Below are 65,631 nucleotides of genomic sequence, written 5' to 3'. Positions count from 1 at the left end.
CTTTCCTTGCCCCCTCCTTCATTCGGAGCCCAACTGTCGTGTTTCTCCAGCCCTTGGCTGGGCCTTCGTTTTATGCGTCCTTGGTTTGTTAATATTGATGATTGTGTTTCTTTTGAACTTTGTCTCGAAGCTTGAAAATTAATCAGGTCGTCTTCTGGGAACGTCACACCTCCTAATTCAGGGTTGTCAAACTCAAGGCCTGCATGCCGGATCTGGTGTGTGGGGCCACCCTGGAAACAGCCAAGGACCGTTCCACCTGAGCTCTGTTTCCCCCGGCAGAGGGTTGCAGGAGGCCGTTGCAGCTGAACATGGAGCTCTGGAGCCCCTTTTCACTGGCAGCACTTGGGTTGCCACCACAGGCGCCCCTGGCACGAGTGAGGTCGGGCTGCCCAAGCCCACCCTGGGCCCTGGAGGTCAAAGGCCACCCTGATGCGGCCCTCAGTGAAATGGAGTTTGACACCCTTGGTGGAGTCTCTTCCCTTTGGAACCGTTGTCTGCCCGGAGGGCCGGTTCTCCTGCGGGGAAGGTGGGGTGTCAGTCTGCCCTGCAGGCATCCCAGGAGGGAGGCTGTGATGAGGATGGACGAGGGTGCAGCCTCCTCTTCCCTCTGGCTTGGAAAGAAAACACTCTGGAGGGAAGTCTCTTCTCCTGAGCACCCTCTGATACTCCACACATTTGCACCAGGTTCAAGACATGAACATTACGAGAACAATTTGACCTGGAAAAGCCCAAGCAAACTTTCCCCCTTCGGCATTTCACCCCCATGGGTCACAGCTTCTCTTTTAACAACCATTTCAGAATATTCGGAAGTTTTCCTTCGTTTACAAATAGCCTTGTTTTTTTGTTTCCAAGTTTTTATTTTTTACTAGCTGATAACCTGGCGTTGCCCAGGTATTTATTTATAGGGGGGAAATGTCCGGACCAAATGTAATTTCTAATGTTGGATTTTCCCCCTTACCAGAAGGAGCCCCCTCCCTGTACAGTAGAATCCAGTACGGCACAACAGGCTATATCTTAACAGAACACACACCCCAAGGGGCGTTAGGTGTGTCTTACCCCCACAGTATTTTTCTCCAGAGAGTAAGCCATCTGTGTACCAAGTTTGGTTGAAATTGCTCAAGGCGTTCCAGAGTTATGCTGGGACACACACACACACACGCACACACAGCCATTTTTATATAATTTTTTCAAACATCAATGTGTGAACAGTATGGCACCTGAGTCTCTTACATTATAGTACAAATAATATATTTACTACACTTGACAAGCAAGCTTACATAGTTCTTGTAATATTACACATTTTTGTGTAATTTTTGTACACATTCTGAGTGTCATTCCTTTTACTACAAATACGATATTATTAATCATATTTGTTACATTTAGCAGCTTATATGGTTCTAATAATAATACACAAATTTATGTTAAGTTATAAAATTCCATTATTTAATTATTCAATATTTCAATGTTATTTTTATGCCAGTCACCAAATTCAAACATGCTTAATACTACCATCGTTAAAGTTCTGATTTCCCCTCTTATTATTTCACATTATATAAAAATGTGTACTCCATTAATCTCCCCCTTTCTAGTTTCCCTATTCTAACCTTCCGTTATGCCACTATTACATTTAAAAATACTCCCTTTCTATCCATCGTCCCTTGCCCGCTTTAAAGCTTTGTCGTTTCTTAGCTTGCGTCCCATATTCCTCTCTTGGATCTTTATCTGCTTCCACATCTTGACCAATCATTTTAAACATTTCTCCCTTCTCTGCCCTTCTCCGTTGTCTAATTTTCAAAATATCTTTTTTTTAATCTACTCATGCCCCTATTTCTCTTCTAAAAAAGTCTTCCTGCATCTCCCGTTCCTTTTTAATGTAGCCTTAATACTCCGAGTTATCGACAACGTTTCTTCCCAAATTCCACTCATTTCCTGCTGGTGGAGCATCTCGTTTAGTTTTATTTCCTTCCTCTTTTGTCCAATAATCCAAAAACCAAACTATATTCAAATCTAAAGTCGTTCCTCAAAAAGTTCAATATTCATGAATCTTTATATCCCAAAGCTAATCGACCTGGATAGTCCCAAAAGGTTTTCCAGAACCTTAATAAATCCCTCTGCAAGTTCCGTCTTGTGTTGAAGCCTTCAATAAACGTCACATTCTTTCAAAAGGCTGTCCAAGGTGGCTCTTTAGGCACAGAACAACTGCAAGCCACCTGGCAGGTGTAATGTCAAAAGGGGGGGACGACGACCAGGAAGAGTGAAAGGGGGGGGTGCCAGCTACTCCCTTTGGCCTCAGCTGGGCCAAGGGCGCCTTCAGGGCAGGAGCGCCCACGGGTGAGGGGCACAGGGGCCTCTGCCACGCACAGGCTGGCCCCCTGGGTCACAACCAGACTAGGTTTAGCCCGCAAGTCCTCATTGAGGCTCACATTCCCCATGTGCACGGATGCGCCCCAGAGTTCCCATTGCTCTCTGCTTCCCCGTACAGGGCAGCTTTCCCATCATCTGAAATTGTGGGGCCAGCAGGGCGGGGGGGGGGCAGAGCAGTCCTGTGGGGCTTCCTCTCCACCAGGCATCCACCAGAGACCACAAGCATCCGGCCAGCGGTGGTGGCCTTCCGGGAGCCCTGCTTTCCGGGGAGGCCCTGGAAGCCGTGGTGCCCAGGAGGGTCCCTGCCCACAGCGGCTGAAGCACCGCGGAGGCGAAGGGAAGGGGTGTCCGCTCTCCATGGGAGGTTGGGAGCTGTGGCAGAGCGGACCCGCAGCGCCATCTGGTGGAGGCCGCCTGGAAGAGGAGAGCTCCAGGCCCCCAACTCCCCTCAGCTGCCCAGGGGCGACTCAGCCCTCGTCAAAGCCCACCGAACAGCCCAAGCAAGGGAATGAAGAGAGAATGCAGAAGAGGAGAGCTGGGAGGGACCTTGGGAGTCTTCACCCGCCTGCTCGAGCAGGAGACCCTTCCGGAATCATGGAAGGGACCTTGCAGGCCTTATAGTCCAACCAGCTGCTTCTGCCATCTACGCTCTTCTGGAAAACCTCCCATGGGAGAGGCCCCCACGACGTCTGGAGGGAAGCTGTTCCACTGGCTAATTGCTGCCCGTTATCAGAGAAGTTCTCCCCAGTTCTAGGTTGCTTCCCTCCTTGATGAGTTTCCACCCATTGCTGCTGCTTCTCCTGTCTTCAGGGGCTTTGGGGAATAGGCAGGACCCCCCCCCTTCTTTGGGGCAGCCACTCAGATATGGGAAGACTGGAATATTGTAGAAGGGAATTGGAAAAGGTCCTGAAAACAGGGATCTCCGCCTGGTTAGAGAATGTTTCCTGCTCTCAGTGCCTGAGCAGAAGATGGAGGCCTTTGGGAGCCTCTGCCTGGGTGGGGGTTGCAAGCAAGGGACACGGACCCCCCCCCCTCTCCCCGAGCCTGGAGGCGACCACTCTCTGAACCCAATAAAGGAGAAAGCTCGTAGGTGGATCTATCCAGGCCCCTTGGAAGCCATTGGGGAGCAACCATCCCTCAGCCTTGTCACAAGGAATTCCGCCCCCAGTTGAGGATGTCGGGAGGGGGGGAACCCACCCACTTGCCCTGCTTCTGCAGTAATGTATGTCCCTGACTCCCATCCCACCTGCCAGTCGCCTCTTCTCCAAGGCCAGGTGTTCTCGCCCGGCCCCTTCGGCCCTTGGGGGGACATATTGCTGGCAGATTCAGGCCACCCCCTTTTTGGCACAGAATCCGCCTTTGCCCTGCTGTGCCCTCGTCCGGTCCAAGGCCCCACAGGGCAACCTCTTCATTGAGTTCCCCGTTGCTTGTTCTTTCTCCACTTGGGCTGGTCCTTTCCCAGCTGTTCTGCAAATGGGGCCCCCTGCCCGCTTCCCCCAGGAGGAGAAGACAGACCTTTAGGGGGACAGGACCCCACCCCTGTTGCCAGGCTGCTCCAGACCCCAACCCTTGGCAGACGGACCCCTTTTGCACTCCGTAGGACTTCCCGGGCTACCCCAGGGATGGTCCAATGCTGCACGAGAGGCTGGCTCCTCGCTGGTCCTGCAGAATTTGCACCCCGTTCCCCTTGCACCCCGAGGAGGGTGGCCCCCTGAGCAGCAGCCCCTTAGGAGCCTCTTCCAGAGGGTCTCAGCCCTGATCCTGACTCTGCAAGGGAGATGTTGCTTCTGAACACGAGACCCCTGCGGGCAGCCAGGGAGGCCCAGGGACACAGAGGACCCACAAGAACCCACGGGGCAACCGGGCACAGCCCATTCGGAGTCACTTCTGTCAGGGCAAAGCGTCTTCGTAGGGGCCAGTCTGGTTCTGGGGCCCTGAGAAGACACGTGACGCCAGAGGTGGCTGGGGTGGGGATGGGCCTGTTGGGGCAGCCCAGAGGGCAACAGTGGCCATGACCAGCAAGTGAAGGGTGTAATAAAATCCTTTTATTGCATTTTGTGCAGACAGAAGTCTAGAAAACAAAGTATACGGTATAAGCCTCAACACAAGCGGAGAGGGCCGTGGCCCCTTGGATACCTAAAGCACCGGCCACACAAAACACTCGCGGAAAGGAAACGCAAGCCCATTTTGCCTTCCTTGGGGAGGACAGCCGAGGTTATGTACAAAGAGGAGAGGGGGCCGGGGGCGTTGCGCTGCACAAGCGTTCCCTAGAACACAAGGCCTATGAAGAAGCTCACAACAGCTACTGCAAGAACATCGCACTGGAATCAAAGTCACTCGGGTGGACAGAAAACGGAGGAGCTACAGTGACCGATTATAAAGGTACTTCATGAGCCGACTGGTATCACATTCATAACGAAGATATTGCACGTGAGCACGGAAAGAAGAGTTGTCACTGACCCAGCCGTGGGCCCGCCTTGCTCGCCCCTCGCCTCGTGACCCCGCCAGCCCTCCGGAGACGGCCTCCGCGCAGCGAGGGAGGGGGGCAGCTGAGAAGCCCAGCGATGCAGCAACAGTACAGTGGGCTGCGGTCTGGATCCGTCCGGGGGAGGAAGCGTCCGAGGCCGAGAGGCTGCCCCTCCTTGCTTTCCCAAAGCACCGAGGAGGCCGCGGCGTCTTCCGTGCACCTCTGCCGTCCCTCCTCCGGCTTTGGCCAGGGGGCCAGAGGGCAGCAGGACGTGGCACCAAACATGCAGGGTCGGGAGTGGGTGGGGAGTGTAAACTGGCATGCAACGCTCCTGCTAGCCTGCTGTGGGCCCCTCTGGAACGGGGGACGCTTGGGGGGACGGAGGGGCAGCAACAGCCAGGAGTCGGGCCTGGGCCCTTCCACGGCTCTGCCACTGCCAGAGGTAGGCTGGGCATCTGCCAGCAAGCGAGAGAGAAGCCTGCTTGCCTTCGGGGGGGGGAGGGGGCTGGGGGGGGGTGCGTCCCTTGGAAAGTGCTGACCAGAGGTGTGAATTGGAGGACCCTGCTCTTGGGGGGGGGTGCCTGCGTGTGTGTGTGTGTGTGTGTGAGTGAGAAAGAGCATCTCTCCCTGCAGGAAGCCCCCTCCAAACTCCCCCCATTCGCCCTCAGCTGTGAGGTGGGCAGGCGCTGGGGAGGAGGGAAGGCCCAGCTGCTTAGAGGGCGGCCAGAGGAGGCCTGAAGCCAGCAGGCTGGACAGGGGTGGAAGGTCAGCTCTGCAAGACGGGGAGGGGGCCCCTTTTGCCCTGAGAGGAAGCCTCGCCTTGCACTACACAGAGGACGGCTCTGGAGCCCCCACACACACCCCCCATGGCGGGGCAGGGACTTTGTTCTGGGCCTGGACCCACCCAGGGGGACGTCCAGAGACCCCTGGAGCCACCCCAGCTCCTCCCCCCACAGCTTCCTCTCCTCCTTCTCCCCTAAATAGGACAACTTTAAAAATACAGGTCCTGTGTTATGTACAGAATGTATATATATATATATCTATATATTTACAGCCTCCCCAGAGGAGGGGGGGGGACGGCGTTCTGCTCTTGGAGAACTATTCACATTGGTTAAAAGCTCCACAGTTTTCCTCTTCTGGGGGAGGGGGCTGCCCCCAGGGCTCCAATGCATGTGTTTTGGTATAAGGTGAGGCACCAGAAATTGGGGGGGGGGACACAGAAGCAGAGCACACCCCTTCTTTCCTACGGGGAGGGGAGGAGGACTCTGCAACCAGGGGGCAGCCGTGCTCCCCTTCATTATCCCGGGGAGGGGGAGTTCTGGGGTAGTGCAAGGCTTTGTGGGGGTCTCTCCAAACGGCCCCCGGCCCTGCAGCTGTCCAGGGTTCACTTTGATCCTGGCTTGAGGGGGCCCCTGGCTGGAAGACCCTAAAGTGCAACGGGGTTGAGGAGCGGCAGAGGTCCCCTTGCACGCACACACCCCTTCGCACGCGCGCGTGTGAGCTGGGAGCCTTGGCCGAAAGACAAACCGCTGCTGCGTGGAGCCCTTTTTCCCTCCCCAGCCTCTGCGGGAGGGTCTGGTGTTGGGGGTCAGGTCGGGGGAGGGGCTGGCCAGCTAAGCAATGGGTCAGCTGGCCCAGTGGGTGCCAAGAGCCCCCTGGCCCCAATGGGGAAAACACCCACGATTGCATGGGGGGAGTGAATCTCAGCTCCTCCCCCAGGATACCCTTGCCCCAAAGAGCCCCCACCCCACAGGGAGTCAAGGAGCGGGGGAGGGCCCTGAGTGAGGCCTGGCACAGAAGGTGGGGGTGGGGGCGGAGGGGCCAGCTGTGGCAAGGGAAGCATGCTGGTGGCCTTGGCTGGCACCCTCTCCCCACCTGGGAGCCGGGCAGAGGGGCAGCAGTGGAAAGCAGGCTGGTGGGCATCAACCTCCACCCACCCACCAACCCACCCACGGCCCCTTCGGCAGATCTGGGGCTCCATCCTCCCATCCCGAGACACAGGCCGGGTCGGGCTGGTTGCAGCGGGGGCGATGGGCGCAAAGTGGGGGTGAGGCTCTCGGGGCACAAGCCTTCGGGCAAGGAAGGGCCCAGGACTCAGGAATAGATGGTGATCACCTCCTGGCCTCCCCCACGCACCAGCAGCACCCGGTCCAGATGCTCCGTCAGCACCTCCAGGAACTCCATATCTGGTGGGGGGGGGGGGGGTGTCAAGGCTTGTCTCTGCAGGATCTGCTGTGCACAGAACCCCTCCCCCTCCTCCCCCTGCTTCCCTTCGGCCAACTCCCCTCCCAGGGCTCCCCGCAGGGCAGCCTGGAGCAACAGAGCCGAAGACGCGGGAGGGGGACCCTCCAAAGGGCCCAAGGACGCCCACCCCACAAGAAAGAGGTCTGAGGTCCCGGGAGGGTCAGGGAGGGACTGCAGAAGAGCCCGAGGCAGGGGGCGGAGCTGTGTGGCCCCAGGGCAGGCCTGCAGGAAAGCCAGCGGAACACGCTGCCACATGAAGTGCAGCTCTCCTGCCTTCCAATCCCTCTGGGGGCTCCTTCCCTGAGCAGAGGGGAGGGGTGGGCTAGAGGACTGCTTAGGTGGCTTGCAGCTCTGTGGTTCTGATTTTCAAAGGGGCTGCCCTGGAGCCCCCGCAGCCCACAGGGCCCCCTCCTCCGGGGCAGGCGGTGCTGCCGTCTCTGAAGAAGACCCCCCTCCTTCCTATATAGGGCAGAAGCCCAGCCCAGCGGTTCTCCAAGAAACCTAGCAGACCCCCGGCCCCTGCCCGCCTGCCCCCCCACCAGCCCAGCCCTGCAAGGATACAGTTCTCGTCCCCCTTGCGGTTCCGGGGGGGACCCGGCATGTTGAGCAGCACCAGCTTCGCATCCTGCGACTTCCGCACGATGGCCTCGTTCAGCCGGACCGCCGTGTGCATCCGCCGGACGTTGGACTGGTTCCTGGGGGAGAAGACGGGCCAGTGGGGGGGCTGGCCAGGTGGCCCCTGCCCCTCGCGGGCACAGTCTGCCAGGAGGGGCCGGCAGCAGGAGGGTGATGCCCTCCCTCCCCCCCCCCGAGCATTGCAGAGCAGCCAAGGGGGCACTTACAGGTTTTCCCACTCCCTGGCAGCGACCACGGCGGGCAGGAGCGGCGTCGGAGGCAGAGAAAGGGAGGGAGGGAGAGCGTTTCATTGCCTGGGGGGGTTCCACCTAACCTTCCCCCCAGCCCCCTCCCCCCCGAGCCTCTCCCCGCTCACGGCTTCATGTTGAAGAAGTCCTTGATGCTCTCGGAGCTGACGGGGCTCTTGGCTTTGCTCTTCCCGGCCTCCTTCTCCTTCGTCCAGGTGAGGTGCACCTTCTCGGGCGCGGCCTCCGCCTCCGCCTCGGTCTCCGCCTCCTCCCCCGGCGACTGCGACTCAGCCGAGAAGCTGGTGGCGTTCTTGTCGTGGATCAGCTGCACCTGGTGGGCGGCCCAGCACTGCCTCAGCCCTCCCGCCTACGCATCCTCTGCAGGGCCAGCCGCCCCCAGGCGGGAGCCCTTCTGGGCAAGGAGGGAGCCGGGCGGCCCCGGGAGGGAAAAGCGCGGAGCAACCGGGGCGCGGCAGCTGTGGGGAGGCGGCTCTTCTGCCCAGCCCAGAAGGTGGCATCCGGGCTCCAGGGCCCCATTTGAGGAAGGGCAGGGAGATCTCGGAGCCCCTCCCGAGGGGAGCTGGGAGGGAAACGGCTGAACTGCTTTGGGGGCCTTTCAGGTGGCGAAGAAGCCTCTGGAGGGCTGCCCCACGGAAGAGGCTTTGGGTCCCTCGGCAGACAGGACGACTAACAAGGGGTCCCTTCACAAGAGAAGACGCCGCCACTGACAGCCGTCCATTCCCCCCACTCCTGGGGTGACCCTGCCCCTGGCCCGGACAGCCCCCCTACCCCCCCGTGCCCGTCCGCCTTACCTCTTCTTCGGGCTTCTCCTCGCTGTCGCCCACCTGCTCATCTGGGACACTGAGGCACAGGTGGGTGTTGGGGGGGTTCTTGCGCCGGATGGAGCCCCGGGATTCGTCCGTGATGCTCTGGATCTGGGGCAGAAGGCAAGGGGGCTCTGGACTCGCTCCCCAGACCCCAGCTAGGCTCAAGCAGAGCGGCTGAAATGCTGGGCACCACAGCTCACGCAGTTCCTTTCCGACACACAAGTCGTTTGTGTGTCCCCCTCTCCCCCCCCCCCCGGTAAAAATACACAATCTAGTATCTGTTTCTCTTCCCTTTGGAGGAGTTTTGGCCCCATCCAGAGATGGGCTCCGGAGGGCTTGGCAAACAGCTATGCCCTTCCCAGCCAGGAAAAGCCAGGATTTCCCAGCTGGCATCCTGTGCCAGGTGACCCCCTTTCTTGGCATGCCAGGATGGGAGGGCTGGGGGCCAGGCTACCTCCCGCTCCCGCTCCGTCTTGGTCAGGTGCATCTGCTTCAGGATGAGGGACCGCTGCTCCATCATCAGGGTCTTCTCGTAGGTGTAGGCCGAGATGTCGCTCTCGTGCTGTGGAACAAGAGCAAGCAGCGTTCGCCGTCAGTGGGGCTGCGTTCGGTGGGTCCCGGCAGGAGGTTCCCCTGGGCAGAGGACCCACCAGGAGCCCAGAGGTGGGAAAGCCGGAACTCGTGACCGGAAGAGCAAATGGCCTGGCCAAGAGACGACGGGGGTCTCCCCCAGGGGCTGAGAAGGGGGGGGGGGCAACTCTGGGCCACCCAGAGACAGGGGCGTGTCGTGGAGGGGATAGTGGGCGGGGGCAGAGCAGTGGCGGGACAAGAGGAGCCCAAAGAGCAGGGCTGGGCTGCTGCCCCCGTCCCCCCTCACCATCTCCACCACCTCCACCTCGGCCGTGATGCGCAGGTGGTAGAGGAAGGTGGTCAAGTCCTTCTTCATCTGGATGCTGTTGTCGTCCATCTGGGCCACCGTGAAGATGCGCATCCTGCACTTGCGCCATACCTGCACGGAGAGACGCCCCCCTGGTGGGCTCAGTCGCCTGGAACCCCCTCCCGCAATTGCCCCAACCCCCCATCTCCAAGATGACGCCGGGTCCCCTCTGCAAGACAGGCCCCCCCTCCCTGCTTGGGCTTCTGCGCCCCTGGAGGGCAGTGGTGCCAGGGAAAGGGAGGTGCTGTGCCCGCTATGCCAGGCCTGACCCCTCCGGGGGCACCTTGTGCTGGCGCAGGAGGAAGGGCAGCAGCATCAGCATCCCCCCGTCATGCACGATCCACCAGACGTCGATGTGGCCCTCCGGGAAGCGCTCCGTGTTGGCCGGGAACATGGCCACGTTCTTGGCCACCAGCAGGGCCATGTGGCCAGCCGTGGTCTCTCGCACCAACTCTGGGGGAAAGAGGCAGAGGGGAAGAGGTGCCAAGATGCCCAGGAAGGGAGGGAATCCCCAAGGTAACACCCCCCCCCCCAGAACAGCAGACATCCCTCAGGGGGAACTGAGGTAGAGGCGGAGGGGCAACTTCCCCAAAGGCCTGAGTGGCAGGGCGAAGGTGGCAGCCCAGAGACGCCTCTCTTTTGGCCGGACAAGGCCAGCTGAGGTCCCTCCCCTCGCCCACGGGGCCCCCTCCTCTCTCACCAATGAAGTTCCTCCAGGTCTGGTGGTCCTCCTTGCTGCGCCAGCTGCGGGGCCAGCCGACCAGCACCGTGTTGTGCTGAAGCCCTCCAAGGCCGCTGGACTGGATGAGGTGCGACATGCCATCCCGGACATTGCAAGAGGTCACCACCTGGCAGAAGCCCTTGACCTTCTCGGCCTCCATCAGGCGCTGGATGGACTGGGCGGGGGGAGCAGAGAGGGGGAAGTCGCACCCGGCACCACCACCCGCCACTTGCCCTTCTCCCCAGGAGCCCAGGGCGCCTCTGACAAGGGTGGGCAGAGAGGAAGGTCCCCCAGGGGCGGCTCTGCTGGGCTCACCTCCTCGGCCCGCTGGACCTGCAGGTGGTTTTCCAGGAAGGTGCCGTCCAGCACAGAGCCCACGATGGTCAGTCCCTTGCCGGCCTTCAGCTGGTTGGTGAGGGAGAGCAGCTGCGGGTGAGCCACGTTCTGCTCCTGGTCCACCCGGACGAGCACCAGCAGCTGCGGCCTGGGAAGAGGGAAGCCGAGGCCTTTAGCCTGGCCCTGGTGCCAGCCGAGTCAGGTGGGCCCCCTCCACCCACGGCCCTCTATCCTGTGCCAGTTGGTAGAATAGCCCCCCCTCCATCCCCTCCATCTTCCCCTCTGCGAGGGATCCAGGGAGGATCCAGCTCTTCTCTGCCCGGATCCCGGCAGGCCCTTCTGTGCCACAATGCCAGTCGCACAGGAAGCTCGCCTGGGGCCAGGAGGGAGCCCTGATTTCGCTCCTCAGAGTCACAACTGCACTTTCTACGGTGTGCCAGTCCACCTTCCTGGGCTCTAGGGGCCACCCTGGGAAAGGGGGCGCCTGCCGCTGAGATGCCAAGGCTGGCCAGTAGGGCAAGAGAGGCTGCCCACCCCCTGGGCCCACCCCGCCCAGGCCTACACCAGCCGTGCCCCCCCCCATGGCCGACTCACCGCCAGTTCTTGGTGTGGGGCGGCCCCTCCTCCAGCCGCAGCAGGGCGTATCGGGCTGCGCTGAGCGAGAGGCCTCGGATGCCATCGCCCCACTCCTTCTCTGCCCTGGAAGAACGGGGGTGGGGTTGAGTTTTGAGAGACCCCCCCATACACCCTCCAGCGTCCCTCAGGAGGGGGGACACAACCCCTTGGCGAGAAGGGGCCGAGGCCCAGCCGGCCACAGCACAACCCCCCAAAGGAGGAGCCTTCTGCCCACCTGGGAAGGCAGCCCATGGGGCCCAGGTGGGGGCAGCGGTGGGTCACTTACCCTCGGTACTCGATGTACTTGTAGATGAGCCCCGCGATCAGCATGGCCACCAGGGCATAGTACCAGGAGCAGATGAACATCAGTGACAGGCAGAGGCTCATGCCCAGGAAGGAGAGGGTCCTGCAAGGAAGCCCCACTGAGTCAAGAGTCCCCCCCCCATGGGGCTCCCCAGGGCTGCAGGGCCCAACCCCCCTCCCTCCCCCCAGGAGAACGAGGGCACCCACCAGTGGTAGTAGCGAAAGCGGGGGCGCCAGTTGGGGGTCCTCAGGAGGGTCTGCACTGCACAGGCCAGGTTGACAAACATGTAGCACATCAGGAAGAACCTAGGGGGGGAGGGGGCTCAGTGCTGGGGGGACAGAGAAGCTCCAGCCCAGCTTGCAAGGACGGAGCCCCTTCCCCCGGCTTGCAAGGGGGGGGCAGCCAGGCCTCCTCTAGCTTCCCTGCCAGCCTTCTAGGCCCTGAAGGGACGTACATGGAGAGAATGGGGGCCACCTCGTCCAGGGAGGCGATCAGGATGCCAATCTCGCAGATGCAGGCTGTGAGCAGGAGGGCCCAGGTGGGCTCCCCGTTCGCCTTGCCGTGGCCAAAGACCTGCGGAGAAAGTGCAGAGAGAGGGGCTGGGTGGCCGTTCCAGGGGCACCTGGGGGGTCTGGCCCTGCATTGCGACCCTCTAGGGTGGGCCAGCCACCCCCAGCCACTGCCCATCCTCTCCTGCCCAGGATAGAGGGGCTGATCAGACTGAATGACTGGAGGCCACTCGGGGGAGAGCCTTTTCTGTAGCTGCTCCGGCTCTGTGGAACGAGCTACCAGCAGAGATCCGGACCCTCCCCACCCTTGCGGCCTTCCAAAAAGCCACCAAAACCTGGCTGTTCCGGCAGGCCTGGGGCTGTTGATTCAACCCCCAATTAAACCGGATGTATGTTGTGTTTTTAAACTCTTTGTATTCTCCTCCTCTGTGCTATTTCATTTCATTCGTATTTGTAAGCCACCCTGAGTCCCCCCGGGGTTGGGCGGCATATAAACCCATTAAATTGCCAATTAAATTGCATTAAATTGAATTCCTCCTTGCAGCTCACACCATTTCCAAGTCTTTGGGGGGGGGAGTATCTGCCGCATCCCCCCCTCCCGGATTCTGCGGCAGTCCCCTGGCGAGATGGCCTGGACTGGTCAGTCTGCTGCCCACGGAGGGCATGAGGGCATGGTGTAAGGAGGAATGGGGAAGGTGGGGTGGGCGCAGAGCCTGGCAGAGGGCTATGGGGGGGGGAGAAGACCGAGGGGGGGGGGAGGAGAGAGTTCCAGCAGTTCCAAGAAGGTGCCCCACCCATTTGCACCCTGATTCAGGCGACCCCGAGGGCCCAGATAAGCCTCCCAAGTGGCTTCCGTGATTCTCGGAGAGAGCGCTAACCGCCAGATGACCACAAGGAAGATAAATCCGTCCGTCCTCCACCCTTCAGTCCAAACGGAAGCAGCTTCTTGGATGAGGAGTGAAACGTCCTCAAGGGAGAAGCCAAGAAAGTCCAGTCGCCTTTTGAAAAAGGAGCTTTGGGACAGCCGTGACCCGGAGGACAGGGAGGCTCCACTGGGCCCCGGCTGGGTTCTCAAAGGGGGGAATGCAGGGGGCTCTTCATCCCCAGGGAAGGCCAGGCGGGCGGCTAAGGAAGCAAAGGCTGGGAATATGGAATAGATCCCACGGAGGGTCTGAAAATTAATCTATCAAACCGAAGCTGCTGCATTTGGCCAGGAAAATCACATGAAAGGTGAAAAGGTACAGCAGGGAGATGAATTTGCATATCTTGGGGGAATATTTACTAAGGAGGGAGAAATTTTAAGACGGACAAATATTGATAAAAAGACGATATGTGGTCTGTTATGAGGAGCGAATGTTTGTGCAGCCCTTGGGGCTCTCGGAGTTTGGGGCCAAGAGGTCACACCATCTGGGGGGGGGGGCTGGGCCCTGTGTAATATTTGCAGCAGTTTGCCTGCCAGTGGTGTTGGTGTTGTTTTAAGCTTGTTTGTCTGGTGTTCATCCTTGCTTATCTGGATGTCTACAGCAAGGAAACAGACTATCTACACACCTCCCCCCCCCAAAAAAAAAGATACCCGTGCAACTTTATCAAAAAGTGCCAGAGAGTAAAAAATGAGAATGGGTGGACAAGGAGTGTCAGGGTTTTAAAAACCTGCCCAGATGGCCGGCAAGAGAGGTGGACGGAGGGCCGAAGAGCAACGCTACTTAGTGAAGGAGAGGAAGCGGGAGGTTCAAGAGCAAAGGAGATGCTGAATGCAGTCACTAATTACCTCCTTTAAAACAGGAGGGAGGCAGGAAGGGAGGGGGGGCAGTCAAAGCGCCAGAGGGAGGGGAGGGGGGTTTCCTTCTCCCCCTGGGCGGGGCAGGGGAAGGCCGGGAGGAGCTGGGCTCTGGCATCTCAAAGGGGCAACTCAATGCTCACTCATTTTTCTGTTCAGGTAACTAAGAACTGGGGCAGCCCCTCCTGTTCCCTTGAGGGGAGGGGGCTGCTACGGGAGAGAAAGGCTGAACTGCTTGGACTGCAGCAGGGGCCTCAAACTCCGACTCCCTGGGGGCCGCATCAGGGTTGCCTTTGACCTGGAGGGGGGGCAGGGGGGGCAGCTCTACCTCCCTCGTGTTGGGGGGGGGGGCACCTGGGGTGGCTTGAGGGCTCTGCCAGTGGAAAAGCTCCATTCTCACCCATGACGGCCTCCTGCAACCCTTGGCCAGCGGAAACAGCTCTTGAGGGGGGGGGCTGCCCACAGCCCTGGCCAGCTCCGATTCCACTGGCAGAGTCACCGCCGGCCGGCCCTACCCCTGGACTAGATGATCTCGGAGGTCCCTTCCAATTCTGGGAAGCAGAGACTGGGTGGCTGAAGGTCAGGAAGACCGCAGTAGCAGGTTCCTCTCCTACCAAGGGCTGGACTAGATACCTCTAAGGGACCCCCGAGGCCTGGGGAGGGGGAGGGTCCCAGACGAGCAGCCAGGGTGCTTTGGGGGATGCATCCTTTGCAAAATGCTCCTTGGCAGGAAAAGCGATTCAAGGCAGCCGCTCACTGGTTGAGTGTGGGGTGTGTGTGTGTGTTCCCCCCCCCGCCCCTTGCCAGAGTGTGTGCCTGTCTCTGTGCGAAGGGCGAGAGGACGGACGTCTCCTTGCATCAACCGGCGGCTTCTCTGTCTGCAGAAGGAAGTGGCAGGCTAAGCGCACTCCGGGCGATGGGGGGGGGGGGGCGGTTGTCGCTCTGGCTTTGCAGAGGGCAGCAGCTTCCCTGGACAGGCGGCAGCGGCTCCTCCGTGCCCAGCTCGGATCTTGCCAAGTCACAACAGGAGCTTAGCCCACTGGAATTGGTGGCCCTGATGCCCACAATGCCCCCCAGGAGAAGGCACGTGCCAGGGCTGCCAACCTGCTTTGCCCCATCGCTGCTTTGCTGCTGCCCGACTGCCGTGAACCCCGGGGTGTGTGTGTGTGTGTGTGTAGAAGGGAGCCAACAGGGTGTGTGTGGAGACCAGTAACCGAAACCCAGTGCCTGCCGAGGACATCGGCCGCTGACCCCAAGGCCACAGGCACCGAGTGTGGACCACCACCCAGACCGGCAAGCACCAAAGCAACATCTCTGAATCCAACTGGATGCAGGAGGGGGGGGGAGAGGACCCAGGAAAGGACCTCAGAAAGACCCCAGACCTGCCTCCTTCCCTGCTTGCGTAACCGCTGGGCTTTCGTAAAACGAGGCCGTCTTCCTCAATGACCATCCAAGCCCGAGCCGCGTCCAGGGCTGCCCCCAGGAAGCCTGCCTTGCCCCCCTGGCCCGCTCCCCCTGCCTACCCGGAGGAAAGGCACGATGCCGTCCCGCGAGATGGCCTGCAGCAGGCGAGGGGCCCCCGTGAGGCTCTGCAGTCCAGCCCCGCAGGTGGAGAAGAAGGAGCCAAAGACGATGACCCAGGGGGACGGCCAGGCCAGCGTGCCCACCACCAGGTTCCCGCTGACGGCCTCGCCGAACCTGGAAGGGCAAAAGGGCAGTGAAGGTGGGGCGCCCCTCAGGCTGAAGCTCCCTTTCTACGGCCCCCCAGGGACCAGAGAGCCGGTCCTCGCCTCGGCCTGGGAAGGCTTCCCCTGAGCAGCTGCAGAGTGCCTTTTCCGGACCCGGCTGGTGCCAAGAGGGAGAAAGCTCCCCCCTCCAGCCCCGCTCAGCTGGTTATGCCACCTGGAAGGGAGGGCTCAAAGCAGAGCTGACTTTGAGAGACAGTGGGGGGGGGATGCTGGTGGGAGGGGGGCTGTCTCAGGGGGTCCCAGGCACTCACTTGTCCCGCAGCACGACGCCCTCAATGCAGGCGCCAAACAGCACCACGGAGCTGATGTCTGCAGGGGCATCAAGGAAGCCAGGCGGGCAGGAAGGCAGGCAGGGTGGGGGTGGGGAGGTGGAAACCCACGTTGGGGAGCCAGGACCCTCCTCCCACGCCCAGTCGGTAGGACCCACAGGGCCATTTTCCTTCCCGACATCCCTCTCCCCACGGGGGCGCAGCTTCTGTAAGAGAGAAGCCTGCAGGAGAACCTGGGGCCAGACCCCCCCCCGCCCCCCGAGAGAGGCTCTGCCCGCAGTGCCAGGATGTGGTCTAGAGCCTTCCGCACACCCCACAGAGCCTTTGGGGGGGGCTGTCTGGAGGAACCCCCACACAAAGGAAGGGCACTCGAGGCCAGCTGGAAAGAGGCAGCTCCCTTTGCCCGGCAGCTGCCCCGTGCCAGTCCCTGCCCATGCCAGCCAAGGATACAGACGGCTGAGGTGGTGGCGATGGCGAGGATGGTGCCCGTGGGGATCGACTTCTGAGCGTCCCGGAGATCCCCAGAGCGGTTGGAGCCAGCCATGATCCCTGCGGAAAGGAGTTGGAGGGTCAGCCTGCCTTCCCCTGCGGCCGGCTCTCCAGTTGGGGGTGGGGCTGCATCAGAAGCCCTCCCCCAATCTAGGCAGGGGGAGGGGGAGGAGGCAGAAGAACCAGAGGGAGGGGCTCTGTGTGTGTCTTTGTTTGAGACCGGCCAAGGCCCGATGCTGCCGGAGCCCCAGTCAGAGGCCGGGCAGGAGGAGGAAGGGAAGGTTTATGCTCGGAGGTTCTTGTCTGGACTCCCTGGAAGGACCGGTGTCAATCTTGGAAGTCTGAACGTTCCTCTCCTAGGTATTGTGGGGAGCAGAGGGGGGGCCTCTGGCCAGCCACCCTCCCAGGAAGCCCCCTCCCCCAGGCTGACCAGGCGGGAGAGCCCCTCCCCATTGAGCTGTGGGCCAAGCGGGGGGTCCCAGCCGGCCCTTCCCAGGGAGCCTCTCACCGGTGACGGAAGGGAAGTAGATGCCGACCAGCAGGGTGAAGTAGGAGGTCATGTCGCTGAAGACGTAGGGCTGGTCCATGTCCGGCTCCCCCTCGGAGGAGGAGGACACGGAGGTCATCCCTGCCCGCTCAATAAACACCCCCTTTTGCAAGTAGGTGCTCCAGAGGTTTTCTGTGAAGGGAGGAGGCAGCAGCTCCAGGACCCATCCTCCCCTGCTGCGGTCCTCCTCACTGCACCTTCCCCTCCGCCCCCCCGCCCCCCAGAATAGGATTTCTCACCTGCAAAGACCCTCCGGCCGGTGGTGGCCTTGTGGATCGCCCTGTCCCAAAAATCCCCCACCAGATCTAGGCAGCACTGTGGACGGTGTCTCTGCCCCCCCTCCCACTGCCCTCAAGGGGAGGGCCCTGCTGGCATTCCCCCACCAATCAGGAGAACCCCCCCAATGAGGTCCCCATCCCCCCCCACCGTGGCAAGGGCCTCCTCGTACCTTGGATGAGACCGGAAGCCGCTCCAGGGATGCCCTCAATCTCCGTGATGTTGTTCTGGCTGAAATACTCATCACAGGTGGCATTCAGGAAGCGTGAGGAGCAGAAGAGTGCCCACAGCTCGGAGCCCATCGTCTCGTTGCCCACCTGGACCATCTTGGTACACACGTCAAAGCCGTCGCGGGACAGAGTCCGGTTGCCCAAGAGGCAAATCCTGCCCAAAAGACATGAAGGGAAACTGAGGGCTGTTTGTCAGCTCCTCCAATTGGCCATGCAAGTCCCCCCTCCCGTTTCCCTCTGCCCTCTCCCCCCCCCCCGGCCGCCAGGCCATAAGGGTTGGGGATGGCCAAAGCTGCTTCTTGACAGCCAGATCCTCCTCAGCCACTCAATGCCCCTCCCTTCGGCCCCGCTCAGCCTGGGCCTGGTGGGTTTCGTGCTCCCTGACAGCCCCTCGACTCTGTCTCCCTGTGGGCAGCCCCGGACCCTCTTTCCTAGGAAGTCCCCTTCCTCATCACAGAGCCCCAACCTATCCTCCAACCAGCATCTCCCCATCCTCTTCTGATCCTTTACAGACCTTCCTCCAAAACAGCCCCACTCATTTATTTCCCCCAAAGTTTCCCCCACTGCTGGCTCCCATTTCCCCTCCCCCTCCGGATGCTCAGAGTCCTGGTCCTCGGAGCAACGCAGAGCCTGTGGCAAATCCTTTGAGTTCTCCACCGGCGTCTCTGCTGGCATCCCTGATCAAGAGGCCTTTGACGTCACGGGCGCCTCGGAAGACATTAAACTGGGGCGTCGCACATCCTTGTTGAGGCCTCACTGGGCGCTGAACCTTCTCTCCCCGTTTCCCTCCTGCCGGCTGCATCCAGTGACCAACCTATTCATGCTCAACCGTCTCCGAGTCTCTTGACTCCACCCGCACCTTTTTTCTCAAACGAATAAGCAGGCAGGGGACCCCCCCTCACTCTTCCTGAGGTGCTGGAGAGCCTCCTCTGCACCCCCCTTCTCAGGATGGCCTTTTGAACCCGCTCAGGGCGAACTCTGGGGAGCCCCTTCGCAGAACACACACACACACACACCGGACCCAGCGGGTGCCCTGCCGATCCCTTCAGCCCCCTTTCCCTTCGCGCAGGGCAGCCACAAGGCCCCCTGCCAATTCAGGCTCCCCACCTACGCCAAGCGCATCCATAATTTAGCATTTTCCCAGCTGCACCACCTTCATCTTACATTTTTTAGCATTCTGGCACCGCTTACGACTCCCTCCGTTTTTTTCCTTAGGCACAAAGATTTGGAGCAGTCATTTTGGTTCCCGTCTGCACTATCGCTGTCACTCTCGCTCCCCAAATCCCCTCCGAACGCCTCCCTCGCTTTTATTTTTAATTCCATGCTCTTCACCGGAGGCGCCTTGTGCTCTAATTCCCTGCCACCGTTTATTCCCGTCAAGGCCGGCCTGCTCTGCACTTCCCTTTGGTCTCGGCCGGCCCTTCCTCTCTCTCGGAGGCTCTTCTCGGAAGCCCCTTGGCTCTGCGCAGGCTCTTCTGCTCGTCCTCACTTTGGGGGCCTTCTGCTCCGTTGACCTGCTCTGCTCCCCCCTCCCGGCCCTCTGGACGCATCAACGCTTCCCCCAGAGCCTCCCTCCGCTCCTGCGCCCACCACAACAAGATGGAGCGTGTTCCCTGTGACTTTCCATGTTCGGACACCCGCCTGCCCTTCTCATCGAGTGCGGAAAGGACTCGAGGGAGGGCCCTGCACACCGTTCCTGGCCCCCCTTTCCAGGTGTCCACGGGGGGAGGGGAACCTTGCATTGCAGCAGCCCGAGGCACCGCCTGGTGATGATCATGAGCTTCCGTGTGTCTGTGTGTGTGTGCCCGTGTGTCTCTTCCTCCTGTTTGCTGACCCGTTGGAGCCTTTGTGTTGAGCGAATCAGAGCAAAGGTGCCCAGAGTCCAACTTTCATTTGAGGGGCCAGGGCCAAGGACACCCCGGGGGGCAGTGCCGGAGCTCCTTTCGCTACAGCTGCTCCTCAGAGCACCTCTGGGCACAGCTGCCGTATTCTGCACTGCATTGTGAAGGCAAGGGGATCTTGCAGGAAGCAGCTGGAGGAGTTTTCCTGGACGGTGCCAGCCAAGAGTGCCAGTCGCTGGGCTCAGGACCTCGGTTGGCGAGCCAGTGCTCGGCCATGGAGCTCCGGCCTCCCCTTGGGCGGAGGGGCACAGGGAAGCCGGGCAGTGGGCAAGGCTGGGGAGGCAGCTGCCGGGAGGGCGGAAGAAGGCCGGAGAGCCCTGGTCAAACCGTCCCACCTTCTTCTCAGGGGGGGGGGCCTTCAAACGTCACAGGGAGCCCAGGGACCCCCCTCCCCCAGAACAGCCAGGCACTTACGGGAAGGATGGGGGGTCGATGGCGGACTTGATGACTCCCGCGTAGATGGCCAGGATGGAGAGGATGACGCAGCCCAGGAAGATGAGGGCAAACTTGTTCACGTACTTCACGCCCACAAAGACGATGGTGGCCATGAAGGAGAGGACGCACGTCCCGTAGACCCTCATGTTGTTCAGCAGGGCGGCCGCTTCCCCGCTGGCGTCCTCGGCCTTGAAGATGGCCATGGCGGGGAAGATGTAGGCCTGGCGGGAGACAGGGAGCGGCTCTCAGGGCGCCTCCTTCTCTTTGGAGCCCCCACGAGGCTTTCCCGGGCATTTGCAAGGCCACCCCTGATGCCACCGACCTTCCTCTGCTGCCCCCCCCCCACCGACACCCCTGGGGAAGGCTGGGAGCTTCTGTAGAAGGGATGCAAAGGGCCAGTGGGAGAGAGCGAACTCCCCCTCCCCCCCGCCCTTCCGGCATTGGCCTTAGTTAAGGAATAGGTGGGGATTGGGCCGCCCTCCCTCCCTCCCTCCCTCCCCCCCAGGCAGATCATTCTGGAGCCTCCCTGCCCTCCCTACATGGGGGGTGGGGTGGGGGTCTGCCTGCCCATCGCTTGCATGAGCTGCCCCACCACCTCCTCAGCCCCTGTGGCCCTGCCGGGAGCAGCCTTGCCCCACAGGGGACCCTGGGAGGGACCTTAGAGGTCATCTAGTCCAACCTCCTGCTCCAGGCAGGAGTCCTCCATCAAGTGTTGTCCAGGGAGAAACCTTGGCTGATGCGGGTCCCTCCTGGCCCCCGACGAGCCCCCTGCGGCCTTCCTGAAGAGGGGGGAGCTGGGGGGGGGCTTGGATATCAAACTTTGGCTCTGTGGCTTTGCTGCTTCACACAGGCCTGAAGGGAAGGGGGGCTGGGGGGCTGGGGGGGCAGTTCCAGTAGGAGGGGTTTGGCTCATTGAAAGCCTGGACACTGGAGGAAAAAGAAGGCGAAGGGATCAGCCCTCAAAGCCTGCAGGATCTCTCCCCCCTTGGGAGGGGCGGCTGGGCCTGGGGCCCTTCCTCCAGCGAGGGGCTCCATCTGAAGGGCCCTGAGGTCTCTTACATGCTTCCTCCCTCCCACCTTATTAGGATTTGCACGGCTGGTGGCCACCATGAGCCAAAAGCCTCCTACCTCTCGGACAGGTCGCAGTCGGTGTTGGTCGGGGGGCAGAGATCGTCCCTGAGGCCCCTAACATGCGGGGTGCCGCAGGGTTCGGTCTTATCCCCCCTACTATTTAACATATACATGAAACCGCTGGGCGAGATCATTCGGAGGCACGGGATAAAATACCACCAATATGCGGACGATACGCAACTGTATCTGTCCGCCCCGTGCCAACTCAATGAAGCGGTGGACGTGATGAACCGGGGTCTTGAGGCCGTTAAGAACTGGATGAGTGCTAACAAACTGGTACTCAACCCGGACAAGACCGAGTGGCTGTTGTGTTTCCCTCCCAACAATTTGGCCAATGTTCCAACACTTAGGCTGGGGGGTCAAATTTTATACCCCTCAGATAGGGTCCGCAACCTAGGAGTCCTCCTGGATCCACAGCTGACTTTTGACCACCAGTTGTCAGCTGTGACCAGGGGGGCATTTGCCCAGGTTCGCCTGGTCCGTCAGTTGCGGCCCTACCTAAACCGGGAGGCTCTCGCAACAGTCACTCGAGCCCTTGTGATCTCTAGGCTGGAATACTGCAATGGGCTCTACATGGGGTTGCCCTTGAAGTGCATCCGGCGACTGCAGTTAGTCCAGAATGCAGCCGTGCGAGTGATAGTGGGCGCACCGCGGTTCGCCCACGTTACACCCATCCTCCGCGAGCTGCACTGGCTACCTGTCGATCTCCCGGTGCGCTTCAGGGTACTGATGACCACCTTTAAAGCACTCCATGGTAGTGGATCTGGGTACTTGAGAGACCGCCTTCTGCCGATTACCTCCCTCCGACCGATTAGATCGCACAGACTGGGCCTCCTCCGAATTCCATCCGCCAGTCAATGTCGACTGGCGACTAGACGGAGGAGAGCCTTTTCTGCTGCAGCTCCGACCCTGTGGAACGACCTCCCCGTCGAGATCCGTACCCTCACCACCATCCAGACCTTCCGCGCAGCCCTCAAGACCTGGCTCTCCCATCAGGCCTGGGGATAGGTTCCAATTTACCCGCCCGAGTGTTGATTGTTGAATGCATGTTGTGGTTTATTATTTTCTTTTGTTCGCACATTGTTTGTCTTCTGATATTGCACCCCCTTCCCTGTGATTGTAAGCCACCCTGAGTCCCCTCAGGGAAAAGGGCGGCCTATAAATCTTAATAAAATGTCTTTAAAAAAAAAATGTCTTAAAGGGCCCAGCAAAGGAATGCCAGTCCCCATCCTGGGGAGCAGCAGTGGGGCTTGGCGGAAGCCCCCCCCCCTCCTAGAGGCAGCCAAGCCCCCCCCCCATGAGTGGCAGCTGGGCCCCAGTAAACACGAAGCTTCCTGTTTCCTGGACTTTCACCAGGGAGGGGGGAGGGAGGGAGGGAGATGGGTGGTTCAACGATGTGAAAAACGGAATTGAAGCCAGATATTTGGCTCCTTTATGTATTCCTGATTTTGCTCCTCTCTCGTCGTCTTATTATTTCGGGTGAGGTGGCTACTCCTGTCCTGGCAGCATGTAGAGATTAGAGATTGTGCCACCTTGCTGTAGAGATGGGGAGGGGAGGCTGAGACGCCCACAAGCCGTGCCCATGCCGAAGCCCTCGGCTCAAGAGCCTCCTCCTCGCCAGCTCCGCCTGCACTCTGCCAGTTTGGGGGGCCGTAGCTCAGAGACTGTGCCAGCCTGAAAACTGGCTCGCTCAGGTTCGCCCGAGTTAAGCCCTGTCTGCTAAGGCCTCCTGGGGATGCCCCAGGGAGCCTGGCAAGGCCGAGGGTGGCAGGGAGGCAGGAGGGGCGGCCAGCCGCTCGCCTCTCACCTACACGGGGGAGGGGGGGCATCTGGGGAGGCTGAAGCTTTTCTCGGCTCTCAAATTAGAGAGTTATGTAACATGTAAGAACGCCTGGCTGCAATCACCAGCTAGCTGTGCCATTTAGCCCCTTTCCCTGACAAAACGTATCACGTATCCGAAACAGTTTGCGGGAATTATCTCGCATCGCACTGGGATAAACCCCCCAGCGCCTTCCTCCCGTCCCCAGGATGCTTCTCTGCAGAGCCCGGGGTTAAGGCTGGGGCTTGAACCCAATCTGGAGGGAGGGGACGTGCATAACATCCACCTAGGCTGAGGTCCCCCCATTCCTCCTTTGGGAACCTCGCACGGAGAAGGAGCGATTCGGAGGGTCCTCTGGCTCCCCACAACAGATCCAGAGTTTCCGAGAGTTGCCACCCTCTAAGGCATTTCGCTGGCTCGACTGCTCAAGCAGAGGAGCTGTAGGTGGACTCCGTGTCTCACCAGGCGCTGGCCTTTCCCTGGCTGAATGCACCCAGCAAGCCCAGCTCTGGGTTCCTTGAGGCGGCCTGAGAACTTCCTGCTTGAGGATGGCGTTAGCTGTGCTGCCTGAACAGCTGCAGTCTCCGGGATGGGTGCACCCTTGGCTTCCCATTTCGTTGGCACCCATGGGTGCAAATGTTTGCATGCCAGTTTCCTGCCCCTCTTCTCTTTTGGCAGCTGCAGGGGCCTCTGCCCCCCCACCCCCCACCTTCCCTTCTTGTCTCAAGAAGCCAGTGCCTGCCCGGCCCACCCCCATCCCCGCACTCACCAGCAGAATCTCTATGGTGCCCAGGATGTACATGGCACCTGCAAAGGTGGTGCCCAGGTAAAAGCAGAGTCCCACGGCCCCTCCAAACTCCGGGCCCAACGAACGCGAGATCATGTAGTAGGACCCGCCGGCTGGAAGGAGGGAGGGAGGGAGGGAGGGGCAAAGATCAGCAGGAGTGACCCCCACATGGCCCAGAGAGGAGGGAGGGGCCGCCCTGGCCTCTCAAGGCACCCATCACTCTTCTTCTGGGGAGGGGCACCGAAGGCTCTTGTGGGGACAAACGGGGGGGGGGCTCCCCCTTTCTTTTTCTCCAACTAGCCCCCTGGGGAAGAGGAGGTTTGCCAGATGCCAGAAATGCCCCTGGGGTGGGAGGTGACCCATCCCTCTTACAACCTCTCCACCTGGGAGGCCTCGGAAGTAGCCTGACACACTCACACCCCGGGCCACTAGCACACCCTGCCTGGCTGCCTCACCAGCCCCAGGTGGTAAGGAAGCCACGGGAGGGGGAGGGAGGCAAGGACACCCCAGAGACGGAAGTCCCTCCCTCTCCCCTGGGGCCCTCCTCTCCGTCAGGAGCCCAGGTGGGGCCCTCAGGAACCCCAGAGGGCCCCTGATTTTGTGCATCCCATTAATGCTGCCAAAGAGGGAGGGGATGCCATGCAGACGGAGTGACCTCCACCCAAAAGGACGGGGTGCTTCTGTGCCGCCCCCAATCTTTGCTTGTGCCGGGCTCTTGGCAGCCCCCCCAAGTCCCTCCCTCCTCCGCCCCTCCCTGCTACCCACCTGGCACCACTCCATTGGTGGCGATGGCACTCATGGAGATGGCCGTCAGCATGGTCTGTGGGGAGAGAGGGCAGCTGTGGGGATCTGGCCCAGCAGGGAGAGGGAGGCTGATCCCGAGCAGCCCCTGGGACTCTGTGTGTGTGTGTGTGTGTGTGTGTGTGTGTGTGTGTGTGTGTGTTTGAGCTAATTCTCCAGCCAAAGGAGTGGGGGAGGGGCTTTCAACCGCAGGGCTCCTGGTGGGGTTTCATGCTGGGGACCCAGAAGCCCCCGGGCAGCCATTGGCAGGAGCCCAGGCTCCTGGAAGCCCCACCTTTGCAGGCCGGGATCCCTACAGCCAGCTTGCCCCAAGGTAGTGCCCATCGCCAAGGCCCCCAAATCGGTTGGCCATCCACCCCATGAGCAGAGGGCAGGCGGAGGGCTGCAGGGTGTGTGTGTGTGTGTGTGTGTGTGGCACATGGATGCCACTGGGATTTGCACTGGGGGCCCTGGGTCGGCAGCAGGGCTGGGCTGGCTGCTTCTGGCTGCCCCAGAGGGAGGGAGCTGTCTCAGGGGGGGGCAGGGGGGGCTGCCACAGGACAGAGGGGGTGGGGAAGAAGCCTGGGTAAATCGGCCATTGGTTTCCTTGCGCCTTCGTCCACCCAGGCAGGTGCCCCCACGCTGGCTGCCCTTCCGGGTTTAACTTGGGTGCCCCCATTCCCCCCCCCCCAAGGCTGAGATCCCTATGGGCCAGTGGGGGCCAGTGGGGGTGGGGGAGCCTCTCTCCGGGCTGGGCTACGGAGGACTCGTCCCGGGGCTGCGTCATGAGGAGCCCGCCTGGCCAGACCCTCTCTTGCCTGGCCAGGCACCCGCGGCCGGAGGGGGACTCACGCAGGAGCAGCAGAGGATGACCATGCTTAAGGACTCCAGGATGCCCGAGATGCCCACCACCCAGGTGAGGCGGAGGAAGAGGATGACGCCAAAGATGTTCTGCAGGCAGGGCAGGTAGACGCCCATGAAGGTGCCCATCCGGGTGGCCTGCCAGAAGAGCCGGGGCCGTGAGACTGCGCCCAAACAGGGTGGGTGGGCTCCCTCCCTTCCCTCAGCAGATGCCTTCCTGGCTCAGCCCTGCAGCTTCACCGAGCAACTGGAGAGGACCCACGAGCTGTGCCTCCTCTTACCCGCTGAGAAAGAATCGGACTGGGCTGCAAAACCCCACACTGCCACTGGAGGGCGGTATGGAGAACAGGAGGGAAGGCCGCACTAGGCTGCCCTCTGCTGGTTATCCGGGCCCTTCAGCCCAGATCTGGGGCCTGAAGGAAGAAGAGGGCGAGTGGGCAGCCTGGGCTCTTCTGCTCTTAACTAGCTGCACTCTGGGACCCACTGTGGGGTGAGCATTTGGGGGCACAAACCCTCACCCCCCCACCGCACCTTGACAGGCTTCTTCTTGGCCCCCTCGTTGTTCTCTGCCTCTTCGTGCTCCCGGCTGCCCTGGGGCAGGTTGGTGTAGTTGGCCAGGCCGCTGAGCAGGGAGGAGACCATGGGGCTGGTGTCCATCTCCTCCTGTTGGGGAAGCAGAGGGAGGGGAGGGCTGGTGGCCACTCTTTGGGGGTGGGGGTCCTTGCCCCTCGCGCCCTGCCAGCCTCGTCCTTTGAGTTCCTGGGGCCAAAGCTTCCCCTGCCCAGCCTGGCACCCCTCGTGGAGCCGGGGTTGGGCTGCTCTGGTACCCCAGGGGCCTTTGCGGGTGAGACCCCTTTGACCGCCCCCCCACCCCCTGCAGCCCCTGCTGACCTCAAAGAGCGCCATGTTCTTCCCATCGTATTCCTTCCCCTTCTCCAAGTCGGTGCTGTTGATGAATGGGCTGCTTTCCTTGGGGTTCCCATCACCTGTAGGGAGAGAGAGAAGGCCTGAGACCGCCGGGATGACACCAACGTCTTTCGCCAGCCTTGCAGGCCCAAGCCCAGCCAGCAGCCCCGCAGGGCCCTTCTCTGGAAGTCACCCGGAGGGTCAGGCCCGAGTGGCAGGGGGGCCTCTTTGCCTGGACACACCTGTGCCAGGACACCTCACCTGTCCCGATCTTGACCCAGGGAACCTGCACGGCTGCCTGACCCAGAAGCCTTTGAGCAAGGAGAAGACCCAAGAAGCAGAGCACCTCTCAGAGAAGGCACCCGGAAACTAGAGCTCCCACAGAAGAGTTGGGCATTTGGGATGGCGCCCATCCCAACACATGGCCAGGCCAGCTCGACTGCCCACCCCCTTGGCCCATCTACCCTTGTGCCCAGGATCAGCTGCTCTTCTCTGCCTGCTAAGGAGGGTTTCTGAGGGACCCGGATAAGGACTCTCCACCCGAGAGAGCCCTGGACTACTTCAACACCACCTACCCCACAGGAGCCAGCCCCCCAGATGTGTGGCTCACATCTGGACTAGCTCCAAGACTTCGTTCATGCCTCCTAGTCCCCCAGGTTCCGGAGCCATGGAGCCCCTCTGATGAGCAGGAGGACCTGGCTTTCTGCAAAGGAGGAGGGTCTGCCGTGTGGGGAGAAGGTGCCCCACCAGGGGTGTCCAACCTTGCCGTGGCCGGCTGGGGAATTCTGGAGTTGAAGTACACAAGTCTTAAAGTTGCCAAGGTTGGACGTGTTACTCTACACAATCCTCAGAGGAGGCAGAGAAGCCAAACTCCCCCCCCCCCCAATCAAGAAGGCTTCCCACCACACCTGAATATCTAAACCTGGGTTAACCTCAGAACTGTGGCCATGTTTGCATGCCAGCAACACTATTGTGTTGAGGGATGTGTTAGCCACACAGACAGACACAGGCCCTGAGCAACAGGCTTCCCACAGCCCCCTGACTCACACATGGCCTCCTCTCAGCCCTCATTCCTTCCCCGCCTGAGCGGTGGGGGGCTTGAATGGGGAGAGGCTGGTCAGAGGATGAGTCTCTTATCCGAGGGAGGAAGGGGAGGAAATGCTTCCCCCCTCCCCTCAAGAAGACAGGCTGAGATCTTTAGTGGTGCTCAGAGGTCTGTTACTCCTTGATCAATAATCAATTTACAGAGCAAGTTGCCGCTTAGAGCCGCCTTCCTCGTTTTCCTCGCACGAAAAGCCCAGGAGACCCAGGAGGGATTTCTTGGGAGCCTCTCTGATGACTCCGGGGGGGGGGGGGGCAGGAAGGTGCTAGAAATCTGAGTCAGGTGTGAATGGTGGCCGGGCTCGGCCGCTCTGGTGTGAGCCACCCAGTTTGGGTCACCACATTACAGAAAAGATGCTGAGACTTTGGAAAACGACTAAGGGGATTAAAGGCCCTGAGACAAAAACAGAGAGAGATCGGTCGCAGGAACTGGGCCAGTCTGGGGAAAAGGAGAACTAGGGGAGACACGGTCCACTCTTCCAGTATTTGAGGGACCTCCACAAAGGTTAACAAATTAACAGAGTTGGAAGGGACCTTGTAGGTCATCTAGTCCAGTGTTTCTCAACCTTGGCGACTTTCAATCCTGTGGACTTCAACTCCCAGAATTCCCCCAGCCAGCTATGCTGGCTGAGGGATTCTGGGAGTTGAAGTCCACAGGACTGAAAGTCGCCAAGGTTGAGAAACACTGATCTAGTCCAACATCCCCCCCCCCACTCAAGCAGGAGACCCTACACCATTTCTGACAAATGGCTCTTCTTGAAAGTCTCAAGTGATGAAGCTCCCACAACTTCCAAAGGCAACTTCTCTTCCATGGGTTGATTGTCCTCACTGTTAGAAAGTTCCTCCTTATTTCCAGGTTGAATCTCTCCTTGGTCAGTTTCCATCCATTCTTCCTTCTCTGGCCTTCGGATGCTTTGGAGAATAGCTTGACCTCCTCTTCTCTGGGGCAGCCCCTCAAATATTGGAAGATGCTCTCCTGTCTCCCCTGGTCCTTCTCTTCCCTAGACTAGCCAGGCCCAGTTCCTGCAACCGTCCATCGTCTGTTTGAGCCTCCAGTCCCCTCATCATCCTGGCTGCTCTTCTCTGCCCTCTTTCTAGAGTCTCAACCTCTTTTTATAGTGTGGTGACCAAAACTGGGTGCAGAAGGGGGGGGGGGCAACTTATTCTCCAAAGCACCAGAAGGCCAGACAGGAAACAATGGGTGGAAACCCATCAAGGAGAGAAGCAATCTGGAATTAAGAAGAAACTTCCTGACAGTGAGGACAATAAACCAGTGGGACAGCTTGCCACAAGAAGTTGTGGGTGCTCCAACACTGGAGGTTTTTAAGAAGAGACTGGACTGGACATTTCAGCCACTGGTCTGAACTGGTCTAGGGTCTCCTGCTTGAGCAGGGGGTCGGACTAGAAGACCTCCAAGCTTCCTTCCAGCTCTATCTAGCTGATTGATTGATTGATTGATTAAAAGAGAGGGCTCCGGGGCGATTTGTGATGGCTCATGACTGAGCTTCAGGTGTATAAAAGTCCCCCCCCTCCTCTCCCAGCGCCCTGGCAGCTGCCCTTCTGCTGCTGGCAGACCCTGGACAGAGGAGAATCCATGCTGCTTTGGGTCCATCTGGGACCAAGATCGGCCTGAGGTCCCTTTGGGTCACTCAAAGGGAAGGATGCCTCTCTCAACAACCTTCAACATTGCTCTCCACACACACAGCGGTGCCCATGAATGGTCTTGACAGGCCAGAGAACCCTGGGACCCCCCCCCAGCCCCCTCCCCGCTTCACGGGTGATGCAGCACAGGCCACTCCTGGTCACGAGGCCCCCAGACCAAGTTCGTGAGCGTCCCGGGCAAGTCAGCCTGACGCAATTCAGTCCCTGGCTGAAGAATTCTGGCTGCCTGAAACCTCCATGCCAAGAAAGGCAGCCTGCCCCCCCCCCCGAGCCCCCCCCCCCCGGCCGCCTCCAGGGACGCTGCTGGGACCCAGCGTTAGGAAGCAGAAGTGCCAACAAGAGGAAGAATCCCAGAGCGGCAGAGGCAGGGACAGTCTTGCCTCTGGAGGAAGGATTCTGCAGCAGCCGCTGACTCACGGCAGACCCCCTGAACCGCCGAGGGCCAGGGATGCTCCGGAGAGCCCTGGCGAACAGCGGCCTGTGAGTGGTCAGGGAAGGCGGCTTCACACATTGAGCAAAACCAGGGTTTCATCAACCAAACTGACAGATTCACACCTTGTACTGAGCAGTTGACAAGCAAAACAAATGTCTCTTTTTCCCAGGACTTCCTTGCTCGGCTCCCGGGGAGAGGCCGGCTGAGCTTCCCTTCTGCCCTGCTGAGTCCCTGCCTGGCCTGGCTGCCCTCTGGCTGCCCTCGGCTTCCACCCTCTGCTCCAAACAGCCCTGTCTGCGGCCTCCCTGGCCAGGAAGTGGAGGCGGAGACACCGACTCCCTGCTTCAATCTCTGCAGGGCTTCATCATAGGGGGTGCCAACCCCCCTCCCAAAAAAAGCTGAGCTCTGCTGCGGCAAACATTTGGGTAACTCAACATGCCAGCAGCCTGGCTCAATCCTGTCCTTCCATCCAGGACACCCGGAGGAATCGGCTGCTGGGAAGGTTCTGGAAGGATCCCAGGTCCTTGGGAAGGTCTGCAATGCAGGATCTGCAGCCCCCGTTTCCTGACCGAGGGGTGTCCGGCGTCTGTAAAATATCCCCAGAAGGGGACGGCCAGGGTGGCCAGCCTCACCCGCTGGGCTCCTGGCTGTGACCTTTGGAGAACCTCGGAGGACAGGCGTGGAGCCAGAGGACCTTAGAAGGACAAGCGTTTTCTCTCCTCAAAAGAAGAGGACCCCGATGACTGTCAGCCGGACAGCAACAAACACCGGAGAAACGGTTGGATGAGTTGATTTGTCAGCATTCCGAAAACCCTCTAACCTGGGTGGATCGAGAACAAATCAGGGCAAACCAACCTGTTTTTTGTTAAGTGGCCATTTCAGTTGACTGAATGGGGAATGCAGAGGAGGTCAGTATCTAGAGCAGTGTTTCTCAACCTTGGCCACTTGAAGATGTCTGGACTTCAACTCCCAGAATTCCCCAGCCAGCATTCGCTGGCTGGGGAATTCTGGAAGTTGAGGTCCAGACATCTTCAAGTGGCCAAGGTTGAGAAACACTGCTCTAGACTTTAGTGAAGACAAACTCTCCATGAGGTTGTAATTTTAAAAAAAGGAGACCAGGTGTGGACTGGACAACAGGGCCATCCCACAGGTACAGAGTACCTGCTGGAGAGAAATCGGGCTGCGAGGACATCCTGGGCTCCGATTGGCCGCTGGATGACCATCATTTCTACAAATCATTAGCAAGAGGGATTGAAAAAATACAAGTGGTAGAAGGGAATCTTCCTACTCGGAGTTGAACTGTGGGCTCCTTGGTGCTCTCTGAGAGGGGTTGCTTTTCCGCAGACGTTTCGTGACCCAACTAGGGAACATCATCAGTGCTGATGATAGGTAATGAAACACCTGCAAGAAAACCAATAAGCTCAGAGAGCACCAAGCCCCCCACCCCTGGCAAGATAGCCATTACACTCAGAGATGACATAAGCATTGTAACATGATTGCACTTGTATACTGTGGCTCTTTAATTCTAGTTTAAAAATAGGACAAGCTGAATATATTGATAGATAGTAGAAATACACTGAAGGGAGGAGCAGAGGGGAAGAAGAAAGAGGGGCAGAGAGGGTGGGAGAGAGGATTGGCGGGAGGAGGAGAAGGAAGGGAGGGATTGTATTGGGAGAGAGGAGTGATTGAGGGGGAGGGGAAGTAGGAGTAGAGGGGAATGTTGGAAGGAAGAACGAAAGTTGGAGGGGGGGCGAAAGAAAGGGTGTATGGTGGGTCAAAGTGGTATATAGGGTTTGCATTTTGGGGGGTATTGTCAACAAGAGGGAGGGCTGTGTTTATTGTTCAATGTTATATGCCCCGGTTATGCACAGTATATATGTGACTGTACGAAATGAAATGGAAATAAAACATATTTACACAGCATTGGGTAGAGCCTCCGGTCCTGGTGACCGACCCAGATCGGATCCTGCAAGATTATCCTGGGACACGTAGTAGATTCCCCTTCGTTCGCCCTGAGCTCTCTCTGCTTCACTGCAGGTTCTGTTCCGTCTCCCGAGGGCAAGAGATGCAATCCTGGCCCCTCCGTGCAGACGGCAGGAGAATGCCCATCTCCTCCTGCCGTGCCTCGCAGGCCTTGCTTCTCTCCCCCGACCCATGACCTCGCCTGGATGCCCACAAGAGGCCCTGCCTGGCTTCTCCCCCTGCCAAGATCTGCCTGTCAACACTCGATGTCTGGAGGGTCAGGAGCCATTCATAACATTCATTCATCACGTCATCCGTTATGTGCATCCGTGTTACTGAATCCTTCAAGATCCCAGCAGCTTCCAGGCCCTCGGAGGAGACTTTGGCAGCATCTCCAGCTGGGCCAGGGGTAGGAAGGCACAGGATTCAACAGAGGTGGAAGGGACCTTGGAGGTCTCTTAGTCCAGCCCCCTGCTCAAGCAGGAGACCCTGGACCAGTCCAGGGATTGGCTGCCCAGCCTCTTCCTGAAATCTTCCGGCGATGGAGCACCCACAGCTTCAACTAAACCATCCAGATGCTGATGAGTTACAGTTGGTTTCATCAGCACATGGGTGGAATTGCACCCCAAACTGCTGGATGTCACCTTCCACTGGCTTCATATATTTATTTTATTTATTTATTTTAGGAAATGTATATTGCTACTTATTCCCACGTGGCGACTCAAGGCGGCTTACAGGAAAACAAATATCTAGGCAAATCCAAACCCATCAAGGCCAATCTACCCCTCCCTCAATACCTAGAGAGGCTTCCCGCCTGGATAGGCTGACCTGCCACAGGCCCCTGGCACAGCCCAGCAGCTTCCCTGGCACCTCTTTGCCGAAGCCACCCGCTCAGGCTGCCGCAGAGACGCTCCCCGGGCTGCCGCTAATCAGCTCCAGCATCCTCCCCTCAGAGGCTCTGCTTCACTGGCCTCCAGTGACAAATGGCACAGTTGGCCAGGATGCCCGGCGCCAGCTCAGCAGGTTTCCCCTCTGCCACCAGATCCAGAGCAAGTCAGCTTTGTTTATAAGCCACTCTGTAAAATAATAACTCTATGGTCATAAAGACATTGAAGTCTACTCCGTATAAACTCCCCTGTCCCTCACTGTTGGAGGGACAAGCAACCCCTCCCCATTTTGGTGATTAGATTCGGTGCTGAATGACCAGCTTCTGCCACTCAGGGCTGAATGGAGGAGTCCTTGGTACTCTCTGGGCCTAGTAGTTTGCTTCCAGACGTTTCATCACCCAAAGAGGTACTACCATCAGTGTGAGTGAGTATGTGGTTCTCTCCCAGTTTATATGCTAGCTTTCTCCTTGGTGATTCCTTGATTCCTGTTTTCTGCTTGTTTGTCTGGTGTTAATCTTTGCTGGCTGCTGCAAAGCAGGTGTTCCGGCCTTTTCTCTCTTAGGTTTTCTATTGTCTCTGATCAGTGACATGCAGTCAGGGGAGGGAAGGGAGGGAGAGCCTCACCACTGTCATCCATGAAAAGGAAAAAAAATATAAAAGGAAAAAGGCTGGGGTAGTTGCTGCCAGAGTCACCGTGTGGATGACTCTGCTTAGTGCTTAACTGTTTAAAAAAGCCTCTAAAAAGAGCGCCCTCTACAGGAGGAGGCAGGAGAACCACGTGCCTCATTTAGTCTGACTTTATGATCACTCGAGCAGAAGTTAAGCAAGGGTTAAAAGCCGAAAGATTCCTTATGTAGATGAGGCACGTGGTTCTCTCGCCTCCTCCTGCAGAGGGCGCTTTTTAGAGGCTTTTTTTTAAACAGTTAAGCACTAAGTAATCCATTGGGGACTCTGGCAGCAGCTACCCCAGCCTGACCTCAGCAGCTCTTGCCTTTTTCCTTTTACATTTTTTTACATTTTCATCATGGCAGGCAAGAGCAGAGTTGAAATCCTCTGTGAAACAGCTGGAAAAGGTATGTGGGTCAGAGGGAGTGGGAGGAATTCAAAATTAATGTAATTTGTAAGTAATTGTAAATAATTTGTGTGTCTGTGTGTGTGTGTGCGTGTGTTTGTTTCTTCACTTAAACAAACTCTCTCTCAATTTGAGAGTGAGTTTGTTTGAGAGGAGAGGGAAGGGGTAGGAGAGGCAGGGAGGGCAGCCCGCCAGCTTTCTCTCTCTGTGTCCGGGGCAGCCCACCAGCAGAGGCAGAAGCAGGGCCTCTGGGTCAAATCTTGCCAGGATTCAAGATAACCTGCACCAACAGTTGATGGCCTCGTCCACAACCCGGCCGTGTTCCTGAGCCCCCATCCCTCCCCCTTCTCTGGCTTCACTGTTAAGTGACCAAGTACCTAGGCTGCTCTGGGTATTTATTTTGGACATCTGTGGAAGTTCTCAGCCGCCCAGGCCATGGTTTTATTTATTTTATTTATTTTTATTTTCCCTTTATTTGTATGCCGCCCTTTTCCCTGGGGGGACTCAGGGCGGCTCACAGTTCAAAAAAGGGGGGGGAAGGACAAACAATTTCTAACATAAAGACAATACATCATTATTAAAAACACAACAGTCACACAATTCGAGTGGTGTTAGAATCTTAACCCCAGGCCAGCCGGGACAGCCAGATCTTTAGGGCGGCGCGGAAGGACTGGAGGGTGGTGAGGGTCCGAATCTTGTCCCAAAGGTGCTTTTTTGAAAGAAACAGAGTCCAGTTGCCTCCTGAAAAAGCCCCTTTGGGACCCCCACGGCCTGGGTGGCTGAGAATCTCCACAGACTTTTAGCTGTACAATTTGGGATGAAGACTCTTGGAATGTTGTGGGAGCAGGAATGGATTTCCAGAAAATCTGCAGACCACAGAAACCATTGGCACCACTCGGGTAACCCTGAGGACACAGATAAACCTCCAGCTGGCCTTAGAGGTTTAACAGATTAACAGAGTTGGAAGGGACCTAGTAGGTCATCTAGTCCAGTGTTTCTCAATCTTGGCAACTTGAAGATGTCCGGACTTCAACTCCCAGAATTCCCCAGCCAGCATTCGCTGGCTGGGGAATTCTGGGAGTTAAAGTCCGGACATCTTCAAGTTGCCAAGGTTGAGAAACACTGATCTAGTCCAACTCCCCCATCCAAGCAGGAGATCCTAAACCATTTCTGACTGATGGCCGTCCAGTTTCTTCTTGAAAGTCTCCAGCGATGAAGGTCCCAGAACTTCTCCGGGCAACGTCGGTTCCATTGGCTGACGGCTGTCAGAACATTTCTCCTTTTTTCTAGGTTAAATAACCCTCTCAAAGGAGGCAAATGTCCAGCTGTCTGCAAGCGATGTACACCCGTCCCTTCCCCTCCATCCAGTCAGAGCTGAAGAAGCTTCTTGGATGAGAAGCGAACCGTCTTCAAAGAAAACAAGAGAAGAAAGTCCTGTTGCCTCCTGGAAAAAAAAAGCACCTTTGGGACGTTTATTTTGGAGGTTTCTTATTGTTTTCAAATGTTTTTCTTCTTGGGTGGTGGCTGTTTTGAACTGTGAGCCGTCCAGAGTCCTTGATCGGGATGGGAGGCTGTGCAAATCCAACCAAAGCGCCAGAGCTCCCTTCGCCTGGCTGACAGGGCTGCCTTTCTCCCTCCTTGCTTCCCCCTCCTGCAGCCCCCGGGTCCCTGGCTGTGTGCGCAGGGAAGTGGGGCGCACAGTCTGGGGGTCTTTTGTGTTGTTTGTGGCAGGGGATTCTCTCCCGCATTTCTCCCCCCCAAGCCTCCCTCTGCTTTCAGCTTCATCAGCCCTTATGTCCCGTGTTCCTGCGCCCTTCAGCTGCTCACCGTCAATGCGTTGAAGGAAGGACGGACATTTGTGTCATATTGTTATTCGCCGGATACATCCGCAACCCTCCTTCCCCCAAGCCAGGCTGGGGTTGTTGTGTTTTTTTGGAGTCTTATGAAAAACACAGAGGGGGGGGAGGCAATGCTCAGAAATAACAGGCCTGAAATCTAATTCCCTTCGATTCGGTCTTTGCCTGGGAATTAATTTGCCCTGCAAAGTCCAGCTTCAACGGTGGGCTATGGGGAGAGGCTGAATCCTGAACTTTCCCGTCAACTTCGGCTAGATTTAAAGGTCAGTTTAGCAGGAGGCATTTTGGGGATGAGCTGCTCCTCGGTGTCCGAAGCGGCTGCCAAACTGGTGACTCGGGGTGGGATGAGGGGGCATCCCCACAACCCCTTCCATCTCCCTCCCAGAGGAGAGAAGAGCCGAATTCTGCAGGCCTTTGGCCTCTTACAAGTAAGAGTCCCTCCTTGCAACAGGCCACATACGACCTACAGATCCTCTACCTTCTCTCTCCCTCTCTTTCTCTCTCTTTCTCTTTCTCTCTCTCTCTGTAAAATTCTTCAACCAATTTCTCATATTTAGAACAGACATTCTTGCTTTTTTTTTAAAAAGAATGCCTTCCTGTCAGTCTCAATTCTTGGCGGCTGCTTGGATACGTCCCTGCAGTTCTCTTGGCAAGGCTTTTTGGAAGTGGTTCCCCACTTCCTCCTTCCCAGGGCTGAGAGAAAGTGCCTGGGCCCCAGCTGGCCCTAAGGCAGGCCGCAGGACTAGAACCCAGCACCTCCCAATTTCTGGCCCAGAGCTGGAACCCCAATACAACCACCCGCCTCTGCTTGTTCTGGTGGTTCAATATCTACACATAATTTGCAACCGTTTGCCCAATTTTCCTCATTAAGCAGTTAAGTACCTGAGTCTTTGAGATATTAATTTCCAAATCCCTATTCTTTGTTGCATCATACAGTCTGTCCTCAGCTGCAAAACTTTCCCCGGCATTATCTATATAAAACCCACTTGGCTTTTAGTATAAGACGACCTTTCGCACAAATGGACTCGAGGGTCTTTCTTTCGGAGGAGCCCAGGCGGGGGCAGGTGTGACAGATGAAGATGCACATTTGTGCCCCTCCCCACAAATATCCCTGGTTCCTTTGCCCATAAATAGCTGAAAGTACTGAGGGGATTTCACACATCATCCAATCTCTCTCCCCGCCTACGGTTGGGCCGTTGGCTAAGCATTCAATCGCGCTGAAGCTTTGCTGCCATCCTGCGCCGCATCGGCCACGTCCAGCAAGCAGCCTCCGATGCCGTATTACTGCCATCCCATAACTCAAGCTCGTTCGTTTTATCCCAGGCCTCATCTGGCCCCATCGGCGGATGCTGCGTTTTCTTTCTCACATCCATCTGGACCGTGTGTCACCCGAGTTACGGGAAGGCAGGCGACAGTGCGCTGACCTGCAACCTGGATCTTTGGAGGCGATCCTGGCTTGAATAAAATCAGGCCAGGGGCTTAGGGCTTTGGATGGCGCTTGTGACGCAGGGCCCAAAATGCACGCAAACTGAGCGGTCTGGCCATCGTTGGCAGGAAGGTGGCAAGGGGCACGGGTGCAAGGAAGGCTAGCACGTCAGGCGATACCAAGGACGCCCACTAATACTGACAGATGTTGGGGCCATGCAGCCTTTCTGATCTGAAGTGTTCTGCCCTGAAGCACATCTGCCGGCCATTCCTTAAAGCAGCTTCAGGAAAAGCCTCAGCCTGTTGTACGAAAGAGCGGTTTGCACCCCCAGCACACACACGGCGGCCCCCGTTAAGAGATGGAGGCCATTAAAGGCGGCCCAATCATTCACTGGATTATGGTGGAGCAATATTTAGCCATGACCTTTCCAATCTGATCAGCCCATCAAGTCATCATTCGAATTAAATGGCCCAATCCAGACCATCAATTCTGGGAACAGGGGCTTCCTCCCTGGTTCTCCTTGATCCGTACCTCTCCCCTTCTGTACCCCAAGAGGACTGTAGGGAACTCCCAGTGCCTGGGGCTGGCCATTGCTTCCCTCCCAGATCTTCTGGTGGAAAACCTCCTTTCTCCTCCGCCGAGGACCACGGGAAGGTCTCCCCACCGGAGTTCTCAGCAACTGGCCTCCCACTGTACAAGGGTTCAGCCACGGAGCCCCCGTTTTCTTGGCATCTTCACTTGCCACCGAGTTGGTTCTCCCCTTAGTGGGTCAGCTTCCCTCCTGACCATACAGCCCGCCTGCGATGGACTCTCTCACTGACCAGAGTGATTCTCCCAGGACGCTCAGCATCACCGAGGCTACTGAGCCCTTCATTAAGCCACCATTTCCTGCTTCCCATGAGGGCCACTCCCGCTCTGGGCCCTTGGTGGGAGGGGCATTTCCTTAAATTGGTGGTTCTCAGCCTTTTCTCCACCACGGACCTCCTTTAAGTACTTTTTGAGGCCATGGCCACGGATCCCCAAAATGTAACTCAAAATTTAAGTCATCACATTTCTTCAAGCCTTCATGGACCCCCTGTGATAACATCATGCACTTCCCAGGGGTCTCTGGACCGCAGGTTGAGCAGCACTGCCTTAAATCCTTTCTAAAGTTCATATCAGACTCCACCTGTGGTTGTCAGTGGTCTTCACAAACTCTGGCCCGTGGCTCAGGGTCTTCCCTAACCGAAGGCATCCGCCTCTCCTTCGCCCAGGTGAGGAAGAGGCTGGCTTGGCCACTGTCACTGTTGCTCTTGATCGACAGCCCATCCGATGCCGTGGCTAAGGCCCAGGGCTTTCAGGAGCAAAAGGCCTGGGACTGGAGGCCCCTCTCAGCCTCAGAAGCTCCTGGGTGACATTCGGCCATGGCCCCCCACAGCCATTGCAACCCCTGGATGATTCCCAGCTGGTCCCTCTCTTTTCTCTGAGCTCAACCTCCTCCACCTTCCCGTTATGGGGGAAAACAGGCCTTAGACACGTCCAGGTACTGAATAAAAAATCTAAATTTACCCGGACAATAATCTCATTGGCCTATCATTCCAGGATGGATGTCATTAAAAACCAACAAACATGAAAATGGTTTTATACGGCGCACTTCCTAGTGGTCTCAGGTGGGCAATGCCCGGACTGAGTGGCTGTTTGCGAAGTAAACAAGGTTCAGGAGAAAAGCACCTGCCATCCTGGACGCTCACTGATCCTGAGGTATTTTCGGAACCGTTGGGCCGGAGAGGACGGCTGCCAATGGCCGAATGCTCCTCAGGCTGAGCAGAGCAGGCACCACGCTCTGCTTTGCTTTATGGCGGCATCTATTTATGAAATCAGCCGGTCTCCAGAAAGCCTGACCTATTTCTCCAGGGGCTTCGAAAGAACTCGGAGGATTTTGTCTCAATTGGATTTATGGCTGCCATAAGTCCTCACGGTGGCCATGCACAAAGGCTTCCTCCTTTGCCCAACCCGGGATTAAGCCACCTCCATGCCGGACTTGCCCAGCGCCCTTCCCCGTCCTCGGTGCCCGGACCCCAGGAGTGCCGCCAAGGAGGAGCCAGGCCCACTGAAGCCTGAACCGGGGCTGGTGATGAATGTCCCTCTTCCAGCTCTGTAAACCTGCACGGCCGGGGTGGGGGGGAGCTGCCTGGGGAGTGTGCTGCCTAATGGGCCTCCTGGCCTATAAATCACCAGCATAAGGCCAGGATGGGGAGAGGCTCCTTCGCAGCTGGACTCCTTCCTTGAGGAATCTGGCGCCGGTTGAAAGGCCACGCAGCACCCGGGAAGCTCACCGGGTAAAGCCTGCTATTAAAAGGAGAAGGCTGTCCTGTACGCTCCAGAGCAACGGAGGCACTACTCAGAATAGTAAAAACTGCAAGAGGGGATAAAAATAGGAAAATGATTTTAAGTTGGCTAAACAGACTTCATGTTTCACCGCTGTTTCAGTTAATGATATCGCTTTGCCGAGTTCTAACTCTCGATCTCTGTGGGCCTTCATTTAATTAGGATCCCACTTGAACAGCCCGGATGCCTGTCAATAAGCCGCCTGTGACAAAAGGGACAATCGATCCGAAGGGAGTCGCTCTGCTCTCAGGGAGCGGAATTGGCAAGCGGATTTGGGAGGCGAAGGGGGAGGTTCGAACAAAAGGACCAAAACGTGCGTCAGAAGGAGGGAGCTGTTATGGGTTGCTATGGGTGCGAGTCGAAGTCGGAAGGAATCCAGGAAGGTTTCTGTTCTGGTTGTTGGTTGCAGGTTACCCACAACCGAGTGGTGACAACGGGAGAGCCAGAAAGGAGAGTCTGGAGGAAGCTCTGAAACGCTCCGAAGGAAGGAGGTCCAGGGAGGGGGCTCTCTTCTGGCGCAGGGCCTGAGCGGCTGGGTGGGGAGGAGGGGAGAGAAGGCCGAAAAAGCAGCTGAGCCCTTCCAAGACCCAGGAAGGCACGAGAAGGCTGTGGATGATGGGCATCTCCGAGGAAAAAGGCCGGCTCCTGATTCATCGGGCGATTCCTGCCTGCGCATGGCATCGGAAGGGCCGTCAATCTGAAAGGGGGATGATTCATCTGGCTGTTCCCCATGAAAGGCCGAGGGGATGCGTGGCGGAGGGAAGCGGGATCAGAGGCTCCGAATGGGAGAGGGACCTTCCTTGGCAATAATATCAAGATTGTCACTTGGGAGAAAAGGAACGCGGAAGACCAGGAAAGAGGGAATGCAGAAGGATTGTAGGGAATGGAGGGATGAATCCTACGGGTTCTCCCAGGGAATGAAGGGGGCATAAGAGGACGTAGAACTGCCTGGGGGAAAAGCGACCAGACTCACAGCGACATCATGCAGTTAGGATAAAGTGGGGGGGGGGGGCAGAAAGGAGCCACTGGTGGAGCAAGCGGGCCAGGCAAGCATTGCTGCAGAAAGGAGGATGGGAGAAGCGATTGCATAATATGGACGGAAGGAAAAACACCGTTGCCCAGGATCTTGGCAAAGAGACCGAGGCGCTTTGGACGGAATAAAAGGAGACCCGCATCTCAATGCAGGGAGACGAGGCGGGTTTAAACCCAGAGAAAGGCACGGAGGTCTTTCTTTCAGCTGACTTCTTTCCCATTATCTCGGGCCTTTAATTTGGGGGCTTCAATGTTTACTATTTTTTCCCTGCAGTCTGCATAACCTTGTTTACCCCAAAGGAGAAATATGCACATGCTGGATGCAGACGCCTTTGATTTTAAGACGTGGCTTATTTTGGTCAGGTTGGAAGTAAGCATTTACGTCACAGGCAGCCAAGAAAACGAACAAGTGGATCGCTGAATAAACCAACATTCTCACTCGAGGTGCAAAAGCTGCAGTCATCCTACTTCAAACAAACGAAGTGACGAAGAGGCCTGAAGGCTGGAAAGGTGGAAGGGAAGAAGACCACCAGCGGAGGGGGAAATGGGGGCAGTTACAGGCGATGGGGGAACCCTGGGGGGAGCAGAAGGAGCAGGTAGGGAGAGATCATCAGGGAAAAGTCAATCTTTCTGCTTGCTAGGAGTCAACATTCAACCAAATACCAACCAATGAATCGATCGATTGATTGTTCCATTTATGTGGCCCGCAACAGTCTGTCAAGGGGGGGGCATGATACCCCAGAGGTTAAAGACATTGGGCAGGCCAGCTGGAAAGATGGGGTTCAAGACCCAAGCGCCACAGGATAGGGTGAATGCCCGTTACTTGCCGCAGCTCCTGCCCACCTGGCAGTTTGAAAACACACACATGCGAATAGATAAATAGGTAGCCCTTTGGAAGGAAGGAAACAGCCTTCTATGCGCTTTTGGTGTAGACCATGCTGGCCACATGACCAGGGAAAATGCCTTCAGACTACGCTGGCTTCCATGGCCGAGAAATGGAGATGAGCAGCACCCGCAGACAGAGCCGGAAACAACCAGAGAGGGAAAACGGAGCCTTCACCTGGCCTGAAGGAAGAGTTTCACTTCCTTCCCAGAATGGGCTCCGTTTTGAGATCAACATTTCTGGCCACTTTAAAGCAATGTAGTTTTAAGGCTTCCAGGAAAGGCGCAATTGTGCCACAAACACTCAGATCACGTCACCCATGTGCCTGGGCTCACAGAGTCCTGAATCTGCCCTCTGTAGACAGCCACACAGGAGACCCAGAAGCTCCCAGGAAAGAAGGGAAGCGCGTTCACACACAGAGGCCCAACCAGGGGAAGCAGCTGGACCTGCCAATTGGGCCCCAGCGCCCGGCCACCCCTCTGCATCTGGGATGCCGGAGACCCCAGCAGCCATCCTACGGTATTCTCCCCCCGCCCCCGTGGAGGAAGTGCTCCAAGCATATCAGACTGAGAAGGGCCCTCTCCAGGAAATGGCCGCCTGAGGGGCTCCCCTCTGCCCACCCAGAGGAGCCTGTGACTCCCGAGGGACCCCAGAGCAACGCCTCCAGCCTGAACAACTGGCTTGGCATTGGTAATGCCCAGGAGGAGGAAACGGGCAAGACCTCCACATGGATCAAGGGCACCTCCACCAGCAGCCTCAAAAACGGTTTGCCCTGAAGGGGAGGAAGTCCGCAGGGTGGGCACCGTTGGCTCTGGGTGAAGAGGCTGGCAGGAGCAGCTGCCACCAGCAGCAGGTCTGCCTAAGACACCTCCCTTTGGAGCGGCTGATGTGGCACTTTTTGAAGGTTGTGGGTCTGCTCACAAAAGGGCCCCAGCAGGAGAACTCGCCCGTTCACAGACCCAGGCAGGAGGGGTCACGGATGGCCAGGCACAGGAGCTCATCCCCGTCCTGGCGCACCCCCGGCCAGAGTCTTTCCACCGCTGCCCAAGCAGCTGAGGAGCAAGGCGGGCAGGGCCCCCCATCAGCTGCCCATCCTTGCTGTCCCTCCAGCCGGCTGGAAAATGCAGCATTGCCTTCTGGGAATCAAACCGGCCTCCCAGGTCAACCGAGGGGCTCAGAAAGCTGCCAGGAGGCGGACTGGGGAGCCAGGACCCCTGACCAGCCCTGCAGAGAAGAAAAGGAGACCACCCAGAAAACGCACCTATACCTACGTGTACACAAACACACACACACAAACACACACACACAGACCCCTCTGTCCAAGATACACCACCCCAGCCTCAGGACAGCGCCCCCCCCCATGAAAGGAGCCCTTGCCACGTGTCTTGCCAGCAACCACCAGAGGCAGCCCCCCCCCTGCATCCCCCCTCGGCCTTCCAGGGCTCCCCAGAGCTTCCCCGTTTTCCCCAGGCCAGAAGCGCCAGATGACCCTAAAGCCCCTCCGCTCCCGGGCGCGGCTGAGAGCGAGACCCGATCGCCCGCCAATCCCACTTCGGTCGGCCCGCCGCAGGGAGAGCCACCCGAGCACGCGCCGAAGGAAGAAGCGGCACCTCGGCCGCCCTCTCGGCCATCGCCCCGGCCGGACCCGCCGGAAGGCAGCTAGGCGGGCGGGGGGCGCGGAACCCGGCAGGCCGCGCTCCCCCCGGCCCTGGGTCGGTTTCCCTGGCAACCCAGCCCGGCGCCCAACGAGGCTTATGTAAGCCGCCAGCTGCCGCCTCCCCCTCCCCTCCCCGAAAGCCCCTCCGCCGCTGCAGCGTCTGGGCCGGGCCGGGAGTGGCGGGCGTGCAGCGGCCGGCTGGGCTTGAGCGACGGCCCGGCTCCCTCCGATGGGAGCCCCCCCCCCACGCCTTGCTGCTTCTTTACCGGTTGCTTCGGCTCCTTCCTTCGCCCCCCCCCCGGAGAAGCAGGTTGGCTGGGGGCGGTCCCCGCTGGACAGTCCCCGAGACCCCGCAGCACGGGACGCCCCCAAAGAGCAGCCCCCAGGAGCCCCCTAGCCCCGCCCTGCCAGCTGGGTTGCAGAGGTGGGAGCCCCTTACTTACAAGAGATGGGGAGGGGGGCGGGGGAGGCAGAGAGTGCAGGGAGGCCTCAACGTAGCCCCCCTTCTTTCTTTAGTGACCCTTCGCAGCGGCAGCGGCCCTGAGCGAAGCCCGGTCCTCACCCTTGGCCATCAGCCTGGGCTGGTGACAGCTTCCGTGTCCTGGGGCCACGTGGCCACCGTGTCCAGTTGGCTTCCCAGGCAGCAAAATCAATGGGGGAAGCCAGATTCTCTTAATGACCATGTGATTTGCTTAACAACTGCAAAACAATCCTTTTTGTAAATCAAGGACTCTCTGTGTGCTGGTTCTCTCTCTTCCTCTTTCTCTCCTAATTCTCTCTCTCATTCTCTTTCTCTCCCCCCCCCCTCTCTCTCCCTCTCCTATCTCTCTCTCCTAATTCTCATTCTGTTTCTCTTTCTCCTCTCTCTCTCTCTTCTGCTCTCTCTCTCTCTCTCCTATCTCTCTCTCCTAATTCTCATTCTCTCTCTTTCTGTCCCAATTCTCCCTCTTTCTCATTCTTTTTCTCTCTCTCCTAATTCTCTCGCTCTCTTCCCCGCTCCTGAATATTCCGTGCTCCATGGCTTTAAAAGAACCGGGCTCTGATGCGGAGCCAAGGAGGGATCCAGACCCCCAGTCCAGCAGGGACCAAGGGGCCATTCCAAATCTGCTCCATTGCCTGGCCGCCCCCCCCCCCCCCGTGTTCAGGTAGGGAGCATTTTGGCTTAGCCTGCTTTATAGTGTTGTATTTGGCTTAGTATAATTTATGGTTTATCCTCTAATATTGTAAGCCCCCCAGAGTTACTGTGTAGCAAGATGGGCAGCTAATGAATTTTGCAAATAAAATAATAGCAATAGCAATAGACTTATATAGCGCTTCATAGGGCTTTCAGGCCTCTCTAAGCGGTTTACAGAGAGTCAGCATATTGCCCCCAACAATCTGGGTCCTCATTTTACCCACCTCGGAAGGATGGAAGGCTGAGTCAACCCTGAGCCGGTGAGATTTGAACAGCCAAACTGCTGATCTAGCAGTAGCCTGCAGTGCTGCATTTAACCACTGCGCCACCTTGGCTAATAACAATGGTAATAATGTGTGAGTGTCCCCTAGCAAGACTCCCGTGCCAAGCCAAGGTCCAGGGGTCCCTTCTCCAAGCAAGGGGACCAGCGGGGTCTCTCCCGTGTTCCCCCAGGCCCAGCTACTGCCATCCCCCCACACCTCTGAAGCCAATCAAAGCCCCATCAGGCCCAGCCAGGGAGAGGGGCCAGGGGTCGGCTTCAAAGGACAGAAGAGGCACCTGTGAGGGGGTGAGAGGGGGGGTCTCTCAGGGGACCTCCTGGGTTCAAGCCCCCCTCAGGAGCCTTTACCTGAGCTCCATGCAGCTCAAATTCCTCTCCTGTGTAGCAATTGGGGGACGGAGGGACAGCAAAGCTTTCCCAGCCAAGCAAGACAAGATGCCCCTCACGGACGGGCGCTGGGGGCTTCCCTGCTGTGAGCAGACCCCAAAGGAGGCTTCTCCCGGCCACTGCACGGAAACTGCTCCAGTTAAATCTCCAGCCTGAAGAGGCTCCATGAAACGCGTACACTGGAGCGGGCCCTGGCACAGCTGCCAGGCTCAGAGGGCGTGATGAGGGTCCCTGTCCTAAGGGAGGCGCTGTGTCGGAGGGCTGTAAACTCACAGTTTCTCCGGAAGGATGTAGGGCTTCCTGCTCGAACAGGGGGTTGGGCTAGAAGACCTCCAAGGTCCCTTCCGACTGTTATTCTGTGATTCAGAACACCTCCAGGACGTGGCACAGGCGGCAAATTAGCCCTGGGTGGGCTGCCATGGAGGCCTCGGCGCTGCCCCCTTGCCTCATCGTCTGTCACCAAGACGGCCACTGCCAGTGACTGGCGCAGCCTTAAAGGGACGGAGAGCGGATGGCCTCTGGGTGCCACGGCCCCAGCAGTGTGGATCTGCTTCTGGGCACCCTGAGCCTGCAGCTGCTCTGCCCAGGTAGCCCCAGGGGAAGTGGACGGGCCTTCCCCCCCACTTCAGCCCCCTGGAGGGAGGCAGTTGTGCAAGAACAGGATGCCCTTCGTGCCCCCAGCAGGCAGAGGGAACTGGCATGGGCACCTGGAGCTTTGGGGCAGGGTTCTCCAGCTGTGCCAATTCCCAGAATCCCCTGGGGCTCCTGGGGGGGGGGAGGCAGAGGAAGCGGCTGCTGCAGAAGGGCCAATGGAGCCAAAGCGCCCTCAGTCTCCCTCCATTCCCGGCAGAAGTGGCTCCGGTAGCCCCCCCTGGGAGGGGAGGGACAGAGCCATCGGCAGGAGTTGGGTGCTGCAGCCCACGGAGTCTAAAGAGCAGAGCCGCTTGCCTGGTGTAGCCTGGCCTACCTCGCAGGGCTGACGTGCCGGAAACTCTGACCCTGCCTCCTGGAATAAGAGAGGCCAGACCTGCTCCTCCTCCTGGTGGGTCAGGCCTCCGGACACCCCCTTGCGCTTTCCTTTCCCAAGGCCCCCCCCTCCGCCCCCCATGCAGAACCTGCCAGTGCTCCCTCCTTTCCCCTCCCCCACTGCTGAAACCCGTCAATATCTTTTTGCATCTCTTTAAATGCCCCCCCCCTTGAGTCACCCCTTCCACTCCCTCCAGCAGGGCTGCTCTTGTGGCTCCCCCCCCCCCAACGCTCCAGGCTCAGCCTCCTTCGCCTGGACCGGAGGAAGGCCGATCCCGGGGCTGGCTCTGCTCTGGCAGCAGAGGGGGCACAGCAGCCTCCCCCCCCCAGCATTCAGGCCTCTTATTGCAGTTGGGTGAGGGGGGGGTCACAGTCCTGCAAGGGCTGAGCATGAGAAAGCCCCCCCCCCAAGACTAGCCCAGCAATGGGGAAGCAGGAGACTCCTTCCCCACACAGTGTGTCTATCAGGGCTCCCTAGAGCAGCCTTCTCCCTCCCCAGAGGCCCCATGGCATATCCCCCCCCCCGATTCCCATCAGATCCTTGGCCCGGATGCCCAGGGTGGAGGTCCAGGAGCCAGAGGGGCCCAGGGGAGCAGCAGGGGTCTGGCATGCTAGGAATGGATGGGGCCCTTGGGGGCCATTGTGAGGGGCGTGGGGGATGGGCAGGCGGTTTCCAGCAGACTGAGGCAGGGCAGACGGGGGGGGGGGGGCACGGAGTCAGCAGGCCGGGCATCTCTCAGCTGCAGCCTTCAGCCTCTCTTCATTCCAGGTTCTGGGAGAGTTCCCCTCCCTCCCTCCCTCCCTCCCTCCCCAGGGATCACTCAACAAGAACCGGCCTTTTAATTTTCTGCGGTGGCTGGCAAGGCTGCCCATGGGCTGCTGGCAGGAGAGAGCGGGCCCAGCGCGAAGAAGAAGATCCAATCATCCCCACATCGGGAGGGAGGGGGGGCAGAGTCAATAGCTGGAGCAGTCGCCAGCCAGGTTCCTGGCTCCACAGGAGGACTGACCCTCAGCGCCCTCCCCAAAACACGCCTGCTGCTCAGCTGGGCCCCCCAACCAGAGACTCCCCCTCCCTTGCCCCGCTTGGAAGCCAGAAGGATCCAGGTCTTCCTGCTCAGAGCACATACAGGCCAGGGTGGGTGGTCCCCCCCCTTCCATAGCCCAGCCTCCTGCAGGGCCAGCTGAGGTGACCAGCGTTTGACCCAGGCACAGGGGCCAGCCAGGAATCGGCTGTAAGAGTCCCCGGAGTGCTCTGTCCACTCTCCCTGTCCAGCTTCACGCCCTCTAATTGCCAGGCCCTCCGGCTCTTGCCTGCTCCCTGAGCACTACTCTGGCTAGGCAGCCCACCCAGGGCACCCCTCCTCTGCCCCTCTGTCCCCTTGATGGAGGCTGAGGCCTCTGGAGCCAAGAGTGGGCCGCAGCTGCCCCAAAGGCCAACCCAGGGGGAGGGAATCACGGGAAGTCTTAATGCCGCTTTATAAGGCCTTGGTGAGGTGGTCATTCTTGGAATCCTGCATCCAGTTTTGATCACCAAAATATAAAAGAGACGTTGAGACTCTGGAAAGAGTGCAGAGAAGAGCAACAAAGATTATTAGGGGGCTGGAGGCTAAAACATACGAAGAACTGTTGCAGGAACTGGGTATGTCTAGATCAGTGTTTCTCAACCTTGACAAGTTGAAGTCCCCAGGACTTCAAGTTGCCAAGGTTGAGAAACACTGGTCTAGATTAATGAAAAGAAGGACTAGGGGAGACATGATGGAAGTCTTCCAATATCTCAGGGGTTGCCACAAAGAAGAGGGAGTCAAGCTATTCTCCAAAGCACCCAAAAGCAGGACAAAAAACCAACCAAGGGCCGAAGCAACCTGGGACGAGGAGGGATTTCCTGACAGTGGGAAGAATCGGGGGGGAAGGGCTTCCCTCCAAAGGTTGTGGGGGCTCCATCACTGGAGGCTTCCAAGAAGAGATTTGCCCAGGATGGCTTAGGGTCTCCTGCTTGGGTGGGGGATTGGACTAGAGGGCCACAAACGTCCCTCCTTCCGCCGACCTCCTGCTCAGGCACCTGCAGGGTCAACAGAGGAGCAAGGGATCTCCCCACCCCCAGATCCCAGGATGGATCAGGCTCCCAGCTTGGTCTCAGATGGCTCCCCCATCGCATCCTGCAGCAGGTGCCTTGGATGGAGGGGAGTCAGGGAATCCAAAAGGGGAAGGACTCCCTTGGCTGTGGATGACGATCACATGTGGCCCCTGGAGGGAGTCGGGCCCAGAACCCGGCTGTCTCTGTGCAGTCCCCCACCCACCCACCCACCGGAAAGAAAGGCTCCCTGGTCTTGAAAGGGGGGGGGGGCGGCAGAGGCCTGCAGGCAGCAGCCGTGGGGAAGGTGGCTGAGGGCTCCTGCTTGGGGCTCCTGCTTGGGGGTCCTGATTCGGGGCAGCCGAAGGGAGCCAGCACTGCAGAGCGAAGCTGCTGCTGCTCCTTCCATGCCAGGCTGCCGTCCCGCCGCTGGTAGGCATTTGCCTGGCACTGGGAGGAGGCAGCCGGCCTGTCAAGCCCCTTCAGGACCCCCACTCTGAGGAGCAGCAGGCTTTGTGGGTGGGTGAATTATACTTCCTGGCGGCCCTTTAGTCATCACTTCACTTGCCAATCAAATCTGTCATATTTTATATGTTCATTGCTTTTGATTAAAAAAAAGACACGCCATGAAAATCACCAGCCTGGGTGTCACAGAAACTTCAGCGTCATGAGTGGAACTGCAGCTCCCCCCACCATTAAAGCCTTGCAGTGCTAACAGCTCAGAAACCCCCAAGGCCACAAACTGCTCTCCCAGCCTTCACCCACCCGGTCCATGTGCCCATCTCCCCCAGACCCTGCTTCTTTAATCTAGCGACTGTGCCAAGGCAGAAAGACACGGAAACGGCAGTGGAAGCTCTTGCCCCCAACCCGGCCTTGTCTTGCCAGGGCCCACCATGCCAAGGGGCCAGCTGTGGTTCGGCCTCCAACACACCTGCGGCTCCCTCCGCTTCCAGCTTTGGGGAAGGTGAGGGCACAGGCACAGAGGCCTCCGCTTCCCTTTGGGATCCCCTGTCCAAGGAACCACGAAATCCACCCCCCTCAATCACCTGGCCTCCATCTTGGAGGCACCTGACCTACATTCAGCCAGAGATTTCCCCCACAGCTCCACACGGTTCTCCAGTAATTGTATCCCATATTTTAGATCAATTAAAGACGTCTTAAAATAAACCTGATTATAGTACTCTAAACTGCTTTATTCCCTTTCTCTGCTTCATGGCAACCCCAGACTGGGAACGTGGGTTCCCACAGGTGGCCCTCAGGGAGGCTCTGAGGAGCTTTGGGTAGGGGGGATCCTGTATGGGGACCCAGTCAGTCCTGCTGCTCAGTTGGACCAAACACCCCAGGGCCCTCCTGGCAAACGATGCTGGGCAGACTTTTGGGATGGCAAAGACTTCTGCAGAAGAAAACCCCACACCTCAGTTCCCCAGAATATGCTCCTCCCAAGGGGGGAGGGGGACCTGTGACCCATGCCGAATACATCTGCCCTTGGACTTCCCTCTCCTGTGGCTGTGGGGTCTGGAGAAATGCACCCCCACCCTTTGCTCAGAGAACTGCCAGTTCCAGGAGTCCAGGACGTCCCTTGCCAAATGCCACCGAGGAGAGCTGAACCTCGGCTGCGGAGCCCTTTCCCCAGGGCTGCCCAAATACTCTCCCACCACGTCTGGCCAGGCAAAGCCGCTCGGCAGGAGCCAGGGGGCAGCAAGACCCCAGCTGGGCAGACCAGCCCCATCTCAGCAGGACCTGGGGGGCTGGTTGAGTCTGAAGAAGAGATGGGAGGGAGCAAGGCAAGGAGACGGTTCTGCGCAACGCTCACTCCCCCCCCCCCCGCACGAGGCTCCTGCAGCGCTTCCTCCCCAGGTCCGTGGCCAGCAGCCCCTTCCCCTCTGCAAGGGGGAGGCTCCACGAGGGTGGGCAGAACAGCCCCACCAACCCTCTTCCCAACTGCAGGGGGAAAGGGGGGGCGGCTGGAGATGGCGTCTGCCTTGGCTCATGCCATCCCACACATTCCCTGTAGACACGCAGGGCCCAGGATCCCCAGCGCCCTGGCCTTTTTCTCTGCTCATCTGGGCTGGCACCGGGCAGGGGGCAGTCGTCCAAATCCCAGCCATCCAGAGGGCAGCTGCACAATTGGCTGCCCTTCTCCCGTGGATGCCATTGCCAGGGCAGCGGGGGGGGGGGGAGGTGGGAGCCGCAGCAGGGGGCCGGGTTCAAATGTTTTGCTTCTGGACAGCGCAGCTCAACTGGCGCTGCGCTGGGTCTGCAGCAAAGGATCCGTCCCTGAAGGCAGGGAGAGGGCACCGCCAATGCCCGGCAGCGCAGGCTCAAAGGCCGCGGGAGAAGGAGCGCCGCATTCTGGGCCGGAGAGATGCGGGGTCCCTCCGTGGCGCAGAAGCGACCCCCAGCAGCTCGCCCAGCGCGGAAGTTGAGCGCCAGGGAGCGAAAAGCGCCCGGCGCATCCGCAGCGGGGGCGGCGCCTTCCAGAGGGCCACGGGGGCTTCGCGCGGAGCCGGGGTCCATAGCGGCGCCTGCCCAGCCGCCCTGGCAGGGGCAAGCGGGCTTCGGGGCAGCCCAGACGAGGGTCCCCGCCGCTCCCTCGCCAAAATGTATCCCTCGCCAGGTGCCACCATTTCCCGGCGGGCGGGCGGGCGGGCGGCGCGAGCTCGGAGGATGCCAGCCTGGACGGCGGCCGCATTCCAGCACCCTGGACAGCGGCAGAGGCCGCGCGGCCGCCAGCGCTCCGCCGATAAAAATAGCCGCGCCGCCCTCCGGCTCCGCTCCAGCCGCCGCCGCCGCCGCCGCCGCCGCACATGGCCCGCGCGGGCGAGGCGAGCGGGGCGCAGATCCGGGCTGCCCGGGCGCTCTTACCTTGGCTCGCCCCCCCCTCGCCGTCCTCGCAGTCCGTCAGGTTGTTGAGCATGGCGCAGCTCGGCTCGCCCCGGCTGCCGGCTGCCGGTCCGGAGGCTTCTCCGCGTGCTCCGCTGCAGTGCAGAGCAGAGCCGTCCCCTCCGCCGCCGCCGCCGCTGCTGTCACCGCCGCCGCTCAGCCCCTTCACTTCATCGTGCATTCAGGAGACATCTCTCCGTGGGTTGGGGAGGGGGCGCAGATCGGGGGCGCAGCAGTGCAAGCGAGCTGGCCGAGGAGGGGCGAGGAGCGTCCACGAAGCCACGCAGCACCTCCGAGGGCAGCGCAGCTCTGAGCCAGCGGCAGAAGAATTAGGGCATCTGGGGGCTGGCACTGCGGCGCTCCCCCGCAATCCGCCTGCGCTGATGCAGTCTCGTCTGGGGCCGCCTGCTCCTCCCCTCCCCTCCTTCACCCCCCCCCCCCCCAGACAGTGGAGTGGAATTTGGGGGAAGAGAGCTGGGGACCAATTCTACCCCTTCGTCCCTCTGGGCATTCAGACGCTCCTTGCCGTCTCTGGGTCACCCCAGCAGGCAGGAATGGTGCAAGGCAGGAGCTGGCAGGTAAGCCCCCTCCCCCACCTGCAAACTACACACCGGTTTGGTGGAGGAAGCTCCTCTCCAGGACCCCCCAAGAATGCTGTTCCCCTAGCATGCAGAGCAAGTGACCGCTAGGCCCACCCCTTGCCTGCGCAGGGGGGCGCTTTGGCAGCGGACGGAGCTGCCTGCCTGCCTGCTTTGCTCCCCCTCCTGGCCCAAGCCAAACTTTGAGCGAGACGAGGGCCCGAGCTTCTCTCCCGGCAAGTGGGGGGGGGGCTACAAGGGAACTGCCAGGAGACCAACCGTGTCCCCCATCTGCTCCTACTGAATTGATTCCGGAGTGGGGCCTGGAGGAGGCCTGGAGGAGGCCCCAAAGCCGTCTCTGGAGGGGCTGGGCTCTCCTTGGGCACCCTTCGCCAAAGGAAGCAGAGGCCCCGGGGCCACAGGCAGAGGCCCCTCTGGAAGCAATTCAGAGTCCCCTGCGTCCAATGCCAAGACTGAGGCACAGGACAAGGAAGGGGGCGGCTGAGGAGGTAATGCAGCTCCCATCCTTGGCCCTTCTTCTGTCACCAGCTGGTCCCCGCTCATTCGCAGCTGCCCTGACTGGAACCATGTGTCTGTGCACACCTCCTGCTGGAAAGGGCTGCCTGAAGGAGCTGCCTACCAGCCAACCACAGTCCTCACAGAGTCATTGGCCTTTGCCGGATGCCAGGAGTTCCATGCTGGTGCAGAGAACGGCTGAGCCTCCAGCTCGGCCACCCTCCTGCCCTGGCCCACCCATGGGGGTGTGTGTGTGTCAGGGGGATGTCTGGACTGAGCCTGGGAGCCAGTCAGCCTTGGCCCTATTTGAACAAGACTGGCCAAGCGAGGAAGAGAAGCAGCCTGGGCTCTGCCCTGGCATCCCAGCGCCAATCATGGCAAACCCTTATTACTCCCAGAGGGCTGTAATTAAATGCTGGCTCCCTCCTGGGCCCTGGCAGCCGCTTGGCTTTACTGCCGGCCCGTCGCCTCCCTGCCCTGTGGCAAGGCCGTGCCCGCTGTGCCCCTCTCTCAGCCTGCCTGGTGCCTTGGCAAAGAGGAAGGGTGGAAGTGCCATAGGGCTGGTGGGGGGAGCTCAGACTGGCCCTCCCCCAATTCTCACGCTTTCCCATGAGCTCCAGGGACAGGAAGGGGACTCCGGCTTTGCTCTGACAGCAACTGCCACTCCCACAGGCCACGTTCCACGGAGGCCTTTCTACGACTGGCCCACGATTTACCCGGGGTCACTTCTCCAATTTGGATGACAGCACCTCCTCCCGCACTGGGTCTGGTCCTATTTATGAAAGCTTTACACAAATAGACATAAACAAGTCTTTCCCCCCTAATTAACCTGGTTATTGGGGGGCTATAGATACTAAATGCCACCTGGCATAGGGTCTCCTGTTTGAGTGGGGGGTGGGCTAGAAGAAGACCTCCAAAGTCCCTTATGTTACTCTGAACAGCTCCCCTCCAGAGGTTGTGGCTGCTCCATCCTTGGACGTTTTTTAAGGAGAGACCAGACAGGCGTTTGTCTGAAATGGAATTGGGGTCTCCTGCTTGTGCAGGGGGTTGGACTAGAAGACCTCCAAGGTCCCTTCCAGCTTCCAGCTCATGTTCTATGTTCTGTCTGAAATTTTCATTCCCACTTTAGGCATAACATCAGGTGTTTCTATTTTTCCTCTATTTTCAAAACTTTTCCAAGAAATTGTCTACAATTTTGCAAAATAAATCAGGATTAAAACATACTCATGTATGTAATGGATGAGAATTTTTTTATGTTGTCTTTTATGTTTAAAAATAAAAAACATACTCAGCCAATTAATGAGAGGCTGAGGCCCCAGACAAAGCAGTGATTGATCTCCCCCCCCACCCAATTAAGCGAGTGTCTATCAAAAGGGGAGACTTCCTAACCTTATGGCCGTCCATTACTTTCAGGGGAAGAAACATAACCCTCGTGAGGCCATAACATGTCATAAATACAGTAAGAACAGAGGAAAGTACAATTTAACACTTCAGGCTAACAGCGATAACACCTTATAATAAAAGTGAAGCATTGTTTAAAAATAATCCCTTAATGGCCTGGGGAAGCAGAGGGGGGGCCAAGAGGGAGGCAGAGGGGGGAGGGGCACCCTCGCTGCTTACCCCAAACGGAGAAATCAGAGGGACTCAACTCTTCTTCCGCCCCCATCGCCCCCATTGTTACATCCAGAGGGAATTGGGGACGGGGGGGGGGGGAAGAGGGCTGGGTAGCATAGGCTGGGAACCAACAAAACAGGGGAGGGTCCCAGTCGGCAAAGATGTAGTAAAAGGACCCTCCCAGCCTTTGGCTCTGATTAAATACAGAGAGTCCTTGATTTACACCATTTAGTGCCTTTTCAAAGTTACAGCTGCACTGGGAAAAATGACTTATGTTTTTCACACTTATGACTGTTGTAGCATCCCCATGGCCACGTGACCCCAAGTTCAGAGGCTTATCACTTCACTGTGATAAGAAAGTAGCAAAACTCACTTAACAAAGGTCTCACTGAGCAACAGAAACGTTGGGGGTCAACTGTGGTCATAAGTAGAGGACTACCTGTGTATCCTAGAATGCTGAGGGAACTGGTGGAGCTCCCAGCCTTCCCTCGGGAGACCCAGAGGATTGGAGAAGAGCAAGTGGGGTGAAACCCCCCCCCTCATGAAAAGGAAGAGAGAGAGAGAGAATCCCTCCCACTGTTGACCAGCCAGTCCAACCCCAGAAAGATGCCCCAAAGGACATGGGGTTTGTGCTCCCCTCCAGCCACCACATCAACCACAGAGAAGGCTCTGAAGCAATGTTTCTCAACCTTGGCAACTTGAAGATGTCCAGACTTCAACTCCCAGAATTCCCCAGCCAGCATTCGCTGGCTGGGGAATTCTGGGAGTTGAAGTCCGGACATCTTCAAGTTGCCAAGGTTGAGAAACACTGCTCTGAAGTCTCCTCCGCATGAGTCCTGCCTGGAATTTCTTGTAGCCGAGCAGATCGCAGGCACCCCAAACATTAGTTGAATGGAGGCCCAGGCTGAGCCTGCTGGGTGAAGATGTCCTGAAGATCAGCCATATCAGGGACTAAGGAAAATGGGGGTGGTCAGCCTGGCCAACCTTGCTGGGGGTCTCCAGGGGGCTACCTCCATGAGTGGGCAAACGTCTCCGGGAGGAGCCAGTCCTTCAAGAGGTCTTGGAAGATGGGAGCCATGAGTCCTATGCCGCTTGCTCCGCCCAGGAGAGCAGGGGAATGGGAGGGGCGGGGGAATTGAAGTCATTTGACCCACATTCTGCTCCAAAATCTTCTCACCGTCCCTGTTTTCACACAATGGGTTTTATCTGGCGATTGAATTGAAGCATTTTTTTGGGTTTCCACCAGATTATTTCTTCATAAATAATCCAACAGGGAACTGCAGCTTAACCCACACCAACCCTTATTCCACGCTGAGTGAATGCCACCATTCAGCCTTGGATTTTCCGAACACCCGGCCGCCCTGTGGATGATGGCCACCTGATCCGGCTACAAGCAGGTTGTGAGCGACGATGTTCCCCCCTTCGGCCTTCTCTGAAGGGGGACACAGCCAGCCAGCCAGCCAAAAGTGATGTGTGACTCAGCGGCCACCTGTAACTCCTCCCAGGGAGACCATCTGGGAAGGAAGGAATGGCCTTAGGGGAGGAAGGAGGAGGAGGGGGGGGGGAAGCCACCAAGAAGGAACCTCCAGAAAGGACGACTCAACCCTGAGAAACAGGAGATTGGAACTCAGAATAAACCCACCTGGATTTTATTTGTTGTACAACGGGACAAATGTCTATGGAAGTTCTCAACCACCCGGGTCATGGTTGTCTCAAAGATGCTTTTCCAAAAGGCAACTGGATTTTCTTGGGGTATTTTTCCTTTGGAAAAGGTTTGCTTCTCATCCAAGAAGCTTCTTCGGTTCTTCTGAATTCTTGAGCAAGAAGCAAAATGTTTTCAAAGAAAAGAATCAAAGAAAGTACAGTCGTCTTTTGGAAAAGCACCTTCGGGATCTATGATTGGACAAACAGGAACTCTGATCCAGTTGACCTGGCCCTCCACAGATCCAGAGGTTCCAGCTGTTAAACCGGCTTCTTCTGCGCATTCTCCCCCCCCCCCCAGTCACTGCCTCTTAATTCCCACCTCCCTTTCTCTCCTCAGCCCCTCTGGGCCTCCAGAGACCTGCTGACTCCTTTCCCCAAATCCCATCCAAGGCAGACCAGGAGGCTGCGCTACACAGCTCCCACACATGACAGCATCAAAACACGCCACATCCCCCAGTCACAGTGAAACCAGGCAGCCTCACAAATGTCATAGTAATAACACCTGACCACATATTATGGCCTGGCTCACACAACATGCTAAGACAGTGTTTCTCAACCGTGGCAACTTGAAAATGTCCAGACTTCAACTCCCAGAATTCCCCAGCCAGCATTCGCTGGCTGGGGAATTCTGGGAGTTGAAGTCCGGACATCTTCAAGTTGCCACGGTTGAGAAACACTGTGCTAAGACAACAGTTACCAATATTACCTCCCAAGTATCTTAGAAACAGGAAGCAAACTCTGAAGAGGTGAATGATAGCAGCCTTCCAATATCCGAGGGGCTGCCCCAAGGAAGAGAGGGTTGACCTATGCTCCACAACACCAGAAGGCAGGACAAGAAGCAACGGGTGGAAACTAATCAAGGGGAGAAGCCACCTGGAACTAAGGAGGAATTTCCCGACAGTGAGAACAACCAATCAGTGGAAGGGATGTTGCCTTTAGAGGTTTTGGATGCTCCAACATTGGAGGCTTTCAAAAGGAGCCTGGACAGCCGTTTATCTGGGATGATAGAGCGTCTCTTGCTTGCTGGACCTCCAAAGTCCCCTCCAAGACTATTAGTCTGTTAGTCTATGCGAGGGAAAGAGGCAAAGCAGTTCTTGGATTTCTACAGTATTTCAGTCCTACGGAACGGTCAAGAGGCTTTAGAGTGCCTGGACGCAGGAGTGGTGTCCATTTTCAGTACTGGCGGTGTTGGGCAGGCATGCAAGCTGATTTTTTTTAAAGAAAGGGCCCAATTAACCCTTCTCCAAAACTCAGGAGGTGGAGGTGTTGCTCTTTTAGCAAGAATACCAGAATGCATCTCCACAGCAGAAACCCCACCCCCCATAAGAGAGAGGGGGTTGTTTGGACTGGTGACCCCAGGGGTGTGAACTCCCCTCCCCAGCCAATTTCTCCAGGGCTTTGGATGCTGCCAAGGATGGATCTGGAGGGAGGACAAGGAGGAGGAGGAGGGAGGGAGGGGAGGCACCTCCGTCATCACCCGAATCAAAGCACCTGAGAGGCCGATCTCACAATTACGGAGGTTTCAACACTTGACCCCTGCAAGGCACTTCGCCTGAAGCTGCTCTGGAGAACCATCCTGAAGTGGGGCAGAAGTTGGCTTTTAGCCACTGCAAGGTCCACTCATCCACCAGCTGCCTGTCCTGAGGACGGAAGAGGCCTTGAAGGTCTGCCTACTTAGGGGCCACCTCTCCCCCCCGCACCCCTGGATGAGATCCACGGGGGCCTCTGAGGAAGTTCCCCACTGCAGAGGCCCATCCTTTGGGAAGAGCCCTCAAGCGCCCCTCTCTTCGCATTGGAAGGGCAAGGAAGCAGCTCCTTCACCCGACTTTGGTCAGATGATTCCAATCCAGAACCTTCTTTAAGTTCTACTTTAAACTTGGTTCTGTGTCTCTATGTGAAATGGGAGCTGCTGCCTTGGGCAGTCAATCACTAGACCGAAGTCATGTGAGCAAATAAACAGTCACGGAAGCATTTATTTAATATTTATTTGTAACCAGCTTTTATTATTCTTTTAGACGTAACTCAGGGTGATGAACCTATCCAGGACCTTTTCCTTCCAATGCAGGGGAACCTTTGAAGTTCAGGGCTGACATGGGGGCTCCTGGGGGCTCTCTGAGCTTTTTTTGCAACATCATCAGTCCTTCCTTCCTTCCTTCCTTCCTCTGTTTTCCCCACAGCAACAACCCTGTAAGGTGGGTTGGGCTGAGAGAGAGTGGCTGGCTCAAAATCACCCAGCTGGCTTTCATGGCTACGTCAGGACTTGAACTCATGGCCTCCCACTTGCTAGCCTCGTGCTTTAACCACTAGGCCGGGTGCTCCCCAAACGTGGGAACTTTAAGAGTTGTGGACTCCAACCCCCAGAATCCCCCAGCTGGCATTTGGGAGTCCCCAAAGTTGCCAAGACCCCTGGCCCAGGCCAAGCGGGCTCCCTTCATTTCGTGCCTGTGGCATAAACAGGTGGGAAGCCTTCGCCTATAAAGCATCCGTGCCCAGAATCAGAGCTCCAGATGGTTCCTTCAGAGGAGCTTCAGAAAGCCGACAGGTACAGGTGGCCGAGCTGCTTGCGAGGATTTTCCACAATGCCTGAAAAGGGGGGGGGGAGACATTCAGGAGGCTCTCTTAGGACCCTCCCCCAAAGGCCTTTTCCCCACCTTTTCCCCTCCGGAGCCCTTTACATCTAAGAAGGGGGGGGGGAGGGAAAGAAAGGCCAACAGGCTCCCTCATGCAGAAGACTGGAGCATCTCCTGGGCGAGGGGGACGGGCGGCCTCTGCTTCCCCAGGTGGCTTCTGTGGTCATGAAGCCTTTCATGTGACGTGACAGCTGGTTGCATAACAAGCCAAAGAGAAAAAAATGGCACTGCTTGGAAAAGGAGCATTTTCCTTCCCCCCCCCCCCCAGCCTCACCTGGAAATGCTCCGTCCAGCCACAATATATAAAAGACGACGCAGAGACTCTGGAAAGAGGGCAGAGAAGGGCAGCAAAGAGGATTAGGGGGCTGGAGGCTCAAACACAGGAAGAACGGCTGCAGGAACCGGGTATAACGAGAACAAGGAAGGACCTGACAGCAGCATACCAATATTTCAGGGGCTGCCCAAAGAAGAGGGGGGGGGGTTTCCACCTCTTCTCCAAAGCACCTGAGGGCAGGACAAGAAGTAATGGATGGAAACTAACCAAGGAGAGAAGCAATTTTGAACGGAGGAGAAAAGTCCTGACAATTAGAACAATTAACCAGTGGAACTACTTGCCTCGTAGGGGTCAGGGGGCCATGACAGAGAAGCCATCATGGAACAGGCCACACAACACCCTCCAAGGTCTCTTCCAACTCTGCTATTGCATTTGTATTTATTTAAGACAAAACTCTCCTGGCTCAAGGCAAGGGAAGCATTGCCCACTGAGGAAAAGAGCCACCGAGCAGAGCCGGAAGGAACAGGGGGTGGCAGAGGGGAAAAGGTGTAGAAGGGAGCAGAGGCTACTGAGCAATTGGGGCTTTTAGCAGGGGCTTTGGGGGAGGGTCAGCATTGCCTAAAAGGCTGAGCATCAGAGGGAGCCCTGCAGAAGAGCCACTGACTCCAGAGGAAGAGGAAGGGCGCCACCAGCAGAGGAAGGCTTTTCTGAGCAGCCAGGCAAATCCGGGCCAGTCCAGCTGAGCCCCCCCCCCCAGAGGAGCAGGCTGTGGGTGCAGGAGGCCCTGCCTGTCCTGGGCACGAGGAGGCAAGAGGGCTGAGAGGCTCATTGTGGATGGGGGGGGAGCACCAGGGCCGGGCAAGGCAGCAGCTGCTGAGACAGCGGGTGGAGCACCTGGGACAAAGTGGGTCTCCACGTGCCCCACAGTTAAGGCTGCCTCAGTGGATGCCGGCCCCAGTGGGCAGCGGCCATGTGGCTTTGGGCCACTGAGCAGGCCCAAGACGGCCCCAAGGCTTGGTTTGTGCACGGCTGGTTACGCGTCTAATGTGTTTAGGTCAGCCAAAGCAATCCGATTACGTGCTATTTCTTCTGTTTCTTGCCAGAAAATAAAACAGGAAACCTCCAAGGTTTGGTGCAAGGGAATCTTCTGGAAGAGCCTTAAAAGGTGGACCTGTTGGCCGGGCTGGGGATCTTGGGGATTGGGGAACCGGTAAGACGGCTGCCCCGCATGTCAGAACAGAGATGCTTCTTAATTTCAAATGGGGGGGGGGACAAACACACATACCACACAGAAGTCACTTTCTCAAGTCTTTGGAGGTCACTATCTGGCAAGGCCTCTGGTGATGCCCAGGAGCATGGATGCTCTCTGGCTGGGCATCGCCGTGCTGTCCAATCCAGCTGTCCCCTTTCTCCCTGGGCCTCATGCAGCCTTCAGGGGCTGACAGTCCTCGCTCATCAGAGCAAGAGGCTCTTCTGTGATAAATGAGCCTGCGTGGCCTATTCAGTACCCACAAGGTCTGTGGGGTGTGTGTGTGTGTGTTGAACATCCATGGATGACTGGCAAAGAAGGAGCAGGAGAGGCAATAAAATTGTCAGATCACAGAGAAAGGACCCATCAAGATTGGAGGGGTGGGGGAGCCACAGTTGCTGAAGCCCATCATCCATTGCCAGGAACTTCTTGGAAACCCCCAGGCTAGAGGGTTGAAATAGATGAAGCCCCCTCCCAACAAGAGACTGACAGGGGTCAGAGACCCATCACTGTCTGGGATCAGACCAGGCCCTGGCGGATGTTAGCTGTGGCCTCCCCCCCTCCCCCCTCAAATCAGTCCTGCCCAGGTCACGGAGGGCCTTCTGTCCTGGCATGACCTCCAAGGTCCCTTCCCACTCTGTCGCTCTTGACTGTTTACCCTTGGGGGCTTCATGTGCCCGAGAGCCCTGGGAACCAGTGTCCATCCCTAGATCCCCTGGGAGCAAGTGGCTGCCTGAACGGGTTCCTAGAAGGGACGACTGGACCATCTTGCAGCTTTCCCACGGATTGCTAGGGCTGGAAGGGACCTTGGAGGTCTTCTAGTCCAACCCCTGGCTCAAGCAGGAGTCCTTACAGCATCCTGGATGAAAGGTGGTCCTTTCTTTAAAACCTCCAGTGACGGAGACCCCACCATTCTGGGAGCAGCTTTGTGTCAGGTGTCCATAATGGCTTTATGGTCCATAAAGAGCCAAGGTGGCGCAGTGGTTAAATGCAGCACTGCAGGCTACTGCTAGATCAGCAGTTCGGCGGTTCTAATCTCACCGGCTCAGGGTTGACTCAGCCTTCCGTCCTTCCGAGGTGGGTAAAATGAGGACCCAGATTGTTGGGGGCGATATATGCTGACTCTGTAAACCACTTAGAGAGGGCTGGAAGCCCTATGAAGCGGTAGATAAGTCTAACTGCTATTGCTATTGCTATTGTTCAGGAAACGGGGGCTAAATCAAGCCAGGTTTAGCCTGGGGGGGGGACAAGAATTCCTAGGCCACTTGCATGGAGAGGGGGGGGTGAAAATGGCCCCTTCACCTCCTCCACACTTTGCCCAGCACAAGCCTTGCTGAGTCTCCCAGCGCTGCCTGCAGCTGGATGGAGCTGCTTTGCTTCTCAGCTGAACCTGGGGGGAGGGTTCATGGGGGGCCTGGATCCCACCTGCACCCCCTCCTCCTCCAAGCCAGAGATCGCACCCACTCTGTGTGTGTGTGTGTGAGAGAGAGAGAGAGACTCACACTCTCCCCACAGACCCCCCCAGTTCAGAAGGCTCCCCCATAGGAGACAAAGGCTCCAGGGGGTCCCAATCAGAGCAACGGCAGCTCCTGAGCACCTCTTGGCTGCCCTGTCGGCCCTTCAAGGTAGGCCAGTCAAGCGGGCCAGTCCTGAACGCCCGGGGAGCCCAGCGGGGAGGAAGCCAGGCGGCCGGGCAGGAGGGGAGAGAAGGGGCGCCGCAGCTGCTCCCCTCAAACGTCCGCCAGAGGCCCAGCTCGGCCCAAAGCAGCGCAGCCAGAATCGGCCGCGGAGGCCACGCATCGCCGGGACTGTAACGTCCCCGGCAGAACGAGCGGCCACCAACCGGGCGCCCGGAGGGAGGAAGGCCGGCCGGGGGGACCCCGAAGACAACCCCCCCGCCCTTCCCGACGGGCCGGACAGAGGAGGCGAGGTGCTCTCCTTGTCGCCATGGAAACCGCGGGTCCCCGCCTGCAGTCGCAGGTTGCTATGACGACGGCCGCCCGGGCACGCGCTCCGGCGTTGTCATGGTGGCCCGGCTTCCTCCCCGCCGCCCCCCCCCCCTCCTCCTCCTCCTCCTCTCCGCCGGGCGCTCCGGTGCCTGCTGGATGGGGAAGGGGACCTGTCCGCCGATGCGGCGGCGGCGGCGTCGGGCTCCGCCTGCAGGAGGCGGCCCGGGACGCTTCGCCCTTTCCGTGGCCTTAGGCCGCCTGTGGAAGCCACCGACCCCGGGCGGCCCCCGGCGGCCCCGGCAGAAGGAGCCCCAAGCCAGGCGGCCAAGACCCAGCGGCGCCCCGGCAGCCTCTTCGGAGCAGCCAGGTGGGAAGGCAGGAGAGCGCCCGGTCCCGCATTCTGCCCCCCCCACACACACACACAACCCCCGAGGAGTCCCGAGGGAGGCTCCGGAGGGCACCGACGTCCTTCTCCCCAGAGCCTCCCTCGGCCGCCTGCTGTCCGAGGGGGGCAGGCAGCCAGGTGCAGAAGCGCAGGAGCAGCCAGCCGAGGTTTAAATCAGGCCGTGGACGGCTGCGGCTGCTGGACCCCAAGGGGCTTCCTGGGGACTCGGGGGAGACGGAGGCCGGGATTCACACTTGGCTGCAGCCGCTGCTGAAAGCGCCACTCTGGCCATGGTCACCCCCCCCCCCCCCAATCCCACTCACAGCATCTTTGGAGCCAGCCTTTCAAGCCTCAGAAAAGTCCCTTTGCCCCGCATGAGACGGCCAAGCTTCGGACTGAGGGCAGCCCCTCACTTTCGGAAAGGCCTTTCTCCCTAACCCACCTCAAGCGGCCCCCGTCTCCCCACGGCCCCAGGAAGAGAGGCCTTGGGTGGCTTCGCACGTGAGGCTTTGTGCTGTAGAGTGGTGTGTAAAGGCGGCCAATGGGGATTTAAACAAACCATGGCTTAACACTGGCAGGGTCCCCATGATATGCTTAAGCTCCAGCACTTTCATGCTCACAGGTTAGACTTCGGGGCTTCTGCCTGATTTTATTCAAACACCTGATGTTTTTAAGCTCTTCAGGAAGGCAGAGGGCCTGAGGGTGAGTGAGAGTGGGGGAGAGGGGGGAAGGAGAGAGAGAGAGAGAGGCTGAGGGCACCACAGGTAGTCCGTGACTTATAACTACTCACTTAGTGACCGCTGAAAGTTACAGTGGTAAATTTACAACTCTTAGACTTGCAACTCAGCAGCAGCATCTCCGGGGTCATAAAATCCAAATTTTGGGGCTCCCGGGGTCACCCAGGATTTCCCCCTGCAACTTTCCCAACTGGCAGGAGAAATCAGACTGGCTTAACGGCTGCATGATTCGCTTAAGGACTCCAGTGATTTGCTCAACATCCCTGGGGAAAAAATGGTCATCAAATTTGGTGCAACTCACTTAGCAACTGCCTTGCTTAACAACAGCAATTCTGGCCTCCTTTGTGGTGGTAAGTGGAGGATGATGTGCATCTATTTCCACTTGAGGCTTCTATCCACATCTTCAGGCGAACAGTTGGCTCCTGCTGGTCTGGGGAGGGGGGCGTTTTTGACAGCAGAGATAAATCATCCCTGACAGGCATTTTTATTTTTCCCTCCGGTTGTGACAAAGGGAACTGTGGCCCCAAAGGGCCCCTGGAACAATTCCCCATAGGAGAGTAAATACAGATGTGGCACAGCCTCCTCCCCCCAGGCCCTGTTGGCTGCCACTCATAACCAAGCAGAGGAGGGGATGCTGGCATGGCAGGAAGGCTGCACAGGAGGAGGAAGCAGCAGAGAAATTTCAGAGCTGCCCAGCCAGACTCTGACTGGCATTTGCAGAAGACGGAAGGACGATGGCACTGCCCACGGAGGGGGCAGCCCTCTGGTTGGGGAAGCAACTGTAGATGTCAGGCGGGAGAGAACAAGCCAGGCTTCGGCCAGAACACCAATTCTGGGTATTTTACAAGGGACAAATGGGGAATGAAGTGCAGCCCTCTCTCGCTTCCAGCCAGGGATGCCTCTTCACTAACATCACCATCAGTCAGGAAAGTGGCATCAGTTCCAGGGGAAATGCAAAATACGACCACTTCCACAGGTTACCAGCAGAGGGAGCCCTATGCCTGCCATTCCTCACCTGCAGTGAAAATTCCAGCCTCTCTCCCATCTAAGGCCACAGTGGCTCCGCCCCCTTGCCCCTCTCCCCATAAGCCAGCCTAGCCAGGAAAACTGGCAAGGACAGTCAAAAGCAGCAGGAGCCGGCAGCTGTCCGTAGATTGCCAGGAGGCCCCACCCGGGACCACCTGCACGGGGAAGAGAAGTCGGATGAGGGCTCTTGATGCCCTGGGCATCCGATGCTCGGGAGCTAAAGTTCCTCCTTGGGACCCCAGAAGATGAGCAGCAGGAAAGTAGAAAGACAAGTCGAGGCCTTCAAAGGCTCCACTGGGGCTGCCCCCTGCTTGGGCAATGACTCCCATTCAACCCAGCTTCAGAGAAGAATCAGGGGCCCAGCAAAGACCCGGAGGGGGCTGCGGAGGAGACGAACGGTGCCAGCCATCCAGCAAGCATGTCTCTTCTGCTGGGGGCCCACCAAGGACCCAGGCAGTCTTGGGCAGGTGGAAGGAAGAAGCCCCTTAACAGGTATCAGCAGACCTTAGAAGCCAAAATCCCACACTCGGTGGTGAAAGGCAGGTCAGTTAGCTATTTCATCAAGGCAAATGTTTGGCCTTCCAATAATGTTCACGTCTTTGGGCTGTGAAGAATCTTCAAAAAAACAAGTGGAGAAATCTCACACAAGGAGATCCAAGGATGTTTCTGAGCTAGATTTCTGCAAGAAACCAAGCACCTCGGTCACTCAGTGGCTTCTGACCAGCATGTGGCCAGGGTTGGGTGGCGGGAACGCAGGGTGTGACCCAGGTGTGATCAAGGCTGGTGGTGACTTTCTCCACCTTACTATGGTGATTGAAGAAGCAGCACATCTGGAAGACTGAAGAAACGAAGGCCTCTGGGAAAACACCTGGTTCCCACTTCAGTGCAGCACGTGGGTTTTTCAGCCCACTGAGCTAAAGTGGCACAGGTGACCCACCGCTCCCTCCCACTTTCCCAGGCGAACCCCGCGTGGTCGGCCCCTGGCCCAAGACCACTCGGGGAGCTGGTGGGGTGAGCGTGGACTTCGGTCTTGGCTTCTCTGGTCTCTGCCCAGCACTTTAATCACTGCACCAGGTTGGCAGCCAGCGTTGCTGCTCCGCCTGCGGCTGTTTCATGATTTACGTGGCTGCCAACATCCAGGGCTCCAGCAGAAGACAGAGACTCTCTGTGTGGCTCAGGCCAGGCCCGCGGGGTCCTTGGTGCTCTCTGGGCCAGGCTGCTTCCTTTCAGACCTCTCAGGCCCCAACTAGGGAGCGTCATCAGTGCAGCAGTGAAGAAGCCACCCGCTCAGACCACGAAATGGCTGCAAGGAAGCCACGAAGCTCAGAGAGCACCAAGGACTCTGCAGCACTCCAACCTCCAGCGATTTCCCTCCCTTGCTTGTCTGGGAAAGAAGCTACTAGGAAATTAATTAGACACGAAATCTTCAGGGAAAGACAGGTTTTAAAATGCACCAGATTTTTTAAAGAGATGTTTTTGAAAAGAACATTTTTTTTCTTTTTTGCAAAGAAACCAAATTTTGTTCCTGTCAGTTTAATGTGAACCATCCCTTTAAAAAGGTCAGTATAATTACATAATATACTAATTCCCCTTAGCCCCTCCGCAGATTTGCCTCTCTAAATGGAAAGATTTGCATTGTCTTCTAAATTTTGTCCTTCATCCCTGGGGGGAGTTAAACAATAAAAGCAACTAAGAAATAAGCAGGCTTCATTTTAAAAAACGGCCCATGTACACATTCTCAAGTTAAGAATGTGGGTGTTGGCCCAGCACACGGGTGATCCTTGACTTACAACCAGAACATCCGTTGCTAAGCAGGTTGGTCAGTAACTTAACCTTAATTTTATGACCTATTTTGCCATGTTCGTTAAGCAAATCACCAGGGTCTCTAAGTGAATCCTGGTCGTCCCCCCTCCCCCTCCCCCCATTGGCATTGCTGGTTGGAAGCTGTCCGGGAAGGTCACAAATGGGGACAAGGGAAGGGTGGTAAATGTATGCCGGTTGCCAAGCACCCAAATTTTGATCAGGTGACCACGGAGACGCTGCAAGGAAGTCACTTTTCCAGCACAGTCGTAACTTCAAATGGTTCTTAAACAAGTGGACGTCAGAGGAGAACTACCTGCGTTCCACCTGTTGGGAGGCTACAGGAATTGGGCACGGAGCAGGGAGTGAGGGAGAGCAGCCTTCCAGTACCTGACGGGCTCCCCCAAAGGAGAAAAAGCCCACCCACCCTCCAAGGCACCTGAGGGCAGAACAAGAAGCAACGGATGGAAACTCATCAAGGAGAGAAGCAACTTAGAACTCGGGAGGAATTTCCTGACAGGGAGGACAATTAACCAGTGGAACAGAAGTTGCCTCCAGAGGTTGTGGCTGCTCTGTCAGCCCTGGAAGTTTTAAGAAGAGATTGGACGACCATTTGTCTGAAATGGCATTGAGGGTTTCCTCCCTAAGCAGGGGGTTGGACTAGAAGACCTCCAAGGTCCTCCCCCACTCTCTTGTTCTTATGACACACCTGAGCAGAAATGAATGACTGGGAGAAATCCCATAAAGAGAACGTGTAGGAAAATGAAACTTGAGGGATTCTGGGAGTTGAAGTCCACACGTCATCCAAGGGCCATAGTTCCCGTGGAAGGCGACTCAAGCAGGCCCCCCTCCAAAGCAAGCCAGGGG

General features: G+C 58.0%; 1 protein-coding gene across 1 annotated transcript; it reads right to left on the bottom strand.

Annotated features, from left to right (window-relative positions):
- Nucleotides 1-5,713: 5,713 nt before the first annotated feature.
- SLC12A5 (solute carrier family 12 member 5) lies at nt 5,714-50,483 on the bottom strand. The gene is made up of 26 exons (XM_032218654.1): nt 50,285-50,483; nt 26,129-26,223; nt 25,769-25,900; nt 25,229-25,375; nt 24,362-24,416; nt 23,579-23,709; nt 19,839-20,080; nt 17,466-17,677; nt 16,979-17,149; nt 16,432-16,530; nt 15,964-16,021; nt 15,488-15,662; nt 12,133-12,251; nt 11,885-11,983; nt 11,661-11,780; nt 11,354-11,458; nt 10,739-10,907; nt 10,403-10,598; nt 9,986-10,155; nt 9,643-9,774; nt 9,220-9,327; nt 8,751-8,873; nt 8,067-8,269; nt 7,918-7,932; nt 7,637-7,770; nt 5,714-7,017 (listed from the first exon to the last, which is right to left on the bottom strand). The coding sequence occupies exons 1-26, from the start codon at nt 50,481-50,483 to the stop codon at nt 6,926-6,928; spliced, it is 3,501 nt and encodes a 1,166-aa protein (XP_032074545.1). The 3' UTR covers nt 5,714-6,925.
- Between the last annotated feature and the right edge of the window lie 15,148 nt (nt 50,484-65,631).

This window comes from Thamnophis elegans, chromosome 5 (genome assembly GCF_009769535.1).
Source record: "Thamnophis elegans isolate rThaEle1 chromosome 5, rThaEle1.pri, whole genome shotgun sequence".
NCBI classification, from domain to species: Eukaryota; Metazoa; Chordata; class Lepidosauria; order Squamata; family Colubridae; genus Thamnophis; species Thamnophis elegans.
Note: the sequence above shows the minus strand (reverse complement) of the source record. Positions and strands in the feature narration are given on the sequence as shown.

Coding starts and splice junctions, on each gene's coding strand:
- SLC12A5 (XM_032218654.1), bottom strand. CDS start 50,483: ATGCACGATGAAGTGAAGGGGCTGAGCGGCGGCGGTGACAGCAGCGGC. Junction 25,376..25,768: donor CCAAGAAGAAGCCTGTCAAG/GTGCGGTGGGGG, acceptor CTCTTCTGGCAG/GCCACCCGGATGGGCACCTT. Junction 17,150..17,465: donor GGCTTCCGGTCTCATCCAAG/GTACGAGGAGGC, acceptor CTCCCTTCACAG/AAAACCTCTGGAGCACCTAC.